This window comes from Adiantum capillus-veneris, chromosome 10, assembly GCF_014529385.1.
Source record: "Adiantum capillus-veneris isolate H3 chromosome 10, ASM1452938v2, whole genome shotgun sequence".
In the NCBI taxonomy this organism is placed as follows: domain Eukaryota; kingdom Viridiplantae; phylum Streptophyta; class Polypodiopsida; order Polypodiales; family Pteridaceae; genus Adiantum; species Adiantum capillus-veneris.
Genome location: NC_140940.1, coordinates 43760186 through 43832274, shown reverse-complemented (window position 1 = coordinate 43832274; position 72089 = coordinate 43760186). Strand labels below are relative to the sequence as shown.

At 43.6% G+C, this 72089-nt stretch overlaps 2 protein-coding genes and 1 pseudogene across 2 annotated transcripts; 1 reads left to right on the top strand and 2 right to left on the bottom strand.

Annotated features, from left to right (window-relative positions):
- Nucleotides 1-25123: 25123 nt before the first annotated feature.
- LOC147448757 (phosphate transporter PHO1 homolog 1-like) lies at nucleotides 25124-28234 on the top strand. Its single transcript, XM_086522446.1, has 2 exons — nucleotides 25124-25520; nucleotides 27718-28234. The coding sequence occupies exons 1-2, from the start codon at nucleotides 25287-25289 to the stop codon at nucleotides 28024-28026; spliced, it is 543 nt and encodes a 180-aa protein (XP_086378572.1). The 5' UTR covers nucleotides 25124-25286; the 3' UTR covers nucleotides 28027-28234.
- An 8262-nt stretch (nucleotides 28235-36496) lies between these two features.
- Nucleotides 36497-37854, bottom strand: LOC147448756 (uncharacterized). The gene is made up of 2 exons (XM_086521455.1): nucleotides 36740-37854; nucleotides 36497-36509 (listed from the first exon to the last, which is right to left on the bottom strand). Exons 1-2 carry the CDS (start codon nucleotides 37852-37854, stop codon nucleotides 36497-36499), a joined length of 1128 nt encoding a protein of 375 aa, XP_086377581.1.
- A 23393-nt stretch (nucleotides 37855-61247) lies between these two features.
- LOC147448755 (uncharacterized) lies at nucleotides 61248-64489 on the bottom strand (annotated as a pseudogene).
- Nucleotides 64490-72089: the final 7600 nt, after the last annotated feature.

The window sequence follows — 72089 nt, the reverse complement described above, 5'->3', positions numbered from 1 at the left end:
TTCTAAAGCTCAAACCATTCAAAAACCACCTTAGCCTTTGGAACCTATGAAGGAGAAGGCAACAAATAGCCTTTAGGAGACTATGATTGTTGCGGTGGAGAATCTGGTAAATGAGACAAGGCAAGTCAAAGCAGACTTGACCAAGGATGGAGTCAATGGTCTGATGAAGGATCAAGCAAATCCATCATAAAGCCAGACAACCACCAAACGGGAGAACATGGGATGGAACTCTGAAGACACTCAAGAGGAGAAATCTTCTCGTTCGAATAGCAACAGCTCTAGCAAAAACATGACAAAATCAATGTGAAGGTCTGTGAATGTATTCAAAAGCTAACAATAGAATTGGATGACATCAAACGCACACTGCCAGAGGCTGTAAAATTCATCAGGAAAAAGAAGAAAGCTGAGGCTAAAGCTAGGATTGTGGACTTGGAAGTTGTTTGAGATGATCAGGTCCCATTAATCTAGATAAATTACAAGCTTCACATACAATGGGAACCATTGTCTGGGGTAATTTTGGATATTGGAGTAGGAGTCAATATTCTCGACGAGCATCCAAGGCAAAAATCTAGAATAACAGAGATGAAGCCAACCCCCTTCAGAGTAAGGATGGCTGTCCACAGAGTAGTCCAAGCTACTACTCTTATTGAAAATATGAAAACAAGAGTAGAAAAAAAAAGTTCAAAGACAACTTTGTAGTACTGGATGTACAAGGAGCCCATGGCATGTTGCTAGGAAGGCCTTGGTGTTATATAATTGATATTTTATTATTTATTGCAGCTGACGGGTGGAAAAGACTAGTCCGAGCTAGGTCTATGCGAATGGAAATATATATATTGTACATTTTATTATTCAAGTGCTCTTTATGAGCTTTGGCCATTTATGATCAATCGGACAGTTTGTAATCACTCTGACCATTCAAGAAATCTATAAATGAAATACGTGCAAGAGGGAAATGGTCACTCTTGCACGGGGGGAGATTGCACCTAGTGTCTGTGTATTCTTATCTCCTCTCTTCTCTTATCTCTTGGCGTGCCGACGTAGCACTCGGCTCTAGGAGGTGCACCTGCATGTGCTCTCTTGCTCTCTCCCGCTCTCTTTCCCTCTCTGTTCGTGTATGGCAGTGATTATGGTGCACAAGTTATTTGTTAGATATACAGTTTTGTCGATTATGGCTTGTAGTATGTTGTTTTTTGCTATTTTGCAGGGCTCTCCGTGCTTCTGTTTGTAGCAGTGGTATCAGAGCTTTGGAAACGCTCCTCTCAATGCACACGTGATGAAGAAACATATATACAAAGATAAATGCAAATTATGACCTCAATTTGCAGAATTTTTCTTGAGAAGTTGTTTCATGTTTCGCTTAATTATCCATCATATTTACTAATTATGCCTTAATTGTACGTTTTGCCGTAAAAGAATATAGGCATAAGATTAGTAGGTCAAATATGTCCATGCAATTAAAACTCTATTTGCTTAGAGATCGTGCCTGTAAATCCTAGAGGCATACTTAGTGTTGATAGTGCCAGTAGGAAGCCCATTATGGTAAGCCGATTATAGCAGGTAAGACGAGTTTTAGGAGAACAATTACACCTCGACTTGCTCAAAGGAGAAGATGAATTATAGGATTATTTTTCATATGAGAGTAACATGTACGGATAGTAACGTAGTAGAAAGAATAATCCAAGAGACGAGATCTTCTGCCTAAGGGTACTTCACGAGTGTAGCTGCCGTCAGCTCAAGCACTTGCGCTAACTGCAGTGGTTGCAACCTTTGAATTTTGGACACAGTTTACGACATCCGTTGCCTGACAATGTCGGCCTACACCCTCATGAAATCCTTCCCTCCTAACGATCCTCGCTCTTTCGACCAACAAGCCAACATTCACCGCGTCTCTTGCAACACTATGTACAACCAGTCATCACCACAAGTCAAATCCAAACACACTGTGTCTCGTCCATGGCCACGTACGGTATTAAAGCTTTAGCCAATGATTTCGTCGATACTAGCTTATATTGCCAAACCTATTACACCAAGCTTGTGTATTACAAATAATCTCTAGCTTCAAGAGGACCGGGCATGGCCATTATGAGAATTAGGGAGATTTTTGAATTTGAATATTTTGTTGAAGCGGGCTACAGATGGTGCATGCACCCAAGAAAAAGCAGAGGTGCTCTTGACACATTGCCCATAACACAAAAAAAAGTATGTATATTAATAATAATGGAGGCGCTGTCTTTTTACGGGAAAGGTGAGACAATCAAAAGCATTGCTGCATCGAGGGTAGGTCGCATGAAGCTTCTACCTGAACCACCCCCCACCCATGTAGTCTGCAGAGGCTCTTTCGCTAGCTCACTCTCTCCCGCTCAACCAACACAATGCCAGTTGAAAGACGCACTGCAGCCATGCAACTTGGATTGTTTCTGCTCTTTTGCTCTCTCACTGTGCCTCCATGCAACTCGGACTGTTACTGCTCTCTTTCTCTCTCACTGCGCTGCCATGCGGTCCCTTTTTAACCACCACCACCTCACGGAACTACATTATTTCTCTCTCTCTCTCTCTCTCTCTCTCTCTCTCTCTCTCTCTCTCTCTCTCTCTCTCTCTCTCTCTCTCTCTCTCTCTCTCTCTCTCTCTCTCTCTCTCTCTCTCTCTCTCTCTCTCTCTCTCTCTCTCTCTCTCTCTCTCTCTCTCTCTCTCTCTCTCTCTCTCTCTCTCTCTCAGTTGCATGCAACTCACTCTCAGTTGCCGCCTACCTTTGGGCCTGCATGGCGTCAACCCACCGAGTAATCAGTGGCGGCTGTAGTTCTGAGGACCTTGTGGCGCCCACAACCTCTCTCTCCAACTCACTTCAACTTCGCACACCCACCTTCCTTCTCTGTAGTTGGTGGCCCCTCCTCCTGATATGGTGGCTTTGTTCTCTCCAGCGGTACCTTCCAACCTCTGCTCACCCGGTCCTACAAGTGGCCATCCCCATGCATCACCTCCACCCTTCAAACCCCTACAGATGGTGTACGTCCTCTCCAGCTCTCCCCAACAAACTTGCTTGGTCTCTTGAGCTTGTAGTGGACCTGCCACCCTCCTTCCTCCATCCGATTCTCCTATCAACTTCCCCCATGCTCTTGGAGGCTCTGCACAACCCAACTAGCAATTCCCCAGCTGGTACTCCTTCTTTCTCTCATGCAGTGGACTAACAACAGCCTCTGAACATCGACCATCTCTATCGTGGGGATTAGTGCTATACCGTCCTGCAATAGTATTCCTAGCCTACATGCCTACTCAACCAAAACCTCTCAACTCCCTTTCCTGCTTCCCAACGTCTTCCACAGGGCAATCACCCCTGGCCATACGCAACCCCTCTACTTGATTTGCAGCGTAGGTGGCCTCCCTTTACAACAGCCTTTCGAGCCAACCTATACTAGAAGTGGAAACTCTCTCTCGCTCTCCTAGACAACCATACAATTTTTTTCGTCTTTGCACTTCCAAAAGCGACATGCAAGTTCAGATGTGTGTGTCCTCATCAATTCGGGGAGGGGTGATGGAAAGGTGGATTGCAGAAGGCTTCGTGCAAGGGCTTGTATGAGCACGCGACACAACTCTCAACAAGGCTACATGAATGCTTGCAAGGTGAGCCGCGACGCAAAAGCATGCAGAAGCCAGAGGTGTTAGTAAGACGGTGCGCATGGGAGAACAGTACCAAGGAATCTTTTCTAATCAAATGTAATTGAGCACAATCAATTTCATTATTTTATTTTTGTACCCAACGGTTGGAATAGATCCAAGTTTGGTCCCCTAAGAAGGGTGATATAACATTTCATTTTATTTCTCTCTCCCTTCCCCCACTCCCTATAGAGGTGGACATTCAACGATTACTGCAATACTTTCTCGCACAAACGCCAAGCATCCACGTGGACGTTTTTAGGGTTCTAGTTTTAGTTCTTTTGAATTTAGTTTTTTACTTTACTTTATTTTATTTTGTGCCCAGATATTATATTAGATCCACCGAGATTGTATGTTACAGTGCAGACATATAATACATGTCAATAAAATTATTGATTATTATTAATGTGCTCATCAAATATGTGAGACATTATCATATTACTAATTAAATATATAATAAAACACAAACAAAAAAGGTAGAAAAAATATATAGAAATTTATCCAAAGAAATTACATGAAACAACAATTCGTTATCAAGAAGATATATATAATATTGTAATAATAGAGTAAAAGTCAAAAATGCATACATCATAATAGAAACCGCAATAGTAGTAAATGTCGTTATTATTACAGCTAGACAATAAATGGTCTAGCAAAGCATAATACATTACAAAAATAAATAGGTTTCTCTTCGACTCATTCATCATTTTAAGTTGTCAAATGTGATGCGTTCATAAGTGGTCTTAAAATTTGTTGCACTTATAAAATAGTGTAGATTTCTTGCTTTTATCCTCTTCAAATGGCTCATTGCTATATTTTACTAGTTGCTATTACATATCACTGGTCAACACCATTCTCTATATTCGGTTTTGTATAATTTTTATTATTATTCTTATTTTCTTTTGGCAATAAAAGTCCCTATCTTGATTGACCTTAATCAAATGATTTTTCGCATGATCCTCATTTGTTTTTGTTACATTTCTCGAACTCGTTTAAGGATTTACCAAAACCTATGCAAACCATAATGCGAGGCAATCAGATAAGTCATCTCCTTACTTTATTTTGCAAAAATCCTTTTCATGGCTTCATTGTTAAAAGACTAACCATATTCCCTCATATTTTTCAATACCTACCTCCCGGTTGACTATACTAACATTGTCATGCAAGATTGTGCCAAACTCCTAGATGTGTTTGCTTATATTATTCCAAGAGACAACACATCTCTCTCAACAGGTATACATAGATACCTTTCAATATCCTGCTGGTATATAAGAAAATACATTAATGTTTTTTTCATGTTTCATTTGTCTATATTCTTCTCTAAGCTAAAAATACGCACACACTACTACGGTTATGGTTTCTCATTAATTTAAAGGAATAAGATCATTTTCCATTAAGCTATGCAGCTACTCATGTGATCTAAGGTTCTTTGGGATAGTGAACAACAATTTGTAAGTACTCTGCTACTCAACTACACTCCAATGTGATGTCACACGTACAGGTAGTAAATGTTTTTTTTTTTTTTATGTCTTGCCTAGTCCATTGGTCACAGACACACAGATTTGCCGATTTAGGCAGTGTGTAGATACTCATCTTGGTGCAAATTCGCCGATTTAGGCAGCACATTGATAAAAGGTAAGATTCATGATTTTTAAACAATATCCAATGTAGATTCGCCGGTTTAGGCAACACCGATCACAAAATCATGCTGCAATGGCTGGCCACCACTGTAACTGGTATGATTTTGTTACCCGGGTATAAAAAATGAAAGCTATTTGGATTTGGATTTGAAATTCGATTTGGAATGGGTATATGATGCATTTCTATCGCGACAGTATTTTTGGAATTGGACTTGCGATTGATGAGAATTGATTATTGAATGATGAGTGTGACGAATGATATCCTGATGCATCACGGTATGACATATACTACTTATTCTAATGGTATGGGACACTAGAATAGGTAGTATGTGGATGACATCAGGCATAAGCAATGTTGTTTAGTTTCATTATTTTTACTATATGCTATTTTTTTGACACAGATTTCTAATCATTGTTTTTGACAAGTATCGTTTGCAGATTCCTTATCTTTGCAACTGAGGACAGTTGCTTTCCAACAGAAATCACTACAAGAGGTTGTGTGCTCTTGTGACGTTGTTAGCGACGGAAATACAGTGGGTTTTTATAACCCCCGGCGTCGCTACGAGAGCGTCGCTATATGCGTCGCTATATAGAGACGCTCATAGCGACGTTTACACAGAAGTCTATAGCGATGCTCATAGCGACGCTACAGAGCCATAAATAGCGACGGTTATAGCGACGCCCGAGAGAAATATTTTTTGGTGATAGGGCATTGAATGCCCTACCACCCATCAACCATATTGTACTTGATTCACTTTTTAAAAAAAGTGCAAGGGTAGATAATAGACCCAAAATAGTCACCCACAAGACGCATTGTTTGCAAAATTGACAAGCGTAAAATTGACAATTGTACACATCATAGGCAAAATGAATTGATTGGCAAATGTAATAATGACAATTGTACAACATCATAGGCATAAAGAATTGATTGGCAAAATGAACTGCGGTGACAAATGTAATAATATACATGGTTCAAAAAGACGTATAAAATCCGTCTCATGATACATAAGCTATGAGAAACCCTAAACTAATGCTATCTAGCTACGGCTAAACTGACGTCGTCTAGTCAGACGTCTCATCACGTCCAAGAGGCGTATCTGTCGGATTCTGCAAAAAAAGACAATAAGACAGCTTTCAGTAAGTATAAACATATAACGACATTTATAAAACAATACAAAAAATAGAAAAGAGTAAACCCTAATACTAACCATGCCGCCGCGAGAACTGAGAATGTCCATCAGGGCGTTTAAGCCCTTCCTACCTGCGTACTCGCGCTTGTACGGTGTGGGATCACGTCCTGTCATCGACCACTGTCAAAACATACAAAGATTTCATTATGTTAGAATTAAAAAACTCATAAACCCTAAACTATTGAACATAAAGAGCAATGCGAAAACACTTACAAAATCGGCCTCAAATGATGCCCATCCACCGCTCCCCAAGTGGTGCGAGCTCCCTGCCTCTACTCGCGCTCTGGCTGCATCCTTTTGTTGCTTCCACTTGTCGGGATTCTCGCGCGCTGCTTTCTTCGCATTCTTCCAATCTTCTTTGGCCAGCCAATCTGGCATGTTCCACCCATGCTTGATTTCTTTTTGCACTTCGGAACGCTTGTGTTTGCAGTATTCACGCATTCGAATCTTCATCAGGTCTTCATTGAAGCGCTGATCCCGTGTTGGAACGGGAAACTCATCATGAAGTATGCTGATGACCCTGTTTTTTAAATCACTTGGTACTTCACTCCATTTGTTTAGTATGTAGTGTCTAAACGTCAGGTGTCTCCACCGGCGTCTGGGCCCCGAAGCGAGGAGTGTCGAGTGGGGTGGCTCCTGGCAGAGTAGGTAGAGGTGTGTAGCTGCCAGGAACAGTCAGCCACACAAAACCTGGCGTAGATGGCGATGTTGTGGCTGGTGTGGGGGCAGGCAAAGAAGGGGAGGGTAAAGAGCCTCGTCGAACACGAGGCGGTGTGGAGGCATCGACGGCGGAATCCCCACAACAACCGCCACCGCCACCACTAGAGCGCCGGTGTCTAGACGAGTGTGAATCTCGTCTCGTCGACGCCGAAGCTTCGGAGCGCGCCGAATGCTCCGAAAGAGAGGGAGATGCGGATGGAGTAGGAACGCGCGATGATGCGCCAGAGCGATGACGCTCCACGTACCACTGTCTCTGCTGCGGTGACAAAGAAGAAAGAAACTCCTCATCATCCATACTTGCATTAAACACACGAATATTTAAACTTAATATTGAATGAATAGAGTAGACAATGACGCAAAGACCATTAGATACAATGACGTAATGACGCATATAAATACAATGACGCAATGAATTGAGTGATAGAAGAGGCAAGTCGAAAACTCAGAATTTTCAATCAAAAGATGTGAGCCCGAGTAGAAAAGAGCGTTATACACCACGGAAGGTACTTAGAGAGCCAGAGCTTTTACAACACGGAGCAAAATTGTTCAAATACAATATTTGTGGCTTTAAGAGATCTCTCTCTCATCCTCGCATAACTCAGCATAACTTCCTATATCTATATAGAGCTCTCCGTTTAAACACATATCCTCTGTTTCATTTTGTAGCTCCTCTGCATGCACCCCATATAAAGTAGTAGCATCTTGATGCTCGTCTGGCACCACCGCAGCGGCTTCTCATTGAGCATCTTCTCTGATCTCCTCCATTGATGCCGTTGTGATTGGCACACGGTAGCCTTCATACGTCCTTGCACTACGAGGGGCTACCTCTATGACGTACCGCCAGTTTGATGTAGACTTTGTAGGATGAAATATTACCTGCCAGAGCCACATAACTTACATGAGAGCTTTCAAGCACATAACTTGTAAAAGGGGGATGTTAACTATTTACATACTTACTTGTTCACAATGCTCGGGTAGTACGAAAGTGTCTCTTAGGTCAGTCCATTTCTTAGTAGAATCCACCTCAAGAAAACCAGACTCTCCTCTACGCACAGTAGCGTTGCGACCCTCCATGATTATCTTGAACCATTGCACGTCGAACAAGTCGACAAAAAATCCTCTGTAATCGATCCTCAAAATCTCTTGTAGCGTGCCAAAGTAAGTGAGTTCCGCCACCACAGGATCTGCATCAGAGGAACGTCGTCGACTAGACTGTTCAAATTTTGCCATGATTCCAAAATCTTGAGTAAAATGCTTTTTGTCGATCCGTTCCACCCTAAAATGTCGACCTTTACACCATGCTGCTGTGTATGACTTATACTACAACGAACAAAGATTATGAGTGGCCATTCAATCTCGGGCTCAAACATTGCCTCGTTGGGAATGTGCTCTGCATGATCATCCCCCGAGTTGTCAGAGGCTACATCTTGTGGCCTCACATATGCTGCTTGACCAAAGCGCCTGCGAACACGTCTATTGGGTTGCAAGATTGCTGCTTGTTGGCCAGCGTCAGAGTCCGACGAGTTATAATTGGCAACAACTCGATCTATAATAGATGGATCGAACTCGCCAAATTCGCGAACGTGCTGCAAAGAAACACGTCTTGTCCGTCGCACAGCATGCTTGCATTGATTACAAGGACATAAGACCCTCGTTGAGAGATAGGTGTTTCGGTTGGACGGTCCCACATCCTCATCACTACTCATAATGAGGATAAAAATCTTATAACCTGGACAACAAATTTAATATTCTATTGGCATTCTTCGTCTTATCTCTCTCTCTCTCTCTCTCTCTCTCTCTCTCTCTCTCTCTCTCTCTCTCTCTCTCTCTCTCTCTCTCTCTCTCTCTCTCTCTCTCTCTCTCTCTCTACCTCACATCCTCTAGTCATGTCCAATCCCCGCACACCTCGGTCTAGAGGTGCACGGAGATCAGAACCACCGGGTTATAATCTCGTCTTTATTGGTCAATACCTATATTTGTGGGTACAAGAAATCTACAGACCCACTTCTACATGATACTGCATGTAGTGGAAAAAACCCCTTTGCCTCTTCTCTAGCTGTAACACTTCACAGCATCTTAAAATCTTTTCACAGTAGATCTTTTCACTGTTCGTCTAACTCTAAACCCTAAACCGTAAGTAATTCTTGCGTGGACTCGATCTAACGTAAATAAGCGTAAATCTAAATAAACGTAAATCTAACTAAAAATAAACTTAAATCTAATTTAACGTAAGTCTATATCTAACCTAATCTTTAACGTCTTTTGGGATAGTTTCCTACGACGTTAAAACTCTCTTCTTCTTGTGTGTGTGTGTGTGTGTGTGTGTGTGTGTGTGTGTGTGTGTGTGTGTGTGTGTGTGTGTGTGTGTGTGTGTGTGTGTGTGTGGGTAAACCTAAATAAAACTAAGTCTAATCTAATATAACATAAATCTAAATCTAACGTAAATTATGTTATATTAAAAACAAAGAACTAAACTAACAGGGATTATAAGAACCTTAAAACTGATTTAACACATAATTTTTCACATAACTCGGCAAGATTTGGCATTCTCATCACTAAAGATGTGAGAGTTAACTTCCGGCGGTGACGCTGCCTCATCTCCATCCACATCTGACGACAGCAATTGGCCCTTTGGACCGTTCTTGCTCTTGTTACTAACTTTGAAGTTGCTGTTGAATGACTAGAGGTTGTCTAGATGGTCATTGTCGGGGATGTAGTGACTCTTGCCGCCCTGAAGATCCACCTTCTTCCCTATCTTCTGAAGACATTTCACCAGTACTTTTGGATCGACGGAGCCCACCATGAGTGAAGGCAGCAATACCCTATATTCCATTGAGGGCTTTCTTCACCCGCTTCATGCAGGCATCGCAGTCTATGGAGACCTAAATCTAATCTAATATAACGTACATCTAAATCTAGCGTAAATAAACGTAAATCTAATTAAAAATAAACCTAAATCTAATCTACTTTAACTTAAATAAACCTAAATCATATTTAACGTAAGTCTACATCTAACCTAATCTTTAACGTCTTTTAGGATAGTTTCCTACGACGTTATAACTCTCTTCTTCTTGTGTGTGTGCGCGTGTGTGGATGTGTGTGCCAATAAAAAGAGAATAATGGTATAACCTTTCTATCACCCATGCCAAGTATGATAGATTGGTTATGCCATTTCCCTCTTGAATAATAGGTCTTGAGTTCAACTCCTCGTCGGCTAGATCTTTAGGTCTTTTAATTTTAATTAGTTTCCTACGACGTTAAATTAGTTTCTCTCTCTTTCTCTCTCAATGTGTGTGCATTTTTTTGTTTATGCATGTTTTCTCTCTCTTTTCCTCTCTCAATGTGTGCGTTTTTTGTTTATGCATGTTCTCTCTCTCTTTTCCTCTCTCAATGTGTGCGTTTTTTGTTTATGCATGCTCTCTCTCTCTTTTCCTCTCTCAATGTGTGTGTGCATTCTTTGTTTATGTATGTGTGTGTGCGTTTTTGTTTATGTTTGTACTCTTTCTCTTTCTCTCTCTCTCTCTCTCTCTCTCTCTCTCTCTCTCTCTCTCAAAAACACTATGTGTGTGTGTGTGTGAGAGAGAGAGAGAGAGAGGGAGAGAGAAAGAGGGGATGGGAACATGAGAGTGAGGAGAGGGAAGGAGCATACCTGGCTCTCCTTCCTCTCCTCATGTGTGTGTGTGTGTGTGTGGATAAGAAAGAGAGAGAGAGAGAGAGAGAGAGGGAGAGCGTTACCTGCTCCTTGCTTGAGGGCGCCGAAAAACTCAGATCTGAGATCTGAGTTTTTGGGCGCTCTCTGTTATTTTTTTAGCCCAGCCGGCGTCGCTATGAGCGTCGCTTTGAGCGTCGCAAAGTTACTTGTAAATTTGCGACGCTCATAGCAACGCCGGGATTTTTTTTTTTGAGCGTCGCTGTGTGAGCGTCGCTAATATGAATAACCTCTTGTAGTGAATGTATGTTATAGAATTGTTATTTTATTATTTATTGCAGCTGACAGGTGGAAAAGACTAGACCGAGCTAGGTCTATGTGAATGGAAATAATATATTGTACATTTTATTATTCAAGTGCTCTTTATGAGCTTTGGCCATTTATGACCGGTCGGCCAATTTGTAATCACTCTGACCATTCAAGAAATCTATAAATGAAATATGTGCAAGAGGGAAATGGTCACTCTTGCACGGGGGGAGATTGCACCCAGTGTTTGTGTATTCTTCTGTCCTCTCTTCTCTTATCTCTCACCGTGCCGGCGTAGCACTCTGCTCTAGGAGGTGCGCCTGCATGTGCTCTCTTGCTCTCTCCCGCTCTCTTTCCCTCTCTGTTCGTGTATGGCAGCGATTATGGTGCACAAGTTATTTGTCAGGTATACACTTTTGTCGATTATGGCTTGTAGTATGTTGTTTTTTGCTATTTTGCAGGGCTCTCCGTGCTTCCGTTTGTAGCACTTGGCTCATGACTGCTAAAGTGATTCATGACTATGCAAATCAAACCCTGATAATTCAAGGATCCAACAAAAGAATTCAGATTAAAATAGATAATACCAGAAGCTAGAGGAAGGTGCTAAGACCACAAGAATTATGGAACTAAAAAGATCAAAAGAATGCTTGCATCCATGAACACTTTTTTGTTAACAGAAATTGATCTGAGTGTGGCGTTGATGGATAAAGAGCATTCTGAGAGGCAGAAACAGCAGTATCCAAATCAATTCATGAGTTGAACTCTAGAGAACAAATAGTTCAGATTGACGGTTCCCTACCAGAACAATCAACACCAGTGAAGTTCGGATTCAAACATGAGGAAGGAACCAGTTCAGTGAACTCTAAGGAGGAAAATCCAGTAGCTATGGCACTGGTTGTTTAGAAGGATCTTCTAGAAATAAAAAATCCTTTCAATGATTATGCTACAGGCATTTAAACTAAAAAATAAGGAGAGTCGATGGCCAAAGGAAAGGGAGGTGGGCCAAATTGGCTACCTCCAGATGATCAAGAATTGGAGGACTGGAATCTTGGCTCAGAGGAAAATCCAAGAATGATCAAAATCAACAAAGAAAATTCCAAAGCATTGTTTAAAACGTATAAAGATGTTTTCACATGGGAACATACGGACCTGAAAGAAGTTGATCTAGAAGTCTGCCAACATAGGATACCATTGAAGCCAGACGCTAGACCACTTAGACTGCAAAGGCACAAAATGAATCCCAACTATGCTAAAAAGGTTAAGGAAGAGATTGACAACCTTCTCAAAGCTGGGCTCATTATAGAGGTAGCAAGTAGCAACTAGTTGTTTCCCATAGTGGTTGTTCCTAAGAAGAATAGAAAACTTAGAGTATGTGCTAACTTCAAAAAGCTGAATTCCTAGACAATTAAGGATCCTTTTCCATTACCATTCATAGACATGATGTTAGATGAGATTGGAGGCCACAAAATGTATAGATTTATGGACGGTTATAATGGCTACAATCAATTAAAGATTGCACTAGAAGATAGGGCCAAAACAACCTTTATCACTGAATGGGGAGTGTTCATGTACTTAGTAATGCCATTCAGGCTTTGCAATGCTCCAATGACTTTTCATAGATGCATGATGGAGATTTTTAGTAAATTTTGTAACAGAATATGGCTAATACATTGATTGTAGCAGAATTAAAGTAACAATAGTGAGCATTTCATTAAGAGAATTCTTAAATAGCATAAGGAGAACACTTGATTAAAGGTAGCAAAATGAACATTACACCTAATTAGCTTGGCATGAACAATACTTGTAAAAGAGAGAGAAAGTTAGAGAAATCGACAACATTTGAGGACCGGATTTACTTGGAGCCAGTCCCCCTCCAAAAGGCTTTTGTATTATAGATTCTCCCATGAAGAGAGACTTGGTGAGGACCTAGTACCATACATGCTTTGTGTTCCTTCATGAACCAAAGTTATGCCCGTAACTACCTTGCAAAAACATTAACTTGTCCCCGGCCTCAATCCCAAGACCTCAAACACCTCCAAAGGTGGAGAGAGCTAGTACGGAGTGAGGGAAGGGAAGAGCAAGAAGAAGTTGCATACAAGAAAGAAGTAGTTTCCTCTCATATCATTACTCATGGAGCATAGCATAGTATAGTAATGAAGATGAAGAAGATGGAAAGCATTGCTTTGAAGCATGAATCTAACCTCTCTATAGCTCAGGGTATCCACAACACCCTTATCCTCTCAAAAAACACCTTCAAAAAAACTCTTTACACTAGCAGACCACTACCTACTCTTTTTCCAATGCTTACACACTCCACAAGTCCACCACACAATGCACACCTAGCTACTGCCATAGTCGCTCTCCACCCTTACATACATACACAGCCGCTCAATCTCACTCTCTCACACAAAACACCGACGATTCGGGGGGGCACATACATCCACACTACTGGCACCGCAAAGAGACACAAGAGCAGGAGAAAGAGAAGGGGGGGAAGGGGAAAGAACAACAAAATGGGGCAAGAGTGGCTTGATTATGCTTCAAAAGGCATGTACAGAGCTTGCAATGCCATCACCATGGCCATTTTCAAGAAAAACTACAAAGGGATTTGACAGGCACACGCTTCTGCCAAAGAGATCTCCTCTACAGGCTTCAAACGGCACAAAAAAGCCCCCAATTTGATTAAAAGTTGACTTTTATAGTGGGGGGTCTTCAGTTTTGGAAATTGTACCTTAATTGGCCCATTTGGCACCTTAATCTGGTATCTTTTGGAAGGGGGGAGCCGCCTCAATTTATCTGCTCTCTTTTGGCTTGTGCTCTTAAAGGGGGGTGCACTAGCAACATCGCTAGTGCCCCTTGGAATTTTTCATTATTTTTTACTTTTTTTCTTCTTAACCTTACCCTTTTTACCTTTTTGGCCCTTTGGGCTTTTGACCCATCTGCACTCCATCTGCCCACCTTGGCTTGGCTTGGCTTGGCTTTGTCGTCCTTGGGTTTCTTTCTTTTTCCCATTTGGTCCGCCCTTCAACCGGATTTTTGACCACCTTTGACCGGCTTAGGTTTGGATGGCCTTCGACCATCTACTTTGGATCCCTTTTGGGACTTTCTCCCTCTCTTGAACTGCCCCATTTGACCACTTCTGCTTGCACATGGCGGTCCCTTTGGTCTCCCTTTGAAATGGATGCCCTTTGGGCTCCTTGCAGTCTGGACTTGGACTTCTCTTTCTCTCTCTCTCTCTCTCTCTCTCTCTCTCTCTCTCTCTCTCTCTCTCTCTCTCTCTCTCTCTCTCTCTCTCTTATGGGACGCGCCCCTTACCCTACCACTAGAAACATCGCTAGTGTGCATGTGTGTTGGGGGGAAGGGGGGGGGGGGGGGGGGGGGGGGGGGGGGGGGGGGGGGGGGGGGGGGGGGGGGGGTGCTTCAAAAGATTTGGGGTCACTACCACCCTTGTGAACTCGGCCCCATTGGGCGCTATGCCACATCATCCACCACTGATGCCACGCAGGCACCACCATCGACCAACACCAGCCCGCGCAGCAGCTTCGGCCGCCCCCACCATAGCTCACGCCAAACAGGAGCTCGCCTCCCTCTCTTGCTCACCCTTAAGGCGCCTCATCTCCCAGGATAAGTACACTACCTTGTCTAGCCAACTGCTCGCATGTATGGTTTGTACCCGCCACGTGGCAACACAATAGGGCTTCCCCTCTTGGGGTGGGTTGGAAAAAAACCCTCAAAAGAACCTTTTTTCCCCCTTGCTTCCCATAGTTGCCATTTACTGCTCCCATACCTGATGGCCAAGCCGCAAAGTCGTGATGGATCCTCATCGTGTCGGTGTCAGGCCGTGCAAATTAAATATCTCTGTCCCTTGAGCTCGCTATCCAAAGCCGCAAAAAATTGAGAAGATTATTTGCATCCTAGTCTCTAGCACCTCTGCCAATTTGGACTCGTTGTATCTTACTGACGGAACATCCAACTGACAGGTTGTTGATTTGTCTATCTTTACGTGATGTCCTCCATCTTTCTAGAACCTTGTCGAGGCTTAAAAGACGCCATATGGCATGATTCCCCATGCGGTCGACTTGGCCCATAATTGGCCCCTGAAAAAACTTCTGATGGCCATAACCTATATCCAGAGCTCTGATTAGCAATCCGAAAAGACGGGTATGCTCCATAATTTGAGCTCTACACATCTATCAGCTGACATATGCGTGGGTCATCTGTCCCCTGCAATATCTTGAGCACTAGGGCTTCGTTTGACGAGCCGTGTGGACCGGCTTCTAGAGCACATCAAACACTACATTCCGGAGCATTGACTTGGCACTTTAGGCACCTTTACCTGCTATCCCATCTAGACCATCCTTTAGCCCTTTTGGCCTTAAAAAATCCACATTAAGCATACATTTTCGCTACCCTTTGGCTACCCAGGACCTTGGTACCTGCCCTAACCTTCTGCATTGCATCTATCTGCAACCTTTGCCTAGCATATACCACTTTCCAGCTCGGACCAACTTTGGCTGCACCAGTGGGGAATGAAACCATACTGAGCTTGATGAAGTCCCAGAACTAGACGGTCCTTAATGAGATGCACAAGCATTTTAGGCAATATCTTGTAAACCACCGGCATCAAAATAATGGGCTGTCAATGAAAGAATTTCTCACAAAGCACTTGCTTAGGCAAAAAATTAAGTAAACCCTCTTTACATGATAGCGGCAGATGTTGTTTCTCCATGCTCCATTTATCATGAAAAATAGGGGTTGTTTAAGAGCATCCCAAAAGGAGAGGAAAAATCCAATAGTAAGTCCACAATAAGTATGTCCCAGCCGAGAGATCGCCAACGGCCCAGTGCAAGCAACGCACTATGCAATTCAGAACCAATAAAAAGGATCCTCAAGGCATTGTGCATCTTGCAAAGATAGGATCAAACAAACAGAAGAAAGCAACAATCGACACACATGGCAAACAATCGAAGATGGTTGAGAAGGAGTAGCAAAGATCTGTCGATAATATGTGAAACCATCGCATCAACAAGTTCGTGCTTCGAAGAAGTCCAAGCACCCGAGGGAAGCATAACCCGCTTAATTGATTGTGAGACCTACCCTTGTATGATGCAGATGCTTTAAAAAATTGCTTCAAAGCACAACCTTTATCCATAAAAGCCTGTTGATGGGCACGCGTCTGCCATTTAGCAATTTTCCACTTATCATTTTTTTGAATACATACATGAACTTCACATAGATCTTCCATTTCAATTTTAGACAGGGGGCGCAAATCCGCCAATTCTTGCAGTCGTTGACAAGTCTATTTTGCATCAACAACATCCCCTCGAGTGTACCACATATAATGTGTGCCATGATTACAAATAAACTTCGCACCCTCATGATAAAGCAATACCATGCAACATCCATATCAATATGCATGTGAGCTAGTAGTGACGGAAAAATGTTGGCAATCATATCTCAAGAAACCTCATGAGTAAGAGGCCGATCACAGAGAGACTGCCCAAAGTACAAAGATAACAAAAGAGGATAATGATATGATAATTGCATGGCGTAATCTATCCTCAAGTCACATACAAATTCTTCCTACTATTGTCCATTAAGCAGGTACCAACGATCCAATTGTGCTCGATAAGAAGAATGAGCATACTGAAAGGTAAATCTAGTGACATTTGGATGAAAACAGTGCCATAAATCAATCATCTGAGCAGAGGCAAGGAGATGGTCCATTCTTGTTGTTCCGCAAGTAACATATGCGAATGACATGTGGTGTTGTCATTCGTGCCAGGGGTATTATTAAAATCTCCACGAAACAATACGTTGGAGGTCCAAGGGTGAGACGAAATCTATTGCCATAAACGAGCCCTTTTCCCTGAGGCTGTATGAGCATAAACACCTCCAAATTCATATATTTGGCCATTCAACAAACATTGTACAACCATTCACCTGCCATGTGGATCGTTATGCAACAGAATAGGCTTAAGCTCATAAAAAACTAGCATCAATACACCCAAAAAATCTTGCAAGCCAGCGTACGCAATCCAATAACCGGTAAAATAAGAACATTGACCAGCAAGCTCATGTTGATTATGCTCTTGCAAAACAACTATGTCTGCCCTAATGCATGTACATAGTGCCAGATCAATCACCATTTATCGGGGTTACATAACCCACACACATTGTATGATATGCATTTAATGTGACTTTGCATTAGGAATCATATGTACAAGAGGCCAAAGACATAGGGATCAAGTAGATGTGCCCATAGACACGTCTCCATCCACTACATCCATATGAGAACCCATCCTCTGAGTCAACGCGGTAAAAGAATCCATAGGATTTGCATGTGGGGTGGAAGTCTCACCAAGGAGCACATCTTTGGAAGAGTGCATCACTTTTTCCCATGCTCAATCAAAGTGCGATTATCATTACAAGGAAGTTGCTTAAACGATGCATTATTATTTGCATTAACAGGGGGAACATAATTACGGGAAGAGAGTGGTGTGCAAATCTTTATTGACTTCTTAGGCACCACCAAGGAGTTAGCATAGGCATGCCCAACATTTTTGCCTTTCACAGTAGCCCCATTCCCAGGATTAGTAGACTGTGGTGTCTTGCCTTTCCCTTTTTCCACAATTGAAACCATCTTAGCAGAAGAGGCTCCATTTTGCTTAGGTTCACCATTAGGTTTACCTATAGGGATAGAGATGAACCAAGGAACAACTGAAAGAGAGAGTTACAAGACTGGCTCCGAACACACAGATTGCATATGACCAAATTTGACACATTGAAAGTAGGAATTTGCAAATTTACCCCATCTAAGATTAAATGGGCGCTTGCCCACCCATGGATCTCTCGAGTCAACCATGATTCCTTCAAGTGTTTGTTTGTCAGTGTCCCAAAGAATGCAAAACCTATTGGTGTTCGCATCCAGTTTCGGGGGACAAATCACATTACCAAGCTACGTAGCCAACAACGACAAGAAATGATATTGCACAGACGTAGGCATTTTCCTTGGGAAAAACAGGATCGCTGCATTCATAGCATACTGCACCATTGGGTCCATGAGGTCCTGCACGGCAATGTGCACCTCAAGAATAGGCGCCTAACCATTCCAGGCTTGTTGAGCCTCCTCGAAGTCCTCATACAAGCAAGCTTTAATGTTCGAAGCGGCCTCCAAAGCAGGTTCCATTGCTTTTCAACGCTTAAAAACTCACAGTGTATCGAACATAAAGGAACAAAATCTCGCCAGACAAAACTAACGTCTAAAAAACTATGTTGGAAACTGTGGAAAGCTACCAAAGCTCTGTACAGAAATTGCACCCAAAACCACAACAAAAATACATCAACTGAACATTGTCCTTTTCCCACTTCTGAACTTGACACACTACAAACGTTACCAGACCTTCGAATAAACCAAGAGAGGATGCAACATCACCTGGTCGACCTCACTGACCCCCCCCCCCCCCCCAAAAAGAAAAAAAACCACCATAGATGAGTTGTGCAGAGACAAGGACTCGCAAGGCCGGAGCAAGTCAGCATGCACAGGGTGTGCAGACAGACAGCTCGCATAGGTAGGCAAAACATGCAGGGCACCTGAAGGTAGAATGCGTAGGTTTTTTCCCTTCTCTCACACGCTCTCACCACACACACACACACACACACATGTCAGGGAGACGTTTTTTAATCTTATTTAGGGGTTAGCTTAGCTCACTTCCTATGCAGCTTGTAATTGCATGAGAATGTTGTTTGGCCGGCCCTGGACTTTTTTCATGGCCATATGTGAATGGGATTGTTGAAGTTTACATTATGTTGTCCTCTTGTAATTGGTTTTACTTACGCTCTACGTAGAAGATGAGTTAAGTATCGACACAAGAAATCTTACTGCCTGCATGTCTACACGCGATGAGCTGGCCTGCATATTTTACCCAATGAGCTGGATTTGCAAGTGGTAGATTCTTTCCCCCCCTTTTTTGGAGCTCGTCTACTGGCATTACACATGGATTTATTTATTGCATACCGCCTGCAGATTGATGACTCGCCGTAGATGATTGTTAGTGCTACATTCGGTGGTATGTGCTGCGGATTATTCTCAGCCTTGATCCTTCAAATCGTATATAAGGTGACGATTCTCCCTCACTTAGTAGGCTTTTGTGCATTCAGTCAGTAGTTGTTGTCGTGAGGTACACTGTGTGAGTGACTGTACTTTGAGTGTGCTACGCTATGGCTAAAGGGAAGGATAAACAACAAGCTTTGGAGGTTCATTCTTTGGCTTCTCCTTCTCATGTGTGGAGTTCTTTGGCTTAATGGGTTAAGATTTAATAGTAATCCCTCTTTGTTTGGTAATTAATAACTGATGGACATGTTTAAAGATGTTTTGATGTGCTTATGGCTTGTATTTGCTTGCAGTTTGGATGGGCGACTCTGGACTAGCTGTGTTTTTCATGGTAAAAGGAATATGGTTAAATGTAATCACATTAAAGATGGTATTAAATCAGTTGGATATGGTTCTTTGAAAATTGGATTGGTGGTGCTTGGCATGGTAATACATCTCATTGGTTTGTTGGATAAACACGCATTAAGGAATATGAAAACTTGGTTTCAAGAAAGTGTGGTGGCTTTTTCAATTTAGTGCTCAATGGGTTTTTTAAAAATACATTGGGAATATATGCTAAACAAACTCTTTTTGGAGGAGTACTTTTGCTGGTATACTGATATAACCACTCTTTTGGCTTCCTCCTGGGTTGGCATGGTTATAGTCTAAATCCCTTAGCTCCATTTCTGGTTTTTGACCTAAGGCTCATTTGGGCTTTGACCTATGACGGTTTATTGAGAATTGGATAGGTGGTTGCTTGACATGGTAAAACTTCTCGATGGTTTGGTTGATAACATGCTTGAAAAAATGTGTCGAGAATACCTACCTTCACGTATATATGCTGGTCTGATCTGTTTGGGCTAAGTAGGAGTGCCAAAGAATTCCTTGTACTGAGTTGATTCCTTTCTGGTAAGTGCTTTTTCTAGTATGATAATATGAACACTGTTTTTGCTTCCGACTAAGCAGGCAGGGGAGTTACACTATCTCCTTGCTCCATTTAGTCTCGACCTATGGCTATCTTTACTTGGTATAAGGCTCCGTTACCATTTATGATGCTGATACGGGCTGCTTTCGATTTGTACTGATAACTTGGAAATTATCCTTCTTGTTTAGCAGGTATAGCTCAGCATACTGTTGTCTTGGCTGATACTGTATACCTCAGCATAAGGCTGTCGGTTCAGTTTGGCATGAGTAGGTTTTTCGAGAAATACCTTGGGCTGTTTTGCAGAGAATTTACATTTCTGATGAGTACTTCTTGTTGGTTTGTAGAAGTAACAACTCAGTTTGACTTCCTCCTTGGCTGGCTAGAGCTCTACACTAATATTTTTTGCTCCAGTTAGGCCTTGACATAAGGCTCCCTTAACTTGGTATAAAGGCACATATACCAGTTATGTTACTGATGTGGGGTTGCTGTAGGCTGCTATAGGTGTGTATTAATAATCGCGTAATTATCCTTTTGTTAGCAAAGCTCAGCATAGGGCTGTCTTGGCTGATGATGTATACATTGGCAAAAATAGGTGCTAGTTACAGTTGTCTAATGGAATTCTTTTAACTTATGATATGCTAATGAAACTACTCTTTTTTCCTACTAGACTGGCATGGGTTTACACTAAACTCATTAGCTACCATGTGTCTCGACCTAATGCTAACTACACCTAGCATAAACGCATAGCAACCAATTATGTTGCTGCTTTGGGGATGCTTTTGGTTTGGATTGATAATCAGGTAATTATCCTTAATCTTAACTAGGAGATATAGCTCGACATAGTGCCTTCTTGGCTGATGCTGTATATTTTTTTAAAAAGTCGTTATATACAATTGTCTTATAGAATTCAACTAACTTATGATGCCTCGAAACAATGAATGACATGCTGGATAGATTTGGTTATCGGCTCTTAGCTAGAAGCTTACAGAAATACCTATTTCCGAATTTGGGTATAAAACTCCTGGTTTTTTTCATATTTATGACATAGACAATGTGCCTCTCTCTGGTTTTTCAATTTTTTGGATAATCTTGACATGGACATTATGTTTGGGAACATAGACAAGATCTATTGTTTGTAGGTGTTTTTTACCCCCTGGTTTCCTTTGCTATAAGGAGTAGTAAGATGATATAACTTGGTGGGACCAGACTAAGGGCATATACATTTTTATAAACTAGTTTTGATGATTCCTTATTGTCTCGGCATGTTATTGTAGCACGTACATATTACTTCAGATAGCGTCTTAGTAAGTTAGACTCTCGGTTTCCTAAAAATTTTAATGGAATCCAACCATTTGGTGGCTGGTGTCGCTCATGATAATGGCAAAACCTGTTAGGGTTTTCTTATATACAAGAGTATGTTATGACGGTTTTCGTTGCTAATAATTTGTCTATTGTTATCAGGTTATAGCAAGGTATAGGCTGACTGCTTGGATGAGTACTATTGTCGATTCGATCAAGAGGGCACATATCTCGGAAAAGCTTAAAGCAACTAGGGCAGAATATGTGGCTTTCTTTGCAGCTAAGAACATGGCATGGTCGAGGAAGAGAGCCTATCTTAATAGAACCTGCAAGAATAAGGAGATAAAATTATAAAGATCCTTAACATAAATCCCTCCAATGACAATCATTGGCAGATTGTAGGTTGTTGAAGTTTTTATGATGTTGTAATTGGCTACCAAAGTCTATTTAAGTTTATCTTTCAATGATAAGTGTACTTGCATTAAAAAAGTTGTACCTTTGTGACATGGATAACAACTAGGATGCCCGTACATCACCTGCATACAAAGCCAATGCTAACAGAATGTTATGTTGTTCTATGGGTGCAGGTGAGGGCTACTCTCTTTGGTTCAGCTTTTGGTTGCTTTACTATTTGGAAGATTTGTTGCTGCTGGTTCAAAATTTGTGAAGGGATTTCTACCTTTTGGGATGGTGACTTGTACCAACCTGATGATATTCATTTGTACAAAATCATGCTATCTAAGTTTGTTTTGTACAATAAACCTTGTATTTATCTGGGTACCTTGGTCTTTGAACATGTATATGTTTGTCTATGGGTAATATAAGTAAATAACTAAAACACACACACACACAATCATATAAAAGAGAGACAAAAAAGGAGACAGTGGGGCAGAAAGGGGAGGACCTTAAACATGATGAGGAGGTAAGGGATGCACATCGAACATGAAGAGTTGAGAAACTCATAACCAAGGACATCTCCCAAAAGCTGTAAACATGGGTTCACCTTACATCTGTAGGGAGAAAGATGAACACATACGTAGTATGGGCTCTGGAGTTTGAGGGGTGTATAAGGCTTGAGCAACGACTATTGGGGCCCACTCGTAGCCAAGAGGTAGATGTGTTTGAATTTTAGAGGGAGCATCCTGCCATCCTCTCTCTAACTCAAAGTCCTCACCTCCTCTCTCTCTCTCTCTCTCTCTCTCTCTCTCTCTCTCTCTCATATTAATGCGTGCACGACATTCCGTGCAAAAGAACAATTAAAAGAGCTTCGAGTGCAGGGATCGTAAGGCCGAAAGGAGAACATCGGACTGCACAACGGGCCTGGGTCCATGATCACATCCACACACATGCACGACATACGCTTGGCAAAGAGGGACGGGAATGGGCGAATCATTCCTATATTGACACGTGGAGGAGGGAATGCCGGAATCCCTCCCCCTTTTATAGACTAGTACGGCCGGCCGCCTTCGGCGGGCCACGGCCTCTCTCTCTCTCTCTCTCTCTCTCTCTCTCTCTCTCTCTCTCTCTCTCTCTCTCTCTCTCTCTCTCTCTCTCTCTTTCTCTCTCCCTCTTTATCGTGCGCAGAGGAGCTTCTCTCGTTTTGGACTTTAGCCTTCATTTTTTGACACGTGTAAAGGGCACTCGCTCTGCTGTTATAGAATTTATAGAATACATATAGATGAGCATTGAGTACTACTCGTTCCTCTATTAAAAAATTCGAGTAATACACTGAAATATTCCCCTGCCCCCTACCCGCCAGCCTATGTTCCTCTACGCCTTTGCCGCCCAGCTCTATAGCTGCCCTCGCCACCCACCTTTGCTGCCCTGCTTCTCCCCTAGCATCCACAGCCATGAACAACAGGGGGAGAGCCTCTTGGACTGTTGCTTGATGGCAATGGCGAGGTCATGAAGAGCTCCCCTACACACCCTACTTTGCTCGATTACCTTCAGCACTGCCCTCTCTCTCTACCTACCACTCAATGCCCATCTTCCCTAACGCTCGAGAGAAGCAGACAAGCCAGTCGTGCCCACCGCTTCTGCTCTTGAGCAAGGTGGTTGCCCATGAAGGTCACGAGAAGAAGCTTCTTTGTTATCCCTCAGAGCTCTCCACGCTCATGGCATGTGAGACACGCATACACAAAGACTCAATCTTGCTTTTTTAAGAAACAACTTTTTTTTCTGCCTACAGGATGTTATGGTATCTTCGAAAGATTCTGGCTTTTTTGGATTTTTCTACAATCTTGGGCACAGTTGAAAACGTCAAGCGTAGCTGCTAGCATTACGTTTGCGGCCAAAATTCAAATAATTAGATTGAAAATGTCTGCGTGTTCGATAATGGAAGTCCGAAGAGAGAGAGACGAGAAAAGATTTGTTTATACCTACGTTGAAGGAGACAGCCACGAGCGACCGGTAGTAATAAGATTTAAATATTTCAAAACGATTCCCGCGCAGTAGCTTCTCCCCCGTAATCTCAATCTCCTAATTTCTAAATATGCGCAGCCTACTGTAATCGAGATTCGAGATGGTGATGGTTCACATCATCTTCTCTCTTCTTCAGACAGCCCCGCCCCCAACCCGTGATTCCCTCTTCTTCTCTCAAAACCGCAAAGCACAGCAACATAGCTTCAGCCTTCTCTTGCTTCCATTGTTCATGGTAAATGGTTTCTATGCTTTTCTCGCCATCAATTTTCTTGCACTCTGTCAAAGCGCCCTCCATTTACATACTATTGTTTCTGTTTCTCTGCAGCTGCACACCTACAGCAGGGAAGAAGGCCCCGATAGTTGAAGATCAGCTGCAGCTGGTGCCTTTCAAAGTTGCAAAAAGGAGGCAAGATCATTCCCTGCTTTGCTTAATGCATTGGGGATCATTAAACCTATACACTGCTATGATTGCCCCCACACTTGCAAGCACATGCGAACATTTGCCTACAAATTTGATTGAATGAAGGTCTAGACAGGACAAGAGTTTACACATACGTGTGTGGCAAGCAATGGTTAATTCACAAGTTTAACCTTGAAAACCCAAAAAACAAAAAAGTACTGGCAAGGACAAAGTAACATTTTTTTGAAGGTATTTGAGCTCATAATAAGCGTACAGAAAAGTTGCACAATCCTATTTGTCTTGTACCTAAATCATGATGATTTAAAGAAAATTGGCTTGTATGCAACACAGTTCTTACAGCTACCCACATATGTATTAACAGGCTTCCGAATCCTTGCCAAAAGCTACATGCATATATGATGCTGCAATTCCATGTAGCCCATGCAATCTGAGTAATGAATGATATCATTAAACTAGGGGGAATGGATTATGTGAATTCAAATGATCCAAGTGGGTGTACCGTGTTACCCACTCTTGAAAAGCACATACTTGCATATTTGTTTTGGTCTATAACCCCACTCACAACAAAGTGTGTGGGGTTCTGAAGCATTTCAAGGTACAAACATCAAATTTAGGGGGCCAATCTCTACCTCTTCCAAATCGAGATACAGCTTGTCATTCTTGATTGCTGGCATCTTTAAAAGGCAGATAAATCTTGTGAATGCTCGATTAGTTTTCATTCATATATGTATGCACATGTATGTATCTGTGGGGGCATGCATATGATGAACATATATTGGCACTTTAATTATGTTTCTCACAGACATAGCACTATGGCATAGTAAGGATTAATTTTCTAGGAGAAGTACAGACTTTCACTTTTCTTCTATGCCTTGCAGAGGTTTGGAAGTGGCAGATTTCTGAAGAAGCAGACCGCAGTCACAGTCCAACAACCAGGATTTCTGGCTAGGACTTACTAAGTGAGAAAACATGGTTAACTTCTCTGAGAGGCTGGAGAGCCAGCTAGTGCCAGAGTGGAAGCATGCATTTTGTGACTACAGTCAGCTGAAGAAGGACCTTGAGAACATAAAGGCCCAACCCCAAAGGTTCAATCTACTGACTGCCATGAGCCCTTGTCGACAATTGTATCAGGCTCCTTCATTTCGACAGATGGGCAGTCTTGCCAGAAGAATGAGTGGCCGTTTAAGAAATGCTGCAGTTAAGGTGTGCAGATTTTCTTCTCTCATCATCATGTCTAATCGTATTTTGACTATACTTGGAAAAATTATGAAGGTTTTGATGCATTTGACTCTTGCATACACCCACTTCAACATACATCAAGCCAGAAGTGAGGTCTTGCTCTCTTTATATGAAATTTCCTCCTTTTGCCCTTTGGGAGTAGAAACAGTGCTCATGGGGCATGTTTGTGATGATGCACAAAGAGTTGAGACAATCATAGGGAGTTTGCCTTGTGGAAACCTACTGAAGGACACACAATTGGAGGCACTGTTTGTGATGACCTGGACTATGTTCTTTGGATGTATTTCCTGGACAACCCTGCCTTTATGTCCGAAAATGATATACTGTGGAATGGCATGAAATAAAATCTCACATTTGTCCACCCATCACAGAGTAGTGTGCATCCATTCTTGGCCCGTCTAGCCTTGAGGCTCCGTTCCATTTCCACAACTACAACCTCTCTATGAAGCTTTGTATTGTGTGTCATCTTAGTTGATGGACCTCCCCTACAATCACAAGAAGATTTTCTCATATAGGAAAACGGAGTCTTTTTCAGTGTTTTTCATGCAATGCATAACATCATGAGCTTCTGCTCAAGAGGCACCGCATACCTAGCTAGGTACGATTGGGGATAGTGGACTACCGGCCCCCCCACCCACCGGGCCGGCGGTCCCCTTGCCCCCAATCGTACCTAGCTAGGTATGTAGTGCCTCCCTCACAGAAGCTCATGATGTTGAGGTAAGTCACAATGTGGGAATTATTGTGAGAATTTGTTCAAAACTTCTTGTGTTTAATCTTGATTGCCCTACACTTGAGCTGATCAGCCAGTCAAACCCGATCAGAATCATTAGAACTGACATATTGTGGCGGGACATAGAGACTTGGACCAAAACTGCTCTTCCCCATGGCACAAGGATGGTATGCTACCAGAGTGACTTTCACCAGCTCTTTCTAGATGGCTTATTATCTATCCAAGCTATATGGATACTCAGCTCTCACATGGTTTATCAACTGCTATTGGGCATATTTGCACTTCATCACACCAGTGAGGGTAGACACAGGCAGATAGGAGAGGATAAAGGCAGAGGATAGAGTTTATTAGCTGTGTGAGAGAGATCCTGCGACGGAGGAGCACTATATTTGCAGCTGTATTGTGGATTACGAGATCAGGGGCAGGTATCGCTATCTAATTCAAGAGGGTTTTGTACCGATGAGACTGGTTATGCAATTAAGGACCAGAGATGCTTGGGGAAGACGTCGGACAGCCACTCTATGAGAGACCAGATCTCAGCCAGGCTCACCTGGGCAGAGCATGACTCCTCTCAATGATGAAGGCTTTCGATGGTGTGTCTCTACTGTTATCAATGAAGCTCCTGTGGTATTGGCCCTCAGTCGAACGAGATGTCCACATCTACCAAGGAGGAGACTCAGACACCCCCATTTCCATCCGATCATGACTATTCTTGAGCACCATAGGTGGAGGATACCATAGCATCTCAACCACATAGAGAAACATCTGATATATCTTTCGAGGAGTGTGACACTGCATTGAGAGCAGATCCCTTGAGATATCTTGTAGTATTGACGTAGTGCTTAGATTTGCAGTCAATTGACTTCAGCTTAAGGTTTGGTTTTTAGCTTTCTCGGAGAGAGAGATAAAATCATCAATGTATGAACTGTTTTGGTCTCATACGCCACATTGGCCTCTAGAGACAATATGGGCTCTTTCTTTCTTTTGAAGGAAAGGGGGCTGTAGACCTTGACTCTCATAGCAGTTAAAAAACATACGAAGTCAAAATACAAGAGGAACAGAGGGGGTAACCCCCTGATATTGGGAGAAAACTGAGGTTGAAACTGGTATAATTTTGTAGCCAAGCACTCCAACAAAACAATAAGACAGCGCCATCTCAAAGTCAAAAGCTCCACCACCTGCTCACTACCACAATCTGAAACAGTTGCAAATGCCAGTCTTCAATGCCAGCTTTGTGTACAGGTTTTTTTATCGCTTTTCTCTTGGAAATGTTCCTACCATGTTAAAATTTCTCTTCTACGTCTTTTGTATTCTTCCATGAAATTCTAAGTTCTTACCTCGTCAATCTTGTGCAATGGGAAGAACCAAATTACATTCTTCCATCTGATACTGAGTCACTTACTGCATCTTCTTTGTGTTTCATTCACATAGGTACATATGCGGCATCTTCCGGCTGATGATGCTGATAAAGAATTGTATGAGACAGAATTGCTAATTGGTCACTCCCATGGTGAGGTAGAGAATGAAAGGATCTTCTTTGCTAGGCTGGATGGGCAGCTTAACAAGGTGAATCTATTCTACAAGAAAAAGGAACAAGAGTTTTATGAGAAGGCAGACGAAATAAAAGAGCAGCTAGAAAAGCTTGTTACCATGCGCAAGTTGTTGAAGGAGCAGGAAGATTCTGACCCCTCAAATGAGAAAGGTCTGTATTTCACGGCTATTGTTACTAGTATGACCTAATTCTGCATATCCAAGGCCACATGGCACTGGCACTGCATATTATATTGGTACAGATTACTTTATCTTTGGATAACAGAGCCTCCAATATCTCAGATCAGATGTGGGCAAATGAAATTTTTCGGATCAACCCCCCATTTTGCATGGTCTTGGAATTAATTTGATGATAGATAAACCGTGGTCATGCACATTGAAAGTAGTTCTTGTGTCAAAATAATAATGATGAGAGCCTATTCTCTATGCTTTCTATTATGATGTTCATCAAATCAAGAATGTCTGCTACTATTTTCAGTTTGTTTTGCATCTCTAGAGCTATGACAGAAGCTCAGTAGCAGATCTTTATATTGTTAATGTATGCTCGTGTGTGTGTGTGTGTGTGTGTGTGTGTGTGTGTGAGAGAGAGAGAGAGAGAGAGAGAGAGAGAGAGAGAGAGAGAGAGAAAGAGAAATGAAATGAAATGTTATATTAACGTCTTCAAAAGGCCAAAGTGACCTATGAGACCAGAAAGTTACAATGCGGTGTATCTGATACAAAGTCAGATTAACAAAATAAATTAAACTAGGATAACAAAATATAAATACTGCGGGATCCTAAACTAAGCATTACAATGTGAAGACAATATGGGTGGGGAGTAGAGATCCATCTTCATTTGCACTCTGGACGACGCAAGAGTATGGCTTGAATCCTTTGCCATAGTCTCCTTCGAAATTGTGTAGCTCCTCTCCTCCCTCGGGGTCGTCTAGATCTCCCTAGCTCCAATGCTCGGTCTATTAGAATGCCAGTAGTATGGGTAGACCTCTCCATCGTCGTTGGTTGCTCCTCTCTCTGTTCTTCTGGGTGTACAATATCTAGTGTAAAGAAATCTATGATCTGTCTTTGGGGGTGTCTCTCTTCAACTCTCCTTAGTAAGGTTTCTCTATGCTTGTGTATCTCAAGTAGATAAAGCCTAAGACATCTTTGATCCTCATAACTCATTACCCTAGATAGAGGCCCAAAACCTTCTCTGAATAGACAGTGAAAGCGACCTTGTATCTCATAGTACACCTGTGCAATGACATATGTAATGTACTTCTGTCTCTGGCTCTAGATGGCATAAGCGGCATATTCTGTTATCCGCTGGTGTCCCTCTGAATTTGCCAGTCTCAATCTCGAGCTTGAAGTCGCGGAGCGGAGCGTGGGTCGACTCTCTCACACACACACACAGTGAGCTTACACAGTACAATACATAGAGAACTGTTAGAAGGGTTATCTCCCAATACCTTAGTATTCACAAAGTATAAGTTAGTATATACAAAGAGTTAGAGGTAAGTGAGTTAGGCGGGCGGGCGGCCATATCCGCATAAGAGGCCACTTGGGCTTTAATCCCAACAACCTCCCACTTAAAGTCCAATGTGGCACTTTAAGTAACTCTAAATCTATGAACATAAATGTACAAAGATTTACATGGCTGCCATCTATCCAATGCCCAATAACTCACGACAATGCACAAAGCCCTCTCCTGGAAGTCCCTTTGTGAGTAGATCAGCAGGATTGTCCTTGGTGTGGATCTTCAGCAATTGTATCTGCTTGTCTTCAAGTACTTCCCTAATGAAGTGATATTTCACATCAATATGCTTAGTCTTCGAATGGAACACTGGATTCTTTGCCAATTGTATAGCACTTTGACTATCACAATATAACTCTGGCATATCTGCATTGATTCCCAAGTCTGCTACCAATCTACCAAGCCAAATAGCTTCTTTGCATGCCTCATTTGCTGCAACATACTCAGCTTCAGTAGTAGACTGTGTAACACAATCTTGTAATCGAGATCGCCATGATATGGCACCTCCAGCCAATGTAAAGACATAGCCTGATGTAGATCTCCTCTTATCCAAGTCTCTTGCATAATCTGAGTCAGTGTATCCTCTGACACTCAAATCCTGACTACCATAGCATATGCGCATACTCTTTGTATGTTTTAAGTATCTCATGATACCTTTCACTGCCTCCCAATGTTTCTTGCCGGGATTTGACATATATCTGCTAACCACTCCCACTGCAAATGCAATATCCGGACGTGTAGCAATCATTGCATACATCAAACGACCCACTGCAGACGCATATGGAATCTTATCCATTTCAGCCTTTTCTTCCTCAGACACAGGAAAATCTTGTTTGCTAAGTTTCACATATGGTGGCAATGGAACACTCAATGCCTTTCCCTTCTCCATATTGAAACGTTGCAAAACCTTGTCAATATACTCTGTTTGAGATAACCAAATCAACTTCTTTGATCTGTCTCTCTCAATGCGCATACCAAGTATATGACTTGCCTCACCCATGTCTTTCATGTCAAACGATTTTTCCATCTTTGACTTCAAAGCTGAAATTTCTTCCAAGTGTTTGCCAGCAATCAACATGTCATCCACATACAAAATAAGGATCAGCCAACTGCCATCCTTAGCCTTCTTTGTATATAGACAGTGATCGAACTCACTACGTTTGTAGCCTTGAGAAAGCATAAACTGGTGGAACTTATGGTACCATGCCCTTGGTGATTGTTTTAAGCCATAAAGACTCTTTAACAATTGGCATACCAAATGTTCCATGCCTTTCTCAACAAACCCTTCTGGCTGCTGCATGTAAATTTCCACATCTAAATCACCATGCAAGAACGCTGTCTTGACATCCATTTGGTGCAACACCAAATCCAATATAGCAACCAATGCAAGAAAGAATCTCAATGTAGTCATCTTGACCACTGGAGAGAAGACTTCATCAAAGTCAATGCCTTGTTCTTGCTTAAAGCCCTTGGCAACAAGCCTTGCTTTGTACTTTGGCTGACTATCATGAGCGGTGATCTTATACCTGTAAACCCATTTACAAGGTAGAGCCTTTTTGCCCTGTGGTAATTTAACCAACTTCCATGTCTGGTTTTTATGCAGAGCTGTCATCTCTGACTGCATGGCCAACTGCCATTTTTTCGAGTCAACCACTTGTAATGCTTCCTTGTAACAAGATGGTTCTCCGCAATCTGTGAGCATGACATAATTTAGAGATGGCACATAACGATCAAGTGGTTTGGAGACACGCTCAGAACGTCTCACCACAACTGATTCTGCCTCTCTAGCCACTATAGGCTGTTCCTGAGCCTGACCATGCTGTCTTGATGTGCTAGCACTAGGTCCATCTTCCCTGAAGACAACTCTTCTGATCTCCTCTGTCTTCTCTGGCTTAGCGTGAAACTTGGCTTCATTGAAATGGACATCATTGCTACGAATAAGCTTTCTGGACTCAGGATCCCAAAGCCGGTAACCCATCTCGCCCGATTCTCCGTAGCCAAGAAATATACACTTCTTGCTCTTTGATTCTAACTTATTTCTGAACTCCTTAGGAATATGGCTATAAGCTTCACAACCAAAGACTCTGAGATGCTTATACGAAGGTGCCTTGCCTGTCCATAGCATCTCGGCCACTGCACTCTTATCCAGAATCCTACTAGGAGACCTGTTGATCAAATGGACTGCTGTAGCCATTGCTTCCGCCCAAAATCCATCAGGCAACTCAGCATTTGACAACATGCTTCCGACCTTCTCTTGTATGGTCCTATTCATACGTTCTGCAACCCCATTCTGTGAAGGATTATATGGTGCAGTAAGTTCCCGCTTAATCCCTTTTGCTTCACAAAAGTCTTGAAAAGCTTTGGAAACGTACTCTCCACCATTGTCAGTTCTCAAGCACTTCAGCTTCTGACCACTCTGATTCTCCACCAGCTGCAAGAATGTCTTAAAGACCTTGAGCACCTCATCCTTGTGCTTCAAGAAGTAAACCCATACTTTGCGAGAATAGTCATCTATGAATGTACAAAAGTACGCTGCTCCCCCTAGTGACAAACTAGGCATTGGTCCGCATAGATCACTGTGTACAAGAGCTAACCGTTCGTCCCTACGATTCCTCTTTGATCTGTGCGGTTCCTGTGTTTGCTTACCATAAACACAATGCTCACAAAACTCGAAATCTTGAAATGAAAAGCCAGGCAAATAACCATAATGAGAAAGTATTTCCATTCCTCTTTTTGACATATGTCCCAACCTATGATGCCACAGTGACACACTTGGCTGCTCAATCACATTAATTACATGGTTTTTAACCTCTGAAACATGTAAAGTGTACAGAGTTCCTGACTTGCTGCCATGTGCTACAGTCATCGAACCTTTGGAGATCTTCCAAGCGCTGTTCCCAAAGACTGTCACATAACCCGCATCATCCAACTTCCCTGTACTAATCAAGCTCTTTCGGATTGCTGGAACATGTCTGACATTCTTGAGCCATAAAGAAGAGCCATTCTGAAACTTCAACTGCACATCTCCCACTCCAAGTATGTCACAAACTTGCTCATTGCCAAGTCTGACATAATCTTTAGTAGCCACATATGATGTAAACCACTCTTTGTGCGGAGAAACATGTAAAGATGCGCCTGAGTCGATAATCCAATCAGTCATAGCATGTCCATCCTCTGCAGTCAAGAAAACAGAATCAAGATTGCTTGTAAGGAAGATGTCACCAGCTGCTATACCAGAATCACTGTCTGAACCAGATCCTGTGACATTCACCTCTTCAATCTTCACTGAACTCTTCTTTTTATCTTGCTCAGAACTCTTTGTTTTTCCTTTTTCTTGTTTCCATTTCGTATAGTCTCGCTTCATGTGACCCTTCTTGCCACAATGGTAGCATTCTATGTCATCCTTTGACTTCGAATCACGAGACTTACTTCGGTTTTGTGCCTTCTTACCCTTCTTCTCTTTAAACTGTTGTCTCCCTCGAACGACCAAAGCACTATTGCCTTTGCCTTTGTCAATGTTCTTCCTGTTCACTTCCTCTGTGAGCAAGCTGCCTTCTACATTGGCACTTGTAAGACCTTCTGGCGCGACAGAATTACTTAACGCTGTACGAAAAGTATCCCAACTGTCTGGCAAAGTGATTAAGAGAAACATAGCCTTCACTGAATCTGGAAAGACTATCTCCTGTGCTGTTAACTGGCTGAAAATTGTGTGAAATTCATTCAGATGATTTGACATGGCTGTCCCTTCCTTCATCTTCAAATCCACCAATTTCTTGAGCCAGTAAATCTGAGAAACAACACTTTGTTTCTCGTACATACCACATAGCTTTTGCCATACGCCATACGCTGTAGTCTCTTCTGGTACGTTGAAGTAAACATTTTCTGCCAGTGTCAGCATGATTGTGGAAGAAGCTAACTCGTCAAGCTCTTCCCACTCATCTTCAGCCATACCTTCTGGTCTCTCCCCTTTGAGATTCAGTGGCTTCACTTGTTTTTTCTGCACCAAAACCTGCCAAATCTGCTTCTTCCAGAATGGAAAGTTTGTGCCATCCAGCTTCTTTATGTTGTAAAGAGTCTCACTTTGAGAAGATGCCATATCTGCCAAACTGCTTACTCCTGAGAAAAATCCGGCAGAGTTTCCCCTGTAAACTGGCCTCTGTACACAGTAAACAAGCTGTAATCAACAAGCTGAACACCTCTCCTCAGGAACTGTCAGTATTTTGAAAATGTTTGACAGAGTCTCCCCTGTAAACTGAGCTCTGGGAACCAAAAGATAGCTCAAAAGACAATCATAAATAGCTGACCAGTGACAAATCTAAAAAATCTCTGTAATATGCTGTCTTGTAAGCATACACTGTCTCCTCTCTGGGCGATGAAAGAACCTGTATCTGTCTCAAGACTGAACGCTGAACAATGCCTCAACGGCCTGACGCATAAGATGCAATCCAGTGTCTACACAAAGTCATACATCCTAAGGGATAAAAGTCGCCGAAGAGGATGCGTGTAGAGGGGAACTCCAGCAACCTAATCCACCTCACACTCGGTAACCCATCCCCCAGTGCTTGGCTTCAAAAAACCTCACACACGACCCTCTCAGATGGCTCAACAAACTGCCCAGAACTAGCATACATCCTATAATAGACCAATCACTGTCCTATGACCGCTGCGGCGGTCTGTCTGCTAGCGTGACTCACAACTAGCAGACCCACAATCACAGTACATCAATCTGCAATACATGCCAGTGGTGTCAAGCCGTCGTATGGCCACACCTCCCCTGGAACCTGGCAAGCACAAGAAGTAACAATGCAGACTGCAATATATATATTTGATGATATATATGTGTACCTGGTCTATAGATGATGCTCTGAAGACTAATGAGTGATGTATGTCGATGCCGATATTGATGTCGGCCACCTCCTGCTTGCCAATCTATACAAGACGGATTTCTTTGCGGCTGAAATCTATCTTCTGCTGTAGTGCTTAGAACGAAATTCTGAGGGCATAAACGGCTTCGAAAGGGGGGTAAAACCCCAGGTCGCCTGATGGAAACGCTCCCGAAACGCCGAGTGTGAATTTTCAAACTCCGGATCCAGAATCTGCCGGAAAAGTGCGCGCGCGCGATTGCGCAAATCCGCACTGAACCAAGGCTCTGATACCAATTGAAGTTGCGGAGCGGAGGGTGGGTCGACTCTCTCTCTCACACACACACACACACAGAGTGAGCTTACACAGTACAGTACGCAGAGAACTGTTAGAAGGGTTATCTCCCAATACCTTAGTATTCACAAAGTATAAGTTAGTATATACAAAGAGTTAGAGGTAAGTGAGTTAGGCGGGCGGGCGGCCATATCCGCATAAGAGGCCACTTGGGCTTTAATCCCAACAGAGCTGATGTGAGGACGTGCGTATCTGGCCAATGGCACAACACAAACCATGCGAAAGATGTGTGTCCATATAGCTAGGTCGAATCACAAACCCATCCCCCGTGAGGTGGAGAAGATGCTCTCTATAGAAGGTCATCTTTGTGCCCAACTCTTGTAACGGCTCTATCCATGTCCTCCTCGTGTCGAGCTGGATCAAATCCTGACGGATGAGTCTATTAATCTCAACCCGTGTCAGAGACCTCATGGGTGCCTGAAGAGAGTATTGAAAAGGAGGCAGCCTGTCCATGGTGAAACCATGTGTCTGGAACCATGATGCCATCTAAGCATACCAGCATGATGTATCCCCGTTAAGAGCTAATTGTCTGGAGGACTCTAGAGCCACCCTGGCATATCTGTCTCTGATAGTATCCCACAGACTGTGTACAAAGGAGACTGATCTGGTGAGCACCTCGATCTCCATAGGGGGGCAGCTAATTCCGCTCAAATGATATCATGCGGTACAGAAACCTTGGCTCTAATCAGCCGAGAGATCATAGATACCAGGGGCTTCTCCATACGCCTCCACCCATCCTGGCCTATAGAAGGTCCCCAAACCTGCACCTCATATAGCATAGTAGAGGCAACCAAAGTATCAAAGAGCCATAACTTTGTCCTAGGTTCTTGGAACTGAACCTGTGAACACATCCTCTCCATTCCTCCCAGAGCCGCACCGGCTCTAGTTAGTCTAGTCTCTACTGCTCTTCTCAAAGAAAATCTCGGCCCAGTGAAGACTACCCCCAGATAAGTGTATGCATCTGTATACTCCACAATCTCTTGACCATATTTGAAAGTAGGTACTGATCTCCTGACCCATTGTGGTGTGGTGTTAAACACCATAACCTTTGTTTTACCTAGGTTTACACCCAGTCCACTATCCTCTGCAAAACTGCGTAGTGCATCCTAATGTCGTTGCATACCTTCTGGTGAGTCAGATATCAGCACAATATCATCAGCATAAAGCAACAATGGGATCCACGTCCCTGCCACTTGGGCACCCCTGTCACCCTCTCTGTCAATGTAATCAGACACCTCATCTACATACATACCAAATAGAGTAGGAGACAATGGGCAAACCTGTTTCACTCCAATAGTAGAGTGAACTAAATCAGATACCCCTTCCGGAGTGCGTACACGTCCCGCCACTGATCTGTACAAAGCCATTATCCCCCAAATTACCTCTATGGGCACCTCCATCTCTTGCAGTCTGTGCATCAATCGAGCCCTTGGTACCATGTCAAATGCTTTGCGAAAATCCACAAAGCTACAATAGATCCGTCTCCCATGTGCTCTGCCCTCCTCAATGATGGCCCTGAGTGTCAGAATATGATCAAGTGTGGAGAAACCCCTCCTAAAGCCGGCATGACCCTTTGCTCGTACACCCTCGCCCTCTGCCCATCTACTCAAGTGTTGCTCCAGAATAGATGCATACAATTGTGCCAATGTGTGTCCAACCATAATAGTGCAGTAATTCCTAGGCTCTGTAGGGTCACCAGTCTTGAAGATGGGCACAATATTAGACAACCTCCAGGTCTCAGGTAATCCCTCACACATGGCACGATTGAACAACACTGCGAGAACCTCCATCAGCATATCCTTGGCATGTATAAAGTGCTCCGCTACTAGACCGTCATGATCATATGCCTTCCCGGTCTTCATCCTGTCGATGGCCCTCAGTACCATCTCCGGTGTAAAGAAAGTGCTTGTAGCTGGGCAAGGCTTGGTAGGGTCAGGAAGGGTTCCTGTCCCGAAACCGTATATAATGATGTCGCATATTGGCCCCACACATCAGGTGAAGTAATCACTAGGGGGGGGAGAGTGCTCATGGAAGAGTTGCCATGCCTCTCCTGAGTCCCTACTCAAGAACATCTGATATAAGTCTCGCTCCATCTGAGCTAGGTAAGCTCGCTTCTTCTGTCGCACAAGGCGTCGGAAAGCAATCCGAGACTGTCTGTAAGTGATGACTCCTAACAGAAGATCTCTATGAAGCTGGGCTCTCATCTCTCTGCATTCCTCATCATACCAACTATTTTGGGGCATGCTCCCAGAATGTCGTCTCTTACCCGGCTGAGTGTGTGGGTATGCCATTGATGCAGCCTTATGCAATGTCTCAGTCATCAGTAGATTGGTGCACTCCTCCACTGAGAGGCCTGTACCATTTGTGCCAGCTGTGCCTTCCAATAGACGGTCCCAGATCTCCTCTGTATAAACGAAATCAGTTTCTGGTGTAAATGTATAGCGGATGTGTGACCTGCCTCCTAGTGTCTGGGTTGTACTATACTGAAATGTAACGGACAATGTCAAGAGAGCATGATCTACTGCTATGCCCACTGGCCTGGCTCCCACTGTGAAATCCTGAATGCAGGGGACAAATCTTGGTTGTGTCATAACATAATCCACTGTACTGGCCCCATGTCTGTGTGGAAAGCATGTGAAACCGGCTGCTTCGGGAAATCGCTGTAATCCATTAAGTATGGCTAATCCATGTGTAGTCGTCATTTCCATGAGGTATCTTCCATATTGCGTCTGCTCTCTATCATCTGAGCATCTGTCCAATCCCAGCTCACCCACATCCATCTCTCTGAGCATCTCATCAGAAGTGTCGTAGAAGACTGTCTGCGAGTTGCCCATTCGGGCATTAAAGTCCCCTAGGAGAATGATATCACCATCCCTAGAAAACTCCCATATGTCATCATCTAGAATAGAGAAAGGTGACTGCCCTCTGGATGCAACATACATGGATGTATTGGGAGGAAAGTAACATATGGCAATATATAGGAATCGACCTGTGTCAACTCTCAATCTCACCCACATATATCTAGCATGATCATCTCTTCGTACAATATGCAGTAATGGTTGTAGTTCCTCTCTAAATAGAACTGCTACTGCTCCTGAACCTCTGCTCCCATGCTCAGATCTCGCATTTGTCCTGTGAGCTGTCTCCCATCTGTAACCCATCACCTGTGGCATTACCTGTCCAGGGGCTTGATGAGTCTCTGAGAAGAATACAATATCCTTGTCTTTGAAACTGTCCTCAAATGCACCCACATCCAGTCTCATAGACCCATTACAATTCCATGTATCCATCTTCAATGTGGTCCCATAGGTCTCGCACCGTCATGCAATGCGTCGCTCTAAAATCACCACCCGTCCATCTCTATAAAAGGCTATCTTTCCCTTCTCCCTTGCCGTTGTAATCGCTGGCATTACCTCTCTTATATGTGCGAGTTGTGAGAGAGTCAGGTCATCCCCGAGGAAAATACCTGTCTTTTTGAGAGTAGGACTCTTCCTCAAGAATTCCTTCTTCTCTTCTAACGAGTGGAAGCGTAGTATTAGAGCTCTCCCCTTTGAAGACTCTCCCACGCTATCACTTTTCTTACCTACCCTCCATGCCTTTGTGTGCAAAGGTTTCTCCGTCCCTATCATGGATGTAAGGCTTGTGACCTCTTTCTCCACATTATTTATGTCCTTAAGCCCGGTCACTCTCACATGCAGTGCTCGCATCCGCCTTCTTTGTTCCTCTTCAAGGGTCATGTTGATAAGCGTCGGTGTACAAGGAGTTTCTTGACCTTTCCATTTCTTGGCAACCTCAATCCATTTTTCGGCCTCGTCCGCCTTTTTCTGTGTCCTTGTTATCATCTCCGCCCATGAAGATGTCTTTGCCACACTCATTTTCTCTTCCTCTGTGATCATCCTTACTTGTTCCTTGATTTCCTTGATTTCATCTATTATCGAGGGTTGAAATTCGCCTTCCTCTAGCCCATTGCTTACTCTATCAACAAGCTCCTATTTAAGGGCAGAGACTTCATTTTTGAGTATCCGTATCTCGGCGTTTGGGTTATTCTGTTTGAGGGCTGAGACTTCTTCTTTGAGTGTCTGAATTTCTGCGTTAAGGCTCTCTTTCTCCTTCTTCCACTGTGCGCCCTCATTGAAGACCATCTGAAGGAGGTTGGCCTTCTCCTTCCACCATCCTTCCATCTCTGTTTTCCACTCCTTCATTTCCCTCTCCATCTGTGCCATCCGCTTGTTCGTGAGCATGAAGGTTTCCTTTGCTCGTGACTTGCAAATAGGTGAGACATTGATGGCTTCCGTGTCCTGTGCAGGGTCTTGTGTAGGGGAGATTGCTTCCATGTTTTGTTGTTCAAGAGATGTATCGGGCTCACTTACCATTCGGAACTTAGAATTTTTGTTGAATCCCGAGTGAATGATGTTGCTGCCTACGCGTGTGATGATGTCGCCCGTGCGCTCTTGCTGCCGTCTACCCGTATGATTTCTCTGTTTGCATTGTTGTCGCGTCCGTATGTGACCGCCAGCTTTTGCTCCCTCTGCGCTTCTGCAGCCCTGGAGTTGCGATTAAGCACGTAGCCGTGGAGAATAATGCGCGCCTAGTGAGAAGAATGTGTGTGTGTGTGTGTGTGTGTGAGAGAGAGAGAGAGAGAGAGAGAGAGAGAGAGAGAGAGAGAGAGAGAGAGAGAGAGAGAGAGAGAGGCAAAGGGCGCGGGCTGGCGCGAGGGGGTGCAGGGCAAGGCAGGGGGCAGAGAGAGAGAGAGAGAGAGAGAGAGAGAGAGAGAGAGAGAGAGAGAGAGAGAGAGAGAGAGAGAGAGAGAGAGAGAGAGAGAGAGAGAGAGAGAGAGAGAGAGAGAGAGAGAGAGAGAGAGAGAGAGAGAGAGAGAGAGAGAGAGAGAGAGAGAGATTTGATTTGATTTGATTTCACGTCCACGGGGGGCCAAAAAGACCCATGGGACCTTTTAGACATTCTCCTCTTTCGAGGGTGTGTTACTCGTGTGACTTTTTTGTGTCTTCTGTGAGTGTTTTGTGGTGTTCTAGTATGCGGGCAAGATATGTCCCGAGAGCTGTAGGGGAGGGGTCCGTTTTTGAGAGCAACTCGGCGAGAGTATGGCATCCGTGTATGAGTTGCTGAAAATCAGCTCAAATATGTGCGGATGCTGGGCATTCTAACGTCACATGTGCTTCATCTTCAAGGGATCGCATAGTACATGATGTGCATATTCTTTTCTGAGCATCAATTTTCAGCCAGCCGCCTGTTTCTATCTTAAGCAAGTGTGATCTTGTACGCATCAGAGTTATGGCTTTTCTTGCCATATGGGGCATAGGCGTTTGGATGTGTACTTGGGCTTCCGGCTTGCTTGTGCTGTAGAGCTCCCAGTATTTTGTGTTGACATGTTTGCAATAATATTCGAACTTGGACCGATGTGTGGTCGTTCGCCATTTATTGTGAAGGCATTCAAGTAGTGCTATTTCAAAATTCAGCATACATTCCCCTTCTTCCCCCTTGACAATGGGCATGTCCACATATGCCTCTACATTCCATTTTGCAAACCACTTCCTTATGTCTTGGATAAGACTCGATGTTAAGAATTTACTTTTCTCAGTCTTTTGTAGTGCACATCCGGCCTTCCATGCTATGTGGGGGCTTCGAGTGGAGGGCATCAATTTAACTTTCATAATGTATGTAAACATTCTTTGCAGGGCTTTCATTTCGAGGGGTCTTTTGCCTGTTTCCAAAAGCAACACTGAATACGGTGTAGTTTTTTTGACTCCCAGATATCTACATAGGAACTTCTTTTGTATCTTTTCAATCTCATTCCATGGGTGGGCTGAGATACTAGCTCCCCAAATTTCTACTCCGTATAGGATGGCCTGTACTACACACGTCTCAAATATAATTGCTTTAATTTCCCATCTCTTGATGACTTTTTGTGTATACATGTTTTCAAGTTGGTAATATTTGGCATGCCCCACATCAATTCTATTTCGTGCGCATTGTCCCCAAGCATAATTAGATGGTATATCCATTCCCAAGTACATAAAGCTGTCTACTCTTTCAATTTGCTTCCCTTGGTACATGAGAGTTGGTTGAATTTCCTGTCTTTTTTGAGTCCTCACTAGCATAAAATTTGTCTTGTTTACATTGATTGAGAGCCCCGTGTTTTCACAAAAGGTATGCATGGCATCTACCAATTTTTGAAGAGATACTATATCATGTGCAAAAAGAGCAACATCATCTGCATATATGAGTAGCAGAAGTGTGAGCATTCCGATGGCCGGTCCATCTGGTTCTTTTGCGAGTGCCTGGGGTATGAAGTCCTCAATCTGGTCTATGCATAGCCTGAAGAGAGTTGGGGATAAAGGGCATCCTTGTTTAACTCCCATGTTGCTTGAGAATTCCTTGGACATACCTGCATGTGTTTTCAGCTGGCATAGAACTCTTTGGTAAAGATGTGCCACTGCAATTCTGAGATAGAGTGGTGCCTCAATACTTTCCATTCTTTGCCATAGGCCAGTTCTCGGGACCGTGTCGAATGCTTTTGTGAAATCAACAAAACAATAGTACAAGGTTTTCCCTTTTAGCCGGCTCTCTTCCATTAAGACCCTGAGTGAAATAAGGTGGTCAATCGTACTATGCTTGGGTCTAAAACCTGCTTGTCCTATTGCGCGCTTGCCATTTGTTTCTGCCCATGAGCTTATGGCTTGTTCTAGAACACTCTTGAGAAGTTTAGACATACATGATCCAACCGTGATGGTTCGGTAATTAGTGGGATGATTTACATCCCCTTTCCAATTTCTTTGCCAGTCTGCTGGCAGCCCTTGTGTGATTGCCTTATTAATTAATCCATGTATCCATTCCCGTGCAATGTTGCCTGACCATTTGAGAATTTCGGAATTGAAGTGTAGCGTATCGGGTACTTTACCAATGGATAATTTTTGTATGCCTTTGGTCACCGTTGTGAAATCGAAAGGCTCTTTTATTGGAATTTCATGGCGCATATCTGGCATCCCCTGTGCGTCTTCATGTACATACAATTGTTCCACATATGCATACATGTCTTCTGGACTTATGTCTCCGATAGTGTCCTTCCGCTTTCCTTTCATTCTCAGCCATTCCCCCTTGGGGTTCTTTTTGAAATTCGCTATGGCCTGTGTTTCAGTGTGCAACTCATATTCTCTTCTCTTCCTTCGCTTGAGAGTATTGTAGATCTTTGCTAAATCTACCCATGCATTGGCTGTTTGGGGTGTTAGCCGCAACTGTTTCTTTGCATTTTTGCATTCCTCATCGAACCAGGGGTTGTGTGGTAACCCTTTCTTGCTCTTCCCTTTTCTGTATGTTTTCCCCATTGTTTCCTCTACTACTTCGCATAATGCATGTTTGAAAATTTGCCAGGTGTTTTCAATGTTAGATGGCATACATTCTTGAGCAAGTTTCCTGTCTAAGCATGTTGCATATGCTTGCTTCTTATCTATTTGCATCTTATATGTCCATGATCGGGGTTGGGGCTGTTTTTCCTCAATTCGAGCAGGTATGTGTAGCCATACATGTATTGGTGTGTGGTCTGAGCTTGGTGATCTGTTTCCAATAGCAAGATTATGCACTATGTGAGACGCCTCATAGGAAACCAATACATAATCAATAGCACTCATGCCCTTATTGGATGTATAGCATGTACATTCCCCTGAATTAGCAAATCTTTGTGCTCCGTTTAAGGCTAGGAGTTGCAGTGAGGTCATCATACTAAGAGAGAGAGAGAGAGAGAGAGAGAGAGAGAGAGAGAGAGAGAGAGAGAGAGAGAGAGAGAGAGAGAGAGAGAGAGAGAGAGAGAGAGAGAGAGAGAGAGAGAGAGAGAGATGAGAGATGAAATGTTAAAATATTCAAAAGGCCAAAAATAACCTATGAGACCAATCTGTTACAAAATAGTGAATCTGATACCATGTCTGGGTACAAAAGAACTAGAACAAAAATACTACTACTACTAGAATCCATCCTCATCTGCACTCTAGATGTCGAGAGAGTATGGCTCGAATCCTCATCTGCACGCGAGAGAGAGAGAGAGAGAGAGAGAGAGAGAGAGAGAGAGAGAGAGAGAGAGAGAGAGAGAGAGAGAGAGAGAGAGAGAGAGAGAGAGAGAGAGAGAGAGAGAGAGAGAGAGAGAGAGAGAGAGAGAGAGAGAGAGAGAGAGAGAGATGAAACGAAATGTTATATTAATGTTTTCGAAAGGCCAAAATGACCTATGAGACCAAAAAGTTACAATTGGTGAATCTGATATCATGTCTGAGTACGGAAATTACAAAGAACTAACACTTAAACACTAAGGAAAAAAGAAATGAATCTGAAGTTGATCCAAAATTGAGACGACAATAGTACGACTCAGCAGATGAAGAGCACGAACATCGACAAACTCAAAGAAACCGATACAGACTCTGGCATGACAACGCACTCAGCTCCAGCCCAGATCTCATAGGTACAGTGGGGGTCTTGAGGCTCAACTGTGTAGGGATGGTGCAAACGTGCTGTGTACAACTCTGATGAGAGACTCTAGATGACTGACCACAAAAAAAAAAGATGATGATGCGTCCCGACGATTGGAACCAACCACTCATATGTATCTCCCAAGAACCACCAACAGTTGGCAGATATCCCAATCCAGCTAAGCCTACCTCCTAACTGAGGTGGTGGTGATCTGGCCACGGTGTCCATTGGACCACCATCCGTAACACTTGCCACGTGTCACAGCCCAGATGAGAGTCCGCCCCAGTGTGAACTCAAGCCCAACTACAATTAAATGCTTGTCCCATGCCAGTGAGTAGCCTTGCTACAGGTTGCCTGCCACAAGACCACTCACCGTCCCGGTGAGAGAAACAGTGAGAGTAGAGAGAACAATTGAAACACCAGGAAAAACACGGGAAAAACACAGTACACTCTCATTGAAGAAGGTGATGTTTGGAGAAGATTTTGAGTTCCTAAGGAGGAAGTGCCAATGAAGCAATGCCAATATTTGCAAAATATGCTGAAGAAGTAATGCCCCGGCTAGGTAAGCTGACCAGAAAGTGGAAAGTGAAGACTTCCCAGAGAAACAAAGTGATGGGCTTCGGTTTTTCACTTTTTTGCAATTCGTGCACAGGACTGATTCTCGCAAAAAAATCCATTCTTCTTTGAATACATTCTCAATGCGTTATTCATTCACTCTAGAGGGGAAGGGGTAGGTAGGGGTGAGTGGGGCTAGATAGGGACGAGTGAGAGGGATGGTAGGGGCGAGTTGGGTAAGGGAAGGTGGCGAGTTGGGGATAGGGCGAATCTGGGAAGGGGGACGAATTGGGAAGGGGAGGGGCGAGCTGTGAGGGGGCGAGTTGTGAAGGGGACGAATTGGGGGGAACGAATTGGGAAGTGAGGGGCGAGTTGTGAGGGGGAAGAATTGGGAAGGAGGGAGACGAATTGGGAAGAGCAGGGGCGAGAGGGGGAGGGAGGGTGCGTAGGGACGAGGGAAAGGTTGAGAGGGGCGAGGGGGATAGGGTAGGGCGAGGTGGGAGGGAGGGGGTGAGTAGCGGCGAGGGGGGACTAGATAGAGGCGAGTGGAAGGGAGGGTGGGTAGGGGTGAGGGAAAGGTTGAGAGGGGCGAGGGGGATAGGGTAGGGCAAGTAGGGGGTAGTTAGGGGTGAGGTGGGAGGGAGGGGGTGGGTAGGGGCGAGGGCAATTTAGAGGTGGATAAGGGCGAGGGGGTGTGGAGAGGTGTCACAAAAATACGGAAGCGAAAGCTGACTGTTAAATGCAATTTATATACTCAAGAGACTTTGGAGAGAAAGACAGAAATCTTGACACATCATTGGGGACCAGAAGATGGGCTGGTCCCCCCCCCCATAAAGAGAATATCTTTATTACTAAGGTAGAATCTTTACAAGCACAGGAATGAGGCAAAAAGCCCATCCTCTATTCTTTCTTGTCCTTTTTCTTTTTCTGACTGAGAGTAGAAGAACTGCTATCCGACTACTGAGAGGATCTCTCCTCTTATGTGAGATTTTGGGAAGCTCCCGTAGGCGAGCGTCTACCTTCCACAAAACACATCGGAAGCTCTCATAAATGTGAGTCTATCTTCCGCTAACTTTGTCTCTTTGGACATGATCGTTCCTGCAGCCAAACCATGAAAGAAACATGCAAAACACACTCACACACGCTTGCTATAATTCTCTGCACATAACCAGAAATTGTTACCTCAGCGCGTTCCAATGCCGAAATGGAGGTCCTTTTCGTGACAGAAACGCTCCAAAATTTGTGTATGTGTAGAGTAGGTAGAGAGTGAGAGGCGGAAGTGAAAAAAAAAAGACCCGGTGGCCTCTACACCAAGACTATGCACAATGGCCTCATCATGGGGAATACACAATAGGGGCACCACCTAGCAAGATATGCGGCTAGGACGCATACATATACACAATGAAGCATGCATGGAAAACAATTTCAAGATCCACGCCCAAATGTGGAATGGGGTGGTCGGAGAATAAGGTGAGAGCAGTGGTGAGTGAGTGAGAATGGGCTCGCTACGCGTGCATGTAGTAAGGAAGATAACGAGGTCAGGGATACATGCAAGTATGCTCACTTCTCATACAAAAGGTGGCGAATCCGCACACCTTAAGATGGAAGTATCAAGATGATAGGAATATAAGAGGGAGAGAGAGAGTGTGTGTGTGGTGGCGAATCCGCACACCTTAACATAAGCCGAAAAAAAATGGCAAGGAACAAGAATATACCATACTCACAATGAGATGTATCCAAAGCGACACAAAGTATGGCACCAAGATGGAGTGTGTTGATTGCTTGCAAAAGATGAATACAATAGGTAGCGTATGGCAGGAAAATGAGAAGGGAACAAGATCGTAGAAGGCATAATGAAGAGATGGGAGTTGATGGCGAGGAATATCATGAGTGTGTCCACCCTTCTTCTTCTTGAAATTGTGCCTTCAACCCTTAATTACAAGTGGTGTGGAGGTGTGGTGCTCATCTTTTGTGCATGGTGATGGTGATGATGATGGTGTTGTGATTATGTGATTAGGGTTCATGCTACAAGCATGTAGCACAAGAGTGTGTATGGATAAGTGTGTGTGTGTGTGTGTGTGTGTGTGTGTTCTCTCCCCCCAAGTGAGCTCTCATGGCCTCCTTATATAGGGAAGGAGGGAAGGATTTAGCAATATTTCTATTTGAGGTGAGTGTCCCACTTTGGTGACTAGGAAAATGGGGTGCATGTGACTGTGGCTCCCATCTTGTCTCCTCATTATTTAAAATACCAAAGTCAATAGAGAGAGAAGAGAGAATGTGGGTAGGATGTGGAGGATAGGAAATATTTACAATAGTCTAGCTTTGGATAGACATAAGCTTATTAGGGAGAGAAGAGAGAGGTAAGAAAATTATAAGAGAGGTTGTCGAAGGTGGATATTTGTTGATGAGGATGGATCCTCCAAAAATGGTGATAGAATTACTCTAGACTAGCCAAGACCTCATTAAAAGAGACTTGTCTCTTGTAATCATGCTTGAAGACTTGTAGAACCATAGCCATTCTAGAAGGAAGAAAAGTGGGGATGTCCTGTGTCACCATTACACGAGAAAACTGGGGTCCACTACAAAAATCATATCTCCGTGTTCATAACTCCAAAAATTTTGAAAAAAATTGAGCTAAAAGTTGAGATCACGAGCTACATCTTTCATGTTGAACGCTCTTTCAGATTCGGGGTTCTTCTTTACTTAAAAAATTCAGCCAAATAATGTATTATTTGTGGCTGCAAAAGTCTTTTGGTGGTCCCCTTTGAGTGGACTTCTCTCTTGCCTTCAAGTGTAAGCTCCTTCATGTGTATGAAAACATGACCTAGAGTGTTGAAAAGATTGGCAATCATCTAGATGGAGGTAATATTGAAATTTGAAAGTGGGGTTGAGGCTTGAAAATGAAAACTAGTGAATAAAATATTTGGTAGAGTGGAATAATATACATACATGAAAAAAATATATTAGAAAATACTAGAATATATATATTTAATATTTTTAAGGTCAAAAGAGAGATCAACAAAGAAAGCTTACTTATTATGCTACATCGTGATTGATTAGCATAAGTATTATTTATTTAATAAAGGCTAAAACGTTTGTGAAAAAGGAAGAAAAAAATCAAAAGTAACTTATATAATGGGAAATATTTTGATAAAAGGGAAAAAATATATAGGGGGGTTCCCATGCATGGAAAAGCTTTCCTCATTAGCCCTCCCCCTAAGGCTAGAGGTATTCATGCCTCTAGCGTTGTACCAGATTCTTCTTCAATTGAGGTGGAGGAGTCTCCCTCCTCGGGGATTTCCATCATAGGTGTTTGATCAAATCTCAAAAAGTACTGCTTCAACCCACATCCATTGACACGTGTTTTGTGGAGCCTACCATCTGCATCCATCAATCGGTAACTGCCATTGGCGTAGCGCTTTCTAATGACAAATGGCCCTTCCCATCAGGGTGAAAACTTTTTATCGTTCCTAGTGTCAAACCTGTTATCATACCGTAGGACCAACATACCTTTCTTGAGACCTTTTGCCCTAAGTCCCTTGTTGAAGGTAAGTCGACGTTGCTCTGCCTGTGCTGCATAATAGTTGATAGCATCTTCTCTGTCTAGTTGAAGCCTCTCTAGATCAAGAATGTGGTTGTGGAGATGAGCATTAGGACGTTCCACCTGCCCAGCTAGCACCTTGAGACTAGCCAATTGTACTTCAATGGGTAAAATGGCTTCCTTACCAAACACCAAGTGATATGGTGTGAACCCAAGGGATGTGCAAAATGAAGTGCGATAAGCCCAAAGTGCAGCCATAAGATGCTTTTCCCAATCACTTTTGTGATTGTTTACATGCTTAGTGATGATCTTGCAGATCATACCATTTACCTTTTCCACCAAACCATTGCATTGTGGGTAGTAGGGAGTTGAGTGTCGTCGTGAGATACCTAACTTCTCCATTAGCTCTCCTACAAGGTCTCCTCTAAAACCTGGTCCCCTGTCAGAAATTATTTCAAGAGGAGTGCCAAAACGGCAACAAATGTTTTCAAATACGAACTTAGCCACTTCCTTAGCTGTAATCCGGGTGGTGGCAACTGCTTCAGCCCACCTGGTCATGTAGTCCACACCCATGATGATATAAAATTTACTTGATTGGCTCCTTGGCAAAGGCCCAATAGCATCAATTCCCCATTTCTCAAATGGTCCATATGAGATTATAGGAGTCTGTGGCTCATATGTGAGCCTCCTATCCCCTGCCTTTTGACATTCCTTGCATGTTTTACACCAATGATGCACATCCCTATGTAGACTAGGCCATACAAACCCGGCTTGTAGAATCTTTCTACTAGTGATGTCAAGTGCAAAGTGTCCTCCGCAAACACCATCATGGCAACTTGAAATGATTTCAGTGATCTCTCTAGAGAGAGGTACACGCCTAAGAATTTGATCCTTACCCTTGCAGTAGAGGTCGTCATTGATAAGGCGGTATTGTTGCCTTGCGCACAAGCCACTGCTTTTGGCCCTTAGTAAGATCCTTAGGACACTCTCCTGTGTCCAAGAAACTCATGATTTCAGGCATAGCATCGCTACCTTGGAAGAGAGGCAGCTTCAACTTGATAGCACCCACCACTGAAACATCTTGCAACTTCTCTCTAGCTAGAGCATCTGCTTCTTGATTTTCTGCTCGAGGGACATGATGTAATTGTACAACTTGAAATTTCCCTAAAAGTTCCTTGACTTTGCGCAAATGGCCTAGCAAGATATGATTTTTACAAGCCCAAGTTCCTTGTATTTGTTTTATTAAAAGCATGGCATCACCAAATACATTTAACCGTTGAATGCCCTGTGTGACACACCACTCTAACCCAAGAGTTAAAGCTGCATATTCTGCCTCATTGTTAGAGTGAGAATCCAAGAGATTCCCAATGGAGAAAACCTTGTCCCCTTGCTCGTTGAAGATGACAATGCCTGCTGCAGCTTTGTCCACTTTCCTCTTGTAGGCTCCATCAAAGAAAAGAGAGTGAGCCTCCTCTACCTTAGGGACTTCCAGCACGGGTGTAATATCTTGATCATTTGGCTTTATCTTTAGCTTCTTTTCATAGTGGCGATGAGTGAGAATACCTCCTAGACTGGCCCTTGTGGAGTTCTCCACTTGCATTGTGTAGTCAAACTCTTGTAGTCTTGTGAGCCATTTGGAAATCCTAGAAGAAACATCCATGTGCTGCATTACATAAGGAAATACTTCTTCCATTGTTAAGATTATGAATGGTCTAGACAATAAATAAGAGCGAAATTTGGTGGTAGCAAACATTAATGCAAGCACCATGTGCTCCACTACCGTGTATCCCTTTTCTGATGGGGTCATCATTCGACTAGAGAAGTAGATAGGACGCATGAAAGAAGTTTGAGGATCCTTTTGCATCAATACAGCCCCAAGTGTGTCATTGCCAACACTAGGGTTTACATAAAATGGCTCGTCCCACTTTGGAGGTGCTATGGTGGGAAGTGAAGCTAGAATTTGTTTTACCTCATTGAATTGTTGTTCATTTTCTTCACTCCAAGTGAAGATCTCTTGATGGGTAACTTGTTGTAAAGGGAGAACCACTTGGGAGAGCAAGTGAATGAACCTACTCAAATACCTCACCTTTTGAAGAAAAGAGACCAATTTCTTTGTTGTGGTGGGAGAGGTCAAAGCCACCAAGGCTTGAACCTTGCTTGGGTCAGCTTCAATGCCGTTGGCCGAGATCACATGGCCAAGAAGAGTAACCTTGCTTTCACCAATGTGGCATTTCTCCACATTGAGTTGGCCACCCAAAGCTTGTAGCCTAGCTAGACCTTCATAAACTTTCTCCAAATGAAGAGAGCGAGAGCTATAGATGCAAAAGTCATCAATAAAAACACGGATTGATTTTCCAAAGAATGGCTGAAAAACAAATGTCACATATCGCTGAAAAGTGGCTGGAGCATTAGTGAGACCAAAAGGCATAACTCTGTAAGCAAAACATCCCCATGGTGTGATGAAGGTTGTCTTCTTTTGATCTTCTTCAGCGATGCTAATTTGGAAGTAGCCTGAGTAGCCATCACATACCGTGTAGCGCTCATGTCCTGCTACCTCATTGAGTATTTCGTCTTGAAAAGGAAGAGGAAAATGGTCCCTCTTTGTGGCTGCATTAAGAGGCTTGTAATCAACACAAACCCTCCACTTACCATTCTTCTTTGGTGTGACTACCACTGGAGAAACCCACTCTGAGTCTTCAACAGGATAGATAAAACCGGCTACTAGCAATTTCCTCACCTCTTTGAGTAGGGCGTCTTGTTGAATTACTCCTAGCCACCTGAGCTTCTGCACTACAGGTTTACTTCCCTCCTTGAGCTTAATGTGATGTTGAACTACTGTGATGCCAGTGATATTATCATATTCATCAATGAATAATGTGGTAAAATTACTTAGCATCAAAATATAATCTTCACGCTCCTTCCCACACAACTCACTAGAGAGCATTTGATGTAGCTTACTTGCTTCTACCAGAGGTTGTATACCTGGTGTCTCCCCTTGGCTTGATGATGAGACATTAGGTTGCTCCATCTTCTTAGGGTCCTTGAGAATGATCCCCATCACCTCAATGCTACTGTCACTTTCTTCACTCACTGTTGACTCCTCCTCTGAAGCGGTTGAAGATTCACCACTAGAAAACTCATCCTCGGAGGTTTCTAGATCCATGTCGCGTTGTTGACCTATCTTCATGTCGTAAAGTATTGGCCTTCCTTTTGCACCCTTCATCTGGATTATGCCTGTGTCCCAGTTCTGCTTAGCTCTCATAGCCATAAGCCAAGGCCTCCCTAGAATGATAGGATAGCCCTCCCCTTTGTGTGGCATGACAAAGATGTCCACATCTACCTCGGTGTTGAATGCCTTTATCCTAACTGCATTTATAACACCAACACATTGAACTTTTAAATTATTTTCCATTTTGGCTCGGCATGGTGCCGGCCGACTCACCTCTAGACCCAAACGGTGCATCATTTTTTCACTCATGACGCATATTTGTGCGCCACCATCGGTGTAGATATTGGAGATGTGTTGCCCTTTGATGTAAGCATCCATCACTGGTAGTATGTCGTCTAGATTCCTCCCAGAGATAGCCTCAGCTATCTTTGGCTTTGGTCGCCTCGTGTTAACCATCTTTGTCCATTGTCTCCTCACCCTAGGTGCTAGGTGGAGTAACTGGGGCCAGGTGATTTTTGGGCCCTGCACAGAAACATCTTGAACCAAATCATATGGTTTAGAACATTCACCCAAAGAGAAATCTACAATGTCAATTTTACGTCGTGACTTGGACGGCTTTTTGCTAGATTCCCCTTTATTCTTCATCTTTTGTTCCTTTTGAGAAGATTCACCATGCCTAGCGCGTTTTACCCCAATGGCATCTACTCCTTTAACCTTGGTCTTATCCTCCTCCACTTTCTCCTTTCCCTTACCTTCAAGACTGATGACGCTTACTGTTTGATTGCCAACTGGTGGTGGGGGTAAGGGTGGAATGAGAGGTTGTGGTGGTGGTGGTGGTGGTTGTGGTTGTGGTTGAATCGGTGGTTGTAAGATTTGCATGGGTGGTGCTTGTCGTGGTGCCCTCGGTGGTGGTGGTCTTGCTCTTGGTGGTGAAACCTGGTTTTGTCTGGCTCCTCTGTTGAAATTCTGCCTCCTTGGTTGTGGACAATAGTACATGCCATGACCATCCTCCCCACAATTGTAGCAGTGGTATTCTTGGTTTTGCCTTCGTTGTCCTCTCCCTTGCTCTTGGTTGCGATTGTGTGCATGCCCTTGTTGTATCAAATGGACTGAGAGATTCTCAAGTTGATTGGTGATTCGGTTGAGCAGGTCTTGCTGATCTTCAATTGGTTCTTGTGGTTGAATCCTCTGGGCGACTGTTGTAGGTGGTGCTAGAGGTGGTGGGGTCCTAACGGCTTCCTCTCCATCGATATTCCTGGCTTGTAGGCGCAACTTCTTGTCTTTAAGGCGGGCCACTTCAACTGCTAGCTCATACGTAGCAGGAAACCTTCCCTTCACCTTCTCTATAAGAGTTGGCCATAACCCAGCCACAAACCGATCCTTCTTTAGGAAATCAGGTGCCCCCTCATCCTCTCTTAGCGATGCAACCCATCGCCCCCATAAATCTACAAACTTTGACTCATATGATGCGTATTCTAGCATACTTCCCTGCTTCAACTCTGTCAACAATTGCCATAGTTTCTCTGATGTTGTGCCCTCTCCAAAACGCTTGACAAAGGCTGCCCTTAATAATTCCCACCGTTCCTTGGTTTCTTGTGCCAAGGCATTGTACCATGATCTTGCCTCCACCTTCATTAGAAGTGGGAAGATGCGCAAGCGCGAAGCATCATCATCTCTCGCAGAGATGACACATGTTATTTCCAAGTTGTCTAGAAAGTCTGCAGCATCCTCGCCCACCTTACCAGTAAAGGTTGGAAATGCTACACTTGCCATGATTACTGAGAGAGAGCTAGAAAGACACACTTCTTAACTTGCAAAATTTTTTTCTTCTTTACAAGGAGGCGTGTATACCCTATTATACTAGGACATAGATTAAAACTTCAAACGGTACATTGCCTTGTACCAAAGGTAAAACAAATGGCTGATCTGATGCCAGAACCTCAAAAAACCGCTCCCCACCCGGCATGGTGTCAATGACGTGCTGGTAGTGAATCTTCAAGTCCAATATTACCTTGATTGAGCGTACACGTGTTGGTATGTGTGATCTGTCTTGAGGTAGGTTGTCCTGATTCATGTGAAGCTTAGAGGTGCTTAGTCACTGTCCAAGCTTGTAGGAGAGGGTGGTGTTCTTTCCTGAAACAAACTCAGTAGATCCCTAGTTTCTCTAGTGAGAGTGTGAGCCAATGCTTCTGTTATCTGTGCTGCAGCATCAGGTGCGACTTGAAAACTGACTATGATAATTACCTCGGTGACTTGAGTTACCCGATTCTCAAAGTAGAATAGTGTTGATTCTCTATTGTGCAGAGCTCTTTCCATTTTGTTGTTGTTGGTTGGTTGTAGGTTGCGGACATGGTTTCCACCTCCTCCTTCTTCTTCTTGGCACTTGGCCTATGTATATCCACTGGGTTTGGCGCGTTGGTTGACTCTCCCACTTCAAATCGATTACCGTTACGCCTGGCACTCGAGCTTCGATGGAGATGCGGAGTTCGTCTAGTTGTGCTTGGAGCTCTTCTTCTTCTGTCGTCCAGTTAGAAAATCCTTCATACTCATTCATCCATTCACAATAGTTTAGGGTTTTCAGTCTTGTAAACTGAAGGGTTTCAAGAGCCCTCCTCCGTGGGGGCACCAAATGAGAGGCGGAAGTGAAAAAAAATAGACCCGGTGGCCTCTACACCAAGACTATGCACAATGGCCTCATCATGGGGAATACACAATAGGGGCACCACCTAGCAAGATATGCGGCTAGGACGCATACATATACACAGTGAAGCATGCATGGAAAACAATTTCAAGATCCACGCCCAAATGTGGAATGGGGTGGTCGGAGAATAAGGTGAGAGCAGTGGTGAGTGAGTGAGAATGGGCTCGCTATGCGTGCATGTAGTAAGGAAGATAACGAGGTCAGGGATACATGCAAGTATGCTCACTTCTCATACAAAAGGTGGCGAATCCGCACACCTTAAGATGGAAGTATCAAGATGATAGGAATATAAGAGGGAGAGAGAGAGTGTGTGTGTGGTGGCGAATCCGCACACCTTAACATAAGCCGAAAAAAAATGGCAAGGAACAAGAATATACCATACTCACAATGAGATGTATCCAAAGCGACACAAAGTATGGCACCAAGATGGAGTGTGTTGATTGCTTGCAAAAGATGAATACAATAGGTAGCGTATGGCAGGAAAATGAGAAGGGAACAAGATCGTAGAAGGCATAATGGAAAGATGGGAGTTGATGGCGAGGAATATCATGAGTGTGTCCACCCTTCTTCTTCTTGAAATTGTGCCTTCAACCCTTAATTACAAGTGGTGTGGAGGTGTGGTGCTCATCTTTTGTGCATGGTGATGGTGATGATGATGGTGTTGTGATTATGTGATTAGGGTTCATGCTACAAGCATGTAGCACAAGAGTGTGTATGGATAGGTGTGTGTGTGTGTGTGTGTGTGTGTGTTCTCTCCCCCCAAGTGAGCTCTCATGGCCTCCTTATATAGGGAAGGAGGGAAGGATTTAGCAATATTTCTATTTGAGGTGAGTGTCCCACTTTGGTGACTAGGAAAATGGGGTGCATGTGACTGTGGCTCCCATCTTGTCTCCTCATTATTTAAAATACCAGAGTCAATAGAGAGAGAAGAGAGAATGTGGGTAGGATGTGGAGGATAGGAAATATTTACAATAGTCTAGCTTTGGATAGACATAAGCTTATTAGGGAGAGAAGAGAGAGGTAAGAAAATTATAAGAGAGGTTGTCGAAGGTGGATATTTGTTGATGAGGATGGATCCTCCAAAAATGGTGATAGAATTACTCTAGACTAGCCAAGACCTCATTAAAAGAGACTTGTCTCTTGTAATCATGCTTGAAGACTTGTAGAACCATAGCCATTCTAGAAGGAAGAAAAGTGGGGATGGCCTGTGTCACCATTACACGAGAAAACTGGGGTCCACTACAAAAATCATATCTCCGTGTTCATAACTCCAAAAATTTTGAAAAAAATTGAGCTAAAAGTTGAGATCACGAGCTACATCTTTCATGTTGAAGGCTTGAAATTTGAAAGTGGGGTTGAGGCTTGAAAATGAAAACTAATGAATAAAATATTTGGTAGAGTGGAATAATATACATACATGAAAAAAATATATTAGAAAATACTAGAATATATATATTTAATATTTTTAAGGTCAAAAGAGAGATCAACAAAGAAAGCTTACTTATTATGCTACATCGTGATTGATTAGCATAAGTATTATTTATTTAATAAAGGCTAAAACGTTTGTGAAAAAGGAAGAAAAAAATCAAAAGTAACTTATATAATGGGAAATATTTTGATAAAAGGGCAAAAATATATGGGGGGGTTCCCATGCATGGAAAAGCTTTCCTCAAGAGGAATAAGATTCTATTAAAGCTTTGCTGAAATTCACCCTAATACAGGTGATTAGGGGCTGAAAACACAGAATTTTCAGTCGCTGGATAAGAGAGAAAGAGACTTTCTACTACTTTACGCGATGAAACTTCTCCCACAACTGCCTACAACCATGAGAGGCCTTGTTCTAGGTGATGGGTGCTCAACGGCTGCACAGACACCACAAGGTGCTGCTCTCAAGCTTCAATGGAGAGCTTCACTGTGTAGAGGACGTTCAACTTAGGGAGGGTAGTGCATTGCCAACCCGACAAGAGGGGGAGGGGCTGCTCTCATATAGCCAGCCAGAAGAGGGGGTGCTAGCATGAAGAGAGAGAGAGAGAGAGAGAGAGAGAGAGAGAGAGAGAGAGAGAGAGAGAGAGAGAGAGAGATTGCATTGGTAAGTGTGCAAAGTGGCACACACTTAATAATTTAAAAACCATTCAACTTTTGACTTTAAAAGCCCTATGCTAATTAATGAAATGTGCAATTAAGTGCACAACTGTACACATAGATGCAACAAATGAAAATGTTAGCTGCTCCCAGCGCAATACCGTACCAGCACTGGTCTGGCATTACCTGTTCGCACTTGTCCGGCCATTTGGTCCAGCGTAGACAATTTAAAATAATTTAATTGACTCGTGCTAAGGCCGTAAAAATAATTCAAGCCTTAGGATTACTATTGTTCTAAGGATCCCATCTCATTCCTATGCTTGCACTAGCGCGCGTAATTTTGTGAGCCTAAAATACCCGATTTCCCAATCACTTGGGCTTCAGGGCATTTTTTGCTAGGGTCTCCTTGAGGTGCTCTAGCTCAAACTTGGGCGCACCTGAGGCCCCAGAACTGCTAGATCTATTCTGATGTGCAGACAACTAATTAAATAATTCTTTTCTCGTAAATACATTAGTTTTTTACAAAGTCTGACATAGTTACATACCTCTTGGTTCTAAACAGTTGACCTCAACTGTAGAGCGTCAGCATAACTGTGCAAGATGTCTGGGTAGTCCTTGAGATCGGACTCAGTCATCCACTTTGCATCTAAAGGGGTGTAATTCTTAAACTTGACTAAATACTTTCGATGTAGGCTCCCCGACTCTAGTTGTCTCTCAGAGTGGTGTATTATTTGTTCAGGTTGAAGGATTTCCTCAGTCTCTTTGACTTCTGGAGGATCTTCTTGTACTGGCGCCACCGGAGGAGGTCCAACATATGGTCGGAGGAGACTTACATGAAAAGCAGTATGGATGCGCCAGTGAGAAGGCAAATCCAATTTAAAAGTCACGTCATTGACTTTATCTGTAATTTTGAAAGGGCTGTAAAAGCTATGGGAAATTTTGACAATTTTCCCTTTTCCAACCCGCTTTTTCAATCTAGCTTTCTCAAAGCGAAGCATGACATATTGTCCTTTTTTAAGATTGAGATTTCTTGTGTGCTTGTTTGCTTTTCTCTTCTGTTGCTCTTGAGTACGTAGAATTGCTTGCTTTACTTGTTGATAGACAATATCAATATTGCGCACAAATTTATCTGCAGCGAAGATGTTTTCTTTGGCTTCTCAGAAATAATTTCGAAGGGAGCTTTACCCGTTGAGGAATGGATGGTATTATTATACGCAAACTCAACTATTGGTAAGTATTGTTTCCATTTGGATTGTCGTTCCGAAACATAGCACTTGAGGAGGTCTAAAACAGTGGCATTAGCGATTTTGCTTTGACCATCTGTTTGAGGATGATAAGTTGATGAAAAATCAAGCTTAGTTCCCAAGTTTTTGAACAATTCCTGCCAAAATAAACCAGTCATGTGAGGATCTCTATCGCTAACAATAGTCTTTGGCAATCCATGGTGTTTAAAAATCTGAGCTAGAAATATTCTAGCCATGTGATCAGCTGTGATCGTCTTCTTTACTGGAAGGAAATGTGCTTGCTTACTGAATCTGTCTACTATAGTCTAGCTTGCATCATTTCCATTCTTGGATCTAGGAAGATTCGTAATAAAATCCATGGAAATACTTTCCCATGGCATGTTAGGCACATGGAGTGGCTGAAGCTTGCCATAAACTTTATGTCTGTCATATTTTACTTTTTGGCAGACTAAACACTTACGTACATGTTTTTCAATGTCCGCACGGAGTGTTGGCCAAAAGAAATATCTTTCGAGGGCACTAGTGGTAAGAACAATTCCCCGATGCTTGGCATAAGGAGAATTATGTGCTTCATCCATCACCTTCTGTCGTAAGGGCTGAGCTATGCATATTGCTTGTTGATGATAGACGTATTATCCCTAATGGCATAAGGTGTCCTTGAGTGACCAGATTGAAGATCTGCGCAAATTATAGCGAAGTCTGGATCTTGAGGAACATCTCACTGAGAGATTCTAGTTCCTCATGATAAATTGTTGTTAGTGCATTGATTTTTGCACGCCCGGAGAGAGCATCTGCAACTTCATTTTTTGTTCCGAAAGTGTGTAAAATCTGAAAATGGAACATTGAAAGAAAGTTGGCCCATCTCATCTTCTTTTCTGATAACTTTCTCTATGTGAGAAAGTAGCGAAGACTCCGATGATCCGTCTTGATAATAAAATCAGCTCCTAGGAGATAATGTTTCCAATGGAAAGAGCATGAACTACTATCATTAGCTCTTTCTCATATATGGAAGCATGCAACTTTACATCTATAAGGCGCCGACTTTTGTAGGCTATGGGGTGACCCTCTTGGTTCAAAACTGCTCCTACACAATCTCCAGATGCATCGCAGTATACCTTGAAAGGTTTGCGAAGATCAGGGATGGTGAGAACAGGTCCGTGATTGAGTAGATGCTTAAGCTTTTCAAAAGCTTGTTTTTGTCCAAACCCCCAATGAAATGGAATCCGCTTCTTTTTCAAGTCATGGAGGGGACTTGCTATAGCGGCAAAGGCTCGAATGAAACGCCGATAATAGGAACAGAGGCCGAGGAAACTTAGTACAGCATGTACTGTAGTTGGCCTAGGCCATTCTACAACTGCTTGAATCTTATCAGGGTCCATTCTCACATGGTTGTGAGATACTATATGGCCCAATTAGTGGATTTCTTTTAAAAAGAACTCACTCTTCTTAGCATTCACAAATAATTTGTGTTTGCGTAATTCTTCAAACACTAATGCGAGATGCTTATAGTGTTCGTCTTCGGTGTCTGAGAAGATTAAGACGTCATTGAAGAAAACGCCTGTAAAGCTTCTATATGAGTGGAAGATTCTATCCATCATTCAGTTGAATGTGGTTGGTGCATTAGTGAGTCCAAAAGGCATCACTAAGAATTCATACAACCCGAAGGTTGTTCTAAATGAAGTTTTATGCACATCTTGAGGAGCTATGCGGATTTGATGATAACCTCGCTTCAAGTCTATACAACTAAATACACTTGCTCCTTGTAACTTATCAAGAATGTCATCAATCCGAGGGATTGAAAATCGATTCTTGATGGTGATCTTGTTTAGAGATCTATAGTCTATGCACATGCAGAATGTGCCATCCTTTTTCTGTACTAGCAAGACAGGTGAACAATATGGAGAAGTACTAGGCCTTATTAAGCCCTTCTCCAAAAGTTCGTTAACCTGCTTGAGAATTTCCTCTTGCTGCATTAGACTAACTTGATAAGGGGGCTGATTTGGAGGAGAACTTCTTGGGATCAAAACAATTGTATGATCCTCAGGTCGAGGAGGTGGAAGCTCATTTGGTAGTTCATCTGCAAAACAATCTTTAAAACTTTCTAATAACTTAAGTCTTTTTTTCTCTAAAGAGGAAGAAAGTTGTGAAGCAGACACATCTCTCTCTCTTGCAAAAATCAAGTACGTTGAAACACACTTTTTCATTACTTTCTTGATTGCAATGTGATTGGCGATGGGGATACGCCAATCACCTGCATCCGCGAGTACAAGATATTCCTTTCCTTTATGATCAAAGGATAAAGTTTTCTGAACATAGTCAGGAATGAGATGCATCTTGTAGTGCCAAGGCATTCCCAAGATAACATCACACCCTTCAAGTGAAGCTAGTAAGAAAGACTCTTGATCTTTGTAGCTGTCGACCTTTAAATTCAGCTTCCCTATGATTGGAGTAGAGCTAGAGTTCTGCCCTTTGAAAGCAGATTGTGCTTGCATGAAAACTCCAAAACGGTTGGGCTGTAAAATCAGGTCATCGGCTAGCTTTATAGCGATGAAGTTGTCTTACTGCCAGGGTCAAACAGAATAAGAGTGCATTGGTTGTTGATACTACCCCATGCTTTGAGAAGAGCTCTTTCTTTTTCATCCTTGGTTGTATTCCCATGTACATCTGAAACTGCATTAGAAGAGGGTGGTTGCGGAGTTTTGGTAGGACAATCACCCTTCATATGTCCAACTTGTCCACACTTGAAGCATCTTCCTTCGCTGATGTAGGTTCTCAATTCAGCAGGAGAGAGATATCTCCCTTTCTTGGGCTGATTTGGCTTTGCTTCTGCTTCAAAGGCGGTTATTTTCTTCTTTTGAGAAGAAGAAGTAGAGGTAGGCTGCTCATGGAGAGCCTTCTGCTTGGCATGATAGGTGCTTTGCTCCATCTTCTTAGGAGTATCCTTATGTATTCCATCAGCTATGCGACCTGATTCCATAAGTATCTGCAAGTTACCTCGAGGGTAAAGCTTCATAGCCTTTTGCAAGGCTTCATGCAATCTGCTTCAAACTTGCGCATCTTCTCCGAATCGTCAATCTTCCTAATGGAGTGACTTTTAAGAGAACGTCCCAAAACCTATCCACATAGCGTGGAACATTTTTGTTTTCTGACAGTGAGAGTCGATCCCATTCTTTCTTTACCGCTTCCTCATAGTTTGGAGGAAGTAACTGTGCGTAGAACTCCTTCTTGAAAACAATCCAATCTTGGGGTTTACGATTTTCTAAGATCAGGGTTAACCACCAATTGTTGGTGGTGCCTTTCAGGTACATACTGACATGGCGAAGCTTGGATCTTTCTTTAAAATTCCCTTCTGCAAATGCAACTTCAAATTGGCGGATGAAAGCCAAAGCTTTGTCATTATCACGCCGTCCATTGTAGGTGTCAAATTTCACATCTTTGTCTCCCAACTTCAATGTTTTCTGCCTGTGGTGCTTCTTCTTATGGTGCTCCTTCTTTCTATGCTTAGACTCTTTGTGTATGGGAGTCCTTTCCCTTGAATGTACTTCTTGCTGCGACGGATCGTCAAGAAACATGTCTTCCGGAGCGACTATGTCATCTATATCCTTCATGAAAGAGAACTGAGGGGAATTAGGAGGATCTGCTCTTGAACCTTGGGATTAAACTGCACATGATGTTCTGGAGGTTTCCTCTGCCTCTCGTGCATGCGGGAGGTTCCAATTAAATGATCTTTCCTTGGTTCTGGCGCCTTTGGGTTCTGCGGGATTTCTCCCGACCCCATCAGCACTTTCTCCTTCCCTTTCTCAAGAGTATGGAAAATCTTTTGGACTTCTGGATGGGAGAGAGATGACCTTGCTCTGATACCATTGTCACAAAAATACGGAAGCGAAAATTGACTGTTAAATGCAATTTATATACTCAAGAGACTTTGGAAAGAAAGAGAGAAATCTTGACACATCATTGGGAACCAGAAGATGGGCTATTCCCCCCCCATAAAGAGAATATCTTTATTACTAAAGGAGAATCTTTACAAGCACAGGATTGGGGCAAAAAGCCCGTCCTCTATTCTTTCTTGTCCTTTTTCTTCTTCTGACTGAGAGAGTAGAAGAACTGCTCTCTGACTACTGAGAGGATCTTCCTCTTTTGTGAGATTTTGGGAAGCTCTCATAGGCAAGAGTCACCTTCCACAAAACTCATCTTCCGCTAACTGTGTGTCTTTGGACATAATCGTTCCTGTAGTCAAACCACGAAAGAAACATGCAAAACACACGCACACACGCTTGCTGTAATTTTCTGCATATAACCAGAAATTGTTACCTGAGCGCGTTCCAATGCCGAAATGGAGGTCCTTTTCGTGACAGAAATGCTCCAAACTTTGTGTATGTGTAGAGTAGGTAGAGAGGAATAAGATTCTATTAAAGCTTTGCTGAAATTCACCCTAATACAGGTGATTAGGGGCTGAAAACAGAGAATTTTCAGCCGCTAGACAAGAGAGAAAGAGACTTTCTACTACTTTACGCGATGAAACTTCTCCCACAACTGTCTACAACCATGAGAGGCATTGTTCTAGGTGATGGGTGCTGAGAGGCTCCACATACACCACAAGGTGCTGCTCTCAAGCTTCAATGGAGAGCTTCACTGCGTAGAGGACGTTCAACTTAGGGAGGGTAGTGCACTGCCAACCCGGCAAGAGGGGGAGGGGCTGCTCTCATATAGCCAGCCAGAAGAGGGGGTGCTAGCATGAAGAGAGAGAGAGAGAGAGAGAGAGAGAGAGAGAGAGAGAGAGAGAGAGAGAGAGAGAGAGAGAGAGAGAGAGAGAGAGATTGCATGGGTAAGTGTGCAAAGCGGCACACACTTACTTAATAATTTAAAAACCATTCAACTTTTGACTTTAAAAGTCCTATGCTAATTAATGAAATGTGCAATTAAGTGCACAACTGCACACATAGATGTAACAAATGAAAATGTTAGCTGCTCCCCAGCGCAATACCGTACCAGCACTGCTCTGGCATTACCTGTTCTCACTTGTCCGGCCATTTGGTCCAGTGTAGACAATTTAAAATAATTTAATTGACTCGTGTTAAGGCCGTAAAAATAATTCAAGCCTTAGGATTACTATTGTTCTAAGGATCCCATCTCATTCCTGTGCTTGCACTAGCGTGCGAAATTTTTTGAGCCTAAAATATGAGGCTACTATTTACCCCTTCATTGAAGACCCGATTTCCCAATCACTAGGGCTTCAAGGTATTTTTTGCTAGGGTCTCTTTGAGGTGCTCTAGCCCAAACTTGGGCGCACCTGAGGCCCTAGAACTGCTAGATCTATTCTGATGTGCACACAACTAATTAAATAATTCTTTTCTCGTAAATACATTAGTTATTTACAAAGTCTGACATAGTTACAAGAGGGGAAAGTGTGTGTAGATATGGGCTAGGGCAAAGGAGATGTGGATAGGGTGAGGGGGTGTGGAGTGGGGCGAGGGAATGTGGAGAGGTGGAGAGGGGTTGGGTAGGAAACAACATAGGAAACAACATACAAGAGCAAGGGAAATAGACACAATGAGAACATAGGAGATACCATAACTTGAGTTGTCATAATGGCAGGACCAGCAATGACGACAAACTTCCTCCTACTGGGCTTCTTTGGGAGCTTACCAAGTGTAAATGCTTTTAGTCTAGGGCCAACTGAGCAATCAACCCCTGAGACTTCTACACTCGTTGTTGGCTCAAGTGGCTCATTGGGCTTAGTTATGGTAGGAACGCCATTTCGCTTAGTTACGGTAGGAACCCAGGAAAAGGAAAATGGTGTGACCTCAGGCAAAGGTTGAATAGGTAGTCCATAACAAGGCATAGACTTGGTAGCGTCCAACCACTCTAACAGATCTTCGTCTGACCCTTCAGGTGTAGTAGGATGTTCTTGTTCAGGGTTGGTTTCCATTGACAAAGAAACTTGTTGCACAACGGGATCCATGCCTCTTTCTAGGCGAATGGGTTGCATTGGGGAGCTGGGAGTATGTATCCACATGGCGTCGTTTCCCCAATCATGAAGTGCTTTAGTGTGTCGCAGCCATGGTCTACCGATGAGCAAGGGAAATCCGCCCTCAACCTGGGAAAGACGAACCACAACAAAATCCAAGTGAAAGGTAGGGTCTTGTACCTGCAGAGGCACTTTGTCCACTATGTCCATCGGGTAGACTGTCCACTGGTCGGCCAATGTAACTGTGAAGGGAGTAGGGTGAGTAGGCTGTAGACCTAGAGCTAACATAGTGAACTTGGGCATCAGATTGATGCCAGATCCACCATCCAATATCACTCCTGAGAAGTGTTGCCCCAAGACGGACACGGTGAGACGAGGGCTTCTATAATCAGTGAGGGGAGCAACGGGATGGGATATCATATAGGACTCTGATGGTTGCACTGGGAGGTGCCCGCCACTAGGACCTGCTCCGGGGTAAGATGATTGAATAACTGCAAGGGTGTCACTTCTAAAACTCGCATCTAGCCGCAACATGTCATATAGGGACACTTGTTGAAAGGTGTTCTTCGAGATTTTCTCTGCTGTAAGATTTTCTTGTTCTACCAGTGGTTTCTCTGGGACCTTGATCTGTTGTAGATCGGAAACTGCTTCCAAGAAGGCTTCATCAATATCGGAGAGCAAAGATTTGGATTCTTGCTTGTCACTGGGTGATGGCTTGTCAACAGGTGAAGGCAGGGTATCCACTATTGTGAGAATGTGTGGGGAAGTTGAATGTGCGAGAATGCTAAGATCGAGAGCGGCCCTCTGGGTGCGAGTGAGGACACCCGTTGGCTCCTCGACCAACTGCATCTTATCTTGAGGGGGAATGGTGCTAACTGCTATCAAATTGAGCTTGGGAAAGGTAAACTCATTCTGGCCTTGACTTGGGTTCGCCGTGGATGCATGAAGTTTAGGGCAATCCTTATTGTAGTGATTCTACGTTTCAGGGCAATGACGGCAAGGAGGGGACCCTTCGGGCAGGGGGCATTTGCTTTGGTAATGATCATATTCCCCACATCTGTAGCACAAAATGGGCCGATTTAATGGGCGAGGTGGTCCTTGCTCCTGGTGCATGGAGTTGGAGGTGGAAGCATAGAAGCTTTGAGGTGATGAGGGAGCATGGGTGTGATAAAAGCTCTGAGAGGGAAAAGTGCTCTGCATACCTTGCATAGGAGGGGCTGTCAGCAAAGGTGTCATGTGGTTTGGATGGCCATAGAGGGAAACCATGATGGATACAGGTGGTAGCCCTTGTTAAAGAGTAGGACCAAGACTTTGCTGTATTTGTCCCTTGAGGTAGTAGCAATCCTTGTTCTCGTGTCCAGACTTTTCATAGAAGTGGCAGTAAACCCGAAGGGGGCATTCATCTGGAGGGTGCCTTGGAGAGCGGCATGAGCTACACCAAACCATAGCCTTAGTCTCCTGCTGAAACTTGAGCTCTTCTAGCTCGCGCTTGATCTGCTGTAATGCCTCGTGATGTGGAGGCTTCTCTTGTCTAAGAGAGAAGGACCTCTCCTCTTGAAGAGCTCGCTGTAACATTAGGGCTTCCAGTTCTCTGCGTAAAGAAGTTAACAGATCAGAAGGACTTTCCAAAAACACTGAGGGGGTCTCTACCTGAGGGGAGTTGGTGAACAGCTTCCTAGCTCCTTCTATCCTAGTGGAAGCCGCGACAAACTCCTCCAGAGTGGCGTTAGGTCGGAGACTCTCTCGGAGTTTTTGCTGGGAAGTTTTGGGAAGAGCCTTCTCCACCCACTTCTTAACCATAAATTCGCCTGGTTGCTGAGGAAGCTTGGCCACAAGAGACTTTGTTTTGGTCATGAGCTTTGCAAAAGTCTCATTTGGCTGGAGCATCAGGTTTACCAACTCATCCAGGATCTTCTCTTGAAAGTCCCCTTGTCTGAAAGCTTCACAGAACTGTTGTCGTAAAGTGGCCCAAGTAGCAAAGTGGTTCTCTGCAAACTGGCTGTACCGCTTGTCTACTAAGCCATCCAAGGTAGATGGGAAGAGTGCTAAGTAGGCATCTTCTCGGTTGAGACCACGACCTCTTCAGAGAGAAACAAGCCTTTGGGCATGGTCGTCAGCATCCTCTGTGGAGAGACCCTTGAAAGTCGGAAACTTAATATTCACCTTAGCTAAAACGCTTGTGAGCTCTTTCATGGTTGTCTGTGTAGGAGCTTGTTGCACTGAAGCTTGCTGTAACACAGTGGGTGAGAAGTTTATTGATGGGGATGAGTGGGGAGGTGTAGAACTGGTTGAGGGAGACGGTAGGGGTAATGGGGCTGGTGGACTTCTGCTTGGCACGAAGGGTTGAGGCTTCCTGTGGTAGTACTTCAAGGGACTTAGCAGTGGGCTTTGTCGATCTTTTGACTGCCTTGTATGTGTCATGCAGTAACCACAAGCCCCCCAAGCCTCAAGCACGAAGACCTTCACTTACTGCACCAGACTCCACTAGACCAGGGCTAGTGACTAGACCTCCTAGTTAGACCTGGACGAGAGAGGACTAGATCCAGCCTACTTTGGCTAGACCTAGAAGAGAGAGAACTAGACCCAGCCTACTCTGGCTAGACCTGGACGAGAGAGGACTAGACCCAGCCTACTCTGGCTAGACCAGACTTGGACGAGATAGACTAGACCAGAACGAGTGACTAGACTAGTTGGTCTAGTATTGAGCTGGACAGACAAAGCTGGACTAAGCTAGTCCAGACCAATAGAGGCGAGAGCGCTTAAACGAGCTAGCTCCTGAACTTGTAGGTACAGTGGCGTGAAACTTCAGTTGAGGTCCCACCGGGCGTGCCAAAAATGAGAGCACTTGTAGCGGAGATAATGTGTCGTGCCCTCTGTAGTGGGTGCTCCTTAGTGCAATGTGCGTGATATCTCACTCCACAAAATGAAAACATAGAACACAAGAACACTAGAGCAACAACAGTACGACTCAGCAGATGAACAACATGAACATCAACAAACTCAAAGAAACCGGTAGACTCTAGCATGGCAGCGCACTCAGCTCCAGCCCAGATCTCATAGGTACAATAGGGGTGTCGAGGCTCAACTGTGCAGGCATGGTACAGATGTGCTGTGTACAACCTTGATGAGAGACTCTAGATGATTGACCACAAAAAAAAAAGATGATGATATGTCCCGACGATTGGCACCAACCACTCATATGTATCTCCCAGAAACACCAACAGTTGGCAGACATCCCAATCCAGCTAAGCCTATCTTCTAAGTGGGGTGGTCGTGATCTGGCCATGGTGTCCACTTGACCACCATCCATAACACTTGCCACGTGTCACAGCTCAGACGAGAGTCTGCCCAGTGTGAACTCAAGCCCAACTGCAACTAACTGCTTGTCCCATGTCAGTGACACTGTAGCCCTGCTACACATAGTACACCGGGCAATGGCATGTGTAGTGCAGCTCTGTCTCTGGCTCTAAGTTACATAGGTGATGTCACGTGACACATCCAATCCTATGTGTCCATGGACAACAAGCTACAGCATAAGAGGGTTCAGCCAGTCTAGATTAGAAGTGCTCTGACACTTTTTGTGAGTCTATTCGTAGACCGTGCATGCCCAGTCACTTAGTGTAGATGCATATCCTCTGGTTGCACACAGCATGATCATCAGTATTCCCATCAAAATCCATTAGAATCAGTTAGGGGATTTTTCTAGTGCATTTAGCCTACTTTTCCTATTTTTGACAATTTTCACTTATTAATTTAAGTGACTTCCCAACAAAAGTAGGTAGGGCAATTTGGGTAAGAAAATATATAAGCAAACCAAAGCTAGCACTCTTTGGAAGATAAGCAAGGAGCACAACAGGTCTCAGGCAGCAGGTACTCCCCTCTCTCAACAACAACCCTCCAAGCAAGAACCATCGCCAAGTTGCCCCCTTCCCTCTCTTAGCGTTTTTGCAAATGCATCCCCAGCATGGCGTTTTCTGCATCAAATTAGCCTCACCAAGAGCAATCATGCCTAGCGTTTTTGATCAAGCCGCCACAACACCAAGCCACTAGCGTTTTCAAGATCGCCATCAAAGCTGCAAATCAGTAGCGTTTTCAGCGCTTATTCGCAACAGATGTACCAGCGTTTTCAGCATTAAGGACATCATCAAATTCAGCCCTAGACATCAGCAGATACACCTCATTTCAGCCTCCCAAAAACGCAGCCTGATCAGCGTTTTCAGCAGCCCCGAATCAGCCCCAGATTTTCAGCCATAGCGTTTTTATGGACAGCAGTTAGAAGGTCATAAATTTCAGCCCTTAGGTCATCATCGACATCACCGTCGTTCGTCACCGACTTATCCTCGAGTTGCATCAGTTTCCATTCATCATCATTGTACCACTTTGTGAATAGTAGACCACTCTCGCCGACGAGAGTAGGGCCTTCAGAGGAGGGTTTTACAACGTCTCTGGTGTCTTATCTCTCTTCTCTCTCTATCTCTCAGTCTCATACACTTGCACGCACAGTGTCCATTCACTTTGTTTGTAATCATAGCATTCTTTCATTAAGAACGGAAGGCTCTACATTTCATAAGAACAAAAGGAACCTTGAGCACAGTTTGGGGCACTCATCTTGAGCAAAGCGCAAACATTCATTCCGCTGCACCTAACATTGATATCAGAGCTTTGGTAGTGTTCTGTATCACTCAAGGAAAGAACCACAAGAACCACATAATTTTTTTTGCTTGTTGAGGTCGCACGAACCCAAGTTCGTTTGGGCGTGTCGATTCCTAATCTTGTTTTTGAAGAGTGATAGGAATCCTAGGAAAGAAGGGCTTGTCCAGCCTCCCCTTGTGTCTCTTTTCTTTTATTGAGAGCGGACCGTGCACTTAGCGGCCGGCCACTCGATGTGAGGTGGGAAAAAGAAACCTTGGTGTGAGCGCAAGGCTGCCAAGGGGTGCGCCCGTAGAAAGGAGTAGAACTCGGGTGAAGAGAAGATCCTTCTCAAACACACTTTGCAAGCGAAAGAAAACTTCAAAAACCTCAGGAACTTCAAGAACCTGAAGATCCTCAAGAACCCAAGAACCCAAGACCCTCAAGAACCCAAGTTCCTCGTGAACTTAAGAACCAAAGATCATAGTGCATGGTCGTCACACGAAGCAGAATGGATACTTCGCATACAGGTGATGAGTATGAGAGAGGCGACGAAGAATTTTTCCCACCAGTAGATTTTTTCGACCCTCCCCCTTCGCCATCTACGCCACCAACTGTACCAAATCCTATGGAGGCAATGGTCAAGCACATGATGGACATGATGGCCAAACAAGAAGAGACTCGCATGAACATGATGGCCCAACAACAAGAAGCTAATCGAATTGCGTTGGCACAACAAGAAGCGAATTCCCTAGCTTTAGAACGCGAGCGCGACGAACGAAAAGAAAGAAAAGAACAAAGAAAGGTGGAAGAGACAGTACGAAGCGCGGCCTTTGAGGCCGAGCGTGCAGCTCAAAGAGTGGCTTTGGAGATCAAGCGTGAGGCTCAACGAAAACTACGCACTCAAGAATTGATCCGACAAGTACTAGCCTCGAAGCCTGAACCACCCAAAGATCGTGGGAGTTCCTCAAGTGGTGCAAGCCACGATTCATATTCCAACCATCCAGCCACAAAGAAGTTGACTTTCAGTAAGTATGATGGTAAGATGGATGCTACGGTTGTTCATTCTTGGTTGCATCAATTTAATGCTTATTTTGCGACAACTAAGAAGACAGGGAATAGCAAAGTTTTGACGGCAGCTCTGTACCTTGCCGGTGATGCCATCAATTGGTACCACGCATGGCAAGAGGCACACCTAGCAGCGCACCTAGAGGAAGCCGACGAATTCACGCCCCTTTCCTTCAATTGGGCTGATTTCCAAGACAAGCTTAAGGCACGGTTTATGCCACCTCAGTACCTCGCACGATTAAAGGACGGTTGGCGCGCTCTCAAGCAAAATAGTATGCCGGTTATGTCTTTTTCTAATCGTGTTTTGCAGCTAGGTACCCAATTACGCAAGTCGGATGATGAACGCAAAGAGACATTCCTTTTTGGGCTAGACGACTATATCATGTTTGATGTAGAAGCTTTCGATCCAATCGATCTCAACAAGGCGGTAGCGATTGCTCTCGCACAGGAGATGAAGCACAACAAGGGAAAGCCTAAGGAGAACAAGACTTCCACAAGTATCTCACAGACTTCTCAGAACCCTTAGAACGGTAAGAACGATAAGAATGGTAACTCTTCTAACCAATCTTCCAATAGTCTCTCAAAAAAGAATTCTTCGAATGAATCTAAGGGTAAGGCTAACACAATTGCTAAACCTAAGCTTACTCCAGATGAAAAGGTAGCACAAGGAATTGTAGGAGGATACATCACATCGGAAATCAAAGCACTTATTCTAAGGAAGGTCGTTGTTTTCATTGTCACATTAAGGGTCACATAAAAAAAACATGTCCTAAGCTTGAATCGAATGAATCTAAAGAATCCACAGAATCCACTTCCTCTATCAATGCAATTAATGATAACATGAGTGTGCCCCAAGTTTCTCATAACCCTCCCATTGATGATTCTCTCATTAAATGTTATGGTCGTACGTCGGGGCAACATTTTGTCATATTGTTTGACCCAGGTAGTATGTATGATGTGATCAATCCCTCTCTTGTTGAGAGAGCCTACCTCGAAGTTAGTCAGAGATCTCATATCGAGGTCTATGGCTTTCTTCCCGGTATGGACGCTCTCATCACGGAGGAGTGCCTTGATGTGTTGTTTGCAATTTAAAAAGCCGCCTTCACTAGAAGATTTGTTGTCTCTCCTCTCTCAGGATGTGATATGCTTTTTGTGCATTCGATGGTTTCGTGATGCTAACCCTCTCATTGATTGGGAGGCTAATACTTTCACTCTCAATGCCAAAAGTGATTCTCCCATTGTCATTCATGGAGAGAACATTGTTCATTCTCCATCTCTCATTGCTAATATGCAGGACAAGATGAAAGGATTCATGAGAAGGAGACTCACTCCGTCTCTTTTTCTCCAAAGCATGACACATAGGATTTGCATGATTGTGAGCAGCATGATGATTTGATTAACAATGATGAGCATGATGATTTGAACGATAAAGACAAGCATGATGATTTGCATCTGATTTCTCACAAGCATGATGAGTTGCATAAAGAAGATGTGAATGTTCACAAGGATGATGTGTTAGTTGATGCTTTTTCTAGCGAAGCTAACCTCGTTGCCGATTCAATCAATCATGAAGGATCGATCTTGGCTCTCGAGCCTAGGTCCAAAGAACCCTCACAGGAAGTATTATGTGTTCGCATGATTGATACACACGCATTGTTCGAGTGTTTCATTCGTGATCGTTTCCTGTATTTTAGTCAGCGTCTTTGTGTGATCCCTTTTCCTAGGCATGACATATTGTACGTTGAGCACGTTTCACTCATGAATGAGCACGGATGTATGCGGATTTTTCATGAAAAGCTGAAAAGTATGCATTCACGGAAGTAACATTCCATGTCTCTTCCTTGGCATGACACAGTTTACGAACGAGCACATGAAAGTATGAGCACCAAGCGTGGGTATTTCCATTGTGTTTTGCCACAGTTGATTGCTCTACATCATAAGAGAAAGATTCGATCTCATTGTTTGCATGTGTTTGATGAACGGGTTGTCACTTCATGTCTTTGTTCATCTACATTGCATGCACAGTCTTTGAGGAAGACAAGATTTTTTCCACTCACTTTACATGGAATGGGTATGTTCATGTTTTTGTGTTGGAAGTGGTTTCAAGAATTTTTAGCCATGGAGATTCTTTGAAGAAGAAAGAAGCATGACTCTCGACGAAGTTGAAGCATCGAAGCAGCCTCAAAAGACTTTGTCGTTTTAAGCGCGGCCCAAAGAAGCAAGCATTGCAGACCTTTATGAAGTTCAAGTACCGCACGACCCACACATCAGAGTGGGCCGGCGAAGAGTCCCTTCCAGGATTCTGGATGTTATTGGCAATCTCCCTCGACGCCATACAGTTCGGTATCAGTACCTCACTTTGAAAAGGAGGGGATGTCACGTGACACATCCAACCCTATGTGTCCGTGGACAAGCTACAGCATAAGAGGGTTTACTCAGTCCAGTCAATCTAGATTAGAAGTGATCTGGCACTTTTTGTGAGTCTATTCGTAGACCGTGCATGCCCAGTCACTTAGTGTAGATGCATATCCTCTGGTTGCACACAACATGATCATCAGTATTCCCATCAGAATCCATTAGAATCAGTTAGGGAAATTTTCCAGTGCATTTAGCCTATTTTCCCTATTTTTGACAATTTTCACTTATTAATTTAAGTGACTCCCAACAAAAGTAGGTAGGGTAATTTGGGTAAGAAAATATATAAGCAAACCAAAGCTAGCACTCTTTGGCAGATGAGCAAGGAGCACAACAGGCCTCAGGCAACAGGTACTTCCCTCTCTCAGCAAGAACCCCCCAAGCAAGAATCATCGCCAAGTTGCTCCCTTCCCTCTCTTAGCGTTTTTGCAAATGCATCCTCAACATGGCGTTTTCTGCATCAAATTAGCCTCGCCAAGAGCAATCATGCCTAGCGTTTTTGATCAAGCCGCCAGAGCACCAAGCCACTAGCGTTTTCAAGATCTCCATCAAAGCTGCAAATCAGTAGCGTTTTCAGCCCTTATTCGCAACAGATGTACCAGCGTTTTCAGAATTAAGGACAGCATCAAATTCAGCCCTAGACATCAGCAGATACACCTCATTTCAGCCTCCCAAAAACGAAGCCAGATCAACTTTTTCAGCAGCCCCGAATCAGCCCCAGATTTTCAGCCATAGCGTTTTTATGGACAGCAGTTAGAAGGTTGCAGATTTCAGCCCTTAGGTCATCATCGACATCATTGTCGTCGTCACCGACTTAGCCTCGAGTTTCATAAGTTTCCATGCATCATCATTGTACCACTTTGTGCAATCAATAGTAGACCACTCTCGCCGACGAGAGTGGGGCCTTCGGAGGAGGGTTTTACAACGTCTTTGGTGTCGTATCTCTCTTCTCTCTCTATCTCTCAGTCTCATACGCTTGCACGCACAGTGTCCATTCACTTTGTTTGTAATCATAGCATTCTCTCATTAAGAACGAAAGGCTCTACCTTCCATAAGAACAAAAGGAACCTTGAGCACAGTTTGTAGCACTCATCTTGAGCAAAGCGCAAACATTCATTCCGTTGCATCTAACAAGTGACATATCGTGGCCCCTGGTGGCACCCCTCAAAATCGGCCAAGTCTCGATCTGGAGTTGATGTGCGTATCTGCCCAATAGCGCATCGTATCCCATGAGATAAGTGTGTATCCATGTATGCAGGCATAGTCACAAAACATTCCTCCGTGAGTTGGAGAAGATGCTCTCTGTAGAAGTCCATCTTCGTGCCCAACTCCTGTGTTGGCTGTATCCACGTGCTCGTGGTATGTAGGTGAATCAGATCCTGGCATATGAGTCTGGTGATCTCTGTCCGTATGAGAGACAGGGAGGGTGCATCCAGGGAGTATTAAAACGGAGGCAATCTATCCATGTTGAAACCATGTGATTGAAACCATGCTGTCATTTGTCCATAGCAACATGCTGTATCGCCTTGTAGCGCTAGTTGTCGAGATGACTCTACAGCAAGCCGAGCGTATCTGTCACTGGGGAGATCCCGTAAACCGTGTATAAAAGATACTGATCTAGTCAATTCCTCCACCACGAGGGAGGGGAAGGGGGGGGGGGGGGGGGAGGGGGTGGGCGGCT

Excerpts from the sequence above, each read along its gene's own strand:
- LOC147448757 (XM_086522446.1), top strand. The coding sequence starts at position 25,287 with ATGGTTAACTTCTCTGAGAGGCTGGAGAGCCAGCTAGTGCCAGAGTGG. Across the intron at positions 25,521-27,717 it reads TAAGAAATGCTGCAGTTAAG|GTACATATGCGGCATCTTCC; the intron begins GTGTGCAGATTT and ends TCATTCACATAG.
- LOC147448756 (XM_086521455.1), bottom strand. The coding sequence starts at position 37,854 with ATGGATACATGGAATTGTAATGGGTCTATGAGACTGGATGTGGGTGCA.